Source organism: Benincasa hispida, chromosome 3, assembly GCF_027475165.1.
Source record: "Benincasa hispida cultivar pf3 chromosome 3, pf3_genome.v1.1, whole genome shotgun sequence".
Lineage (NCBI taxonomy): Eukaryota > Viridiplantae > Streptophyta > Magnoliopsida > Cucurbitales > Cucurbitaceae > Benincasa > Benincasa hispida.
Genome location: NC_143480.1, coordinates 62,353,590 through 62,425,678, shown reverse-complemented (window position 1 = coordinate 62,425,678; position 72,089 = coordinate 62,353,590). Strand labels below are relative to the sequence as shown.

At 34.3% G+C, this 72,089-nt stretch overlaps 1 protein-coding gene and 1 non-coding gene across 2 annotated transcripts; one reads left to right on the top strand and one right to left on the bottom strand.

Annotated features, from left to right (window-relative positions):
• The first annotated feature begins 12,453 nt into the window (after window positions 1-12,453).
• Window positions 12,454-15,603, top strand: LOC120074385 (BTB/POZ domain and ankyrin repeat-containing protein NBCL-like). Its single transcript, XM_039027488.2, has 2 exons — window positions 12,454-13,304; window positions 14,514-15,603. The coding sequence occupies exons 1-2, from the start codon at window positions 12,786-12,788 to the stop codon at window positions 15,486-15,488; spliced, it is 1,494 nt and encodes a 497-aa protein (XP_038883416.1). The 5' UTR covers window positions 12,454-12,785; the 3' UTR covers window positions 15,489-15,603.
• A 34,495-nt stretch (window positions 15,604-50,098) lies between these two features.
• On the bottom strand, window positions 50,099-50,205 carry LOC120074780 (small nucleolar RNA R71). Its single transcript, XR_005481063.1, has one exon. It is a non-coding gene; the product is annotated as a small nucleolar RNA R71 (small nucleolar RNA).
• Window positions 50,206-72,089: the final 21,884 nt, after the last annotated feature.

Sequence of the window (72,089 nt, the reverse complement as noted above, 5' to 3'; positions counted from 1 at the left end):
TTGTTTTCATTTTTGGAATTTGGTTAAGAATTGATCTCTTGTACTTAAGAAATATGCAAATACCTGTAAGAAATTAAAAAGAAATATGCTTAGATTTTAAAAATAAAAAATGAAAAACCAAATAGTTACCAAATGGTCCATTTATTATTGGAATTTTAAGTGGCACTTATGCAAATGTAGCAATTATAGCATAATACAAAAGAAATAGCAGATATAGTAAAATTTAGATGCAATTCTCGAAATCTATCAATGATAGACTATATCACTTGTAGAAGACCAGTAACGATAGAGTGCATCATGGGTATATTTTGCTATATTGGTAATTCTATAAAAATATTGCTACACACTTAATTATTAGCTCTAAAAATTCACTACAATAATTTGGGCATTTCCCGACAATGGAAACCGTTGGAAAAAGTTCAGAACATCGTCGGCCAAATATTTCCCGATGGTCCTTCAATCGTCAGGAAAATCGTCGAGACAACATCGTCGGTTGAACCTTTCCCGACACATAAAATTCATGTCGTAGGAGGAAAAAAAGTTATCTTGACAGATGGAGGATGGGGGTTTTTGCTGACCCTAAGACAATCGTTAGGGTAAGCTATCTTATCCCGATAGTTGTAATTTATAAGGACCGCTGGGAGATAAAACTTCTCCTGATGGCACGAAGACACCGTCGGGATAAGTTTTATCTCCCAACGGTCCTTATAAATTACGACCATCGGGATATGGTGGCTTATCCCGATGGCTCGTTTTTTTCATCTGGATATAATGGTTATCCCGATGATGCTTGTGGGCAAAAGTTATATTGGAACTATTTTAGCATGCAATTGTACATTTTCTGACCCTTTGGACCGTCGGGGTTGGTTACTTAGCGTCGGGAAAATCTAAAAAATGCATTTTTATATTTGTTTTTGTTTTTTTTTTCAAATGCCATACCTGTTTGAATCTAACAAATATCAAATAAACTAAAATAAAAATTGGCAAAATCAAGTAGATGTCTACAATAGTAAATAATATATAGAAAACATGTTTGAATCTTAAGAGTTTGTCAAGTAAACAACTTACTAATACTATTCGTCTGAAATACATAACATCCACAAATCCTTAACTCCAAAATAACATTACATGATAACAAACTACCTATAAAACACAATCATACAATTTAACTACACTTGTCGAAAGATGCATCTTCAACATAAATCTCAAGATACCTATAACATACAAATTTAAATAAGTGTAATGCTTAATATACCATATACCAATCTCAAAATGAATATAGAATTTAACACTCAACTAAGAATACTAATGAATTGAAATAAACCAACTCCCCCTTAAGTTCAAACCAAACTCAATATAGAACTTAAAATCCAACTTAAAATTAATCATAATTATACAATTTTATGTGAAATCTTTTTACTTTTTCCATATTCAATTTTGTATCGAGATTCACTACTTACTGGACACTGTTGCAAATCGATAAATTCTTTCCAATATAGGATGCAATCGTATTTGCAAGCATGAATAAACTCAAAACCTAGTCCTAAGTCACGTAGTTTTCTTTTAGCTTCATAAAATGAACTAGGTATAGATGCTCCAACGAGAGATGCTTCTTTTAACAATTCAAGTAACAAATCAAACAACTTGTTAGCCCAACTGCTAAGAACCTTAAAATGCATCAACTTCACCAAGAACAACAATGAAGAGAATTTTGTACAATCAGGGTACAATTGGTTACGTGCTTCATTTATTAAATCTTCAAATAAGCTTGAATTGTTATCTCTTTCTTGGGCATTGGTGTGCATCTCATTCTCATTTTCTTCTTCATTTACATCGGCAATTGGACACTGTAGATCATTTATAATATTCAAAATTTCATTTTCTTCATCTATAACATTCATCTATGTCATACTTAATCCATCATCATGTGTCAATTGAGATGTGTGACTCTCGTATCCCCTAGACATGTCGACTGGGTCTCCATGATATACCCATTGATGATATAGTGGAGAAATTTCATTAATGAACAAATGTCATTCAACTCCATCTATTGGCTCCCACATTGCATTCATACATTTTTTACATGGACATCTTGTTTTTTCTGAGTTATTAATATGAAGTTTTGCAACTTCAAGGAACCAATATACTCCTTCTACATATTTAGTTGATAACTTGTTCCTAATCTTAATCCACTCTTTATCCATTCTTAATAATATATGCGATAAGTTGAACCTATATGATTTAGACAATTAGTTATATTAATTAGAATACATAGTTTCAATTTCTAACTTTTATTTTCATTTCATTTCTTTCTTGTTCTTTTTTTTTTTTTTTTTTTTTTTTTTTTGTGAATTTCCCCAATCATCCTTGAAAATAAAGTTTTCCTAAGGGATTGGCAATCTCTTGTAATCTAATCAAACACTCTATTGAAAGGCACTATCTCCCAACGCCTTAATTTTAGATTATCAAATTGACAATGGTAATAAAATCAAAGAAAACTCTAACTCTGAAAATAGAGAAAACTTAATTGAACATATACTTTTGATATTTTTAGTTTTTGTGTCTTAATTAAAAGAAAAAATAGAAAAACGATGTGAAAAAATAGAATTTATACCAAATATAAAGTTTGCACAGTACTCCTATTCTTGGATGACTTGGAATTTAGTGGTGTCACAAGCTAGAGATTAGACTCTATCACACATTTCCACCCCTCAATTACACTTCAAATCCTGTAAAATAATTGACATAAACCATTCACATTCAAATTCATTCACATTAACCACCCCTCAACCACATCCCTCCTTAAAGAAGAAAAAACATAAACCTACATCATTTCTACAAAACATTTCAAATTCATAAATCAAACCAACATACTAAATCTTTCAAATCTTGTGAAACAGTTAATATAAATCAGTCACATTCATCAACATCCCTCTCTAAAGAAGAAAAAACATCATTAAAATGGAAGAAAAGAACGAAAAACGAAAAACAAGGAATGAAAACGAAAAAACAGACAGCGAGAAGTGGGCGGTGATGTTAAAGTCAAATTCATCACATTCATCCACATCCCTCTATAAAGAAGGAAAATGAAAAACGAAAAAAAAACATAAAAAAGAAACGGAGAAAACGAAAAAAAAGCATGGTACCAAAATTGGACGGCGAGCGGACAATGAGTGGATGACGAGTGGACGGTGAGAATCCCAACTGTGGGCGGCGGGGTTTTAAAGATCAGACGACGAGCGGAGAAGAAAGAACGAAGGAGAAGAAAAAATGGAAGAAAGAAGGAAGAAGAAACTGTGGGTGGCTGGGAGGGTTTTTAACAAACTTTTCTCGATGGTAGTTGTCGGGCTAAATACCTATATCTTGACGGTCGCTCGAATAACTGTCGGCTTAATTACAAACTCTAGACGGTCGCTCGAATATCGTTGGGCGCAATAAGGTTACCTCAACGGGTTTCCTCCAACCGTCGAGAGAATGTTCAAAAGCACTTTTCTTATTGTTTTAAAATTAAGCCTCTCTCGATGGCATTCCCTACACCGTCAGGATAGGCGAACAAAAAACCAAAAAAATCTCTTTTTTAAAGTAAGCATCGCCCGCCGATTGCATCACCGTCGGTGTAAGTAGGGATACATCCACAAATGACCATCGGGATACATCCACATTTTCTCGACGGTGGTCTTACACAACGTCGAGATAAGTTTACAATTTTTCATAACTTTTTTAATTTACTATTCCGCTACCTTCTGAAAGTCCTGAACTATCGGGGTAAAGTTATTTGCCCCGATGGTTTTCCTTCGACCATCGAGAGAACATTAAAATGCAGTTTTCTCATTTTTTTTAAATTAAACATCTCCTAACGATCGTGGGACCATTGGGATAGGTCGGTTAGCCCGATGGTAGATTTATATACTGTCGTGGTAGATTGGTTATCCTAACATTAGTGAACTTTCTGTCAAGATTTTGTTTAGTCCCGACACCACAAATTATCGTCGGGGAAAATGAGGTAGCCCGATGCTTTTTCTTGCATCAGGAAAAGTTTAATCGGAAATAACCAAAATTCTTGTAGAAAATTATTCTGGGTGGTAACAAATGGAAAAAGTAACAACAAAGATTTTATAAATTATTTTTTTCTTTTTTTTTTTTCCTTTATCCATCTGAAATATAATAGTACATCAATCTTGTTGAACTTAAAAAGAAATTTTTTGATAAATTTGAGAACGAAAGAAAAATGTGAAAACTAATAGTTGAACATACACCACATTAAGTTATCACACCAAAAAGTGAGATATATGAATCTAGATGACAAACTTTAAATCAACTTTATTTCACTAGTTAAGCTATTACTAGTAAGTTGTCAATATCAAAAATTTATATATACTTTCATGAATGCATGTGATGAAGGAAGATGTTATGAAAAGTTTTTGTCATTTCAATTCTAAGAAATTCATTCTAAAATTTAAAGCTCTTTATGTTTATTTAGAATTAGTGATTGTGAAAAAAATTATACAATAAATTATTTAAATTTTAAAAGCTATAATTCAATGTGATATATCCACATGCAAATGTTAAAGTAAATTTAATTTAAAGGTAATTGATATGACTTGTTTTTTTTTTTTTTTTCCTAGAGATTAAAAGTTTGATTGTCGAAGTTTTGAAAAAGAAAGAAAGAAAGAAAATTAATTCATCAAATTAGACAATAAAGCTATGGTGTTCAGCAAGAGACTATGAACAAAACATACCATTTATTTATATTATTTAAAAATTGAAGAACCTTATTGAATTTATCCACTTGGAGAGGAGTAGCCGTTTATAAAATTGGAAGATTTTAATATGTAATGTTTTAAGTTTCTTTTCCTAAAACAACCCATTTATATTCCTAAAGTGAGTATCACTTAAAAAAAAAAATTAACTAATCATTTAATCAATTAAATCATAAATTTTTATTTTGGTGTCACTTAGTAATCATTTGGTTTTTAATTTTTGTTTTTAAAAATTAACTCTATTTTATCTAATTTTTTACAATGATTTGTATCATTCTTGAGTATAATGGTTGAATTCTTAGTCAAATTCTAAAAACAAAGACAACTCTTCGAAAGCTATTTTTTTTTAATTCTCAAAGTTTGACTTGGTTTTTTAAACCATGTGTGGAAAGTAGATAATAAATGAAAAAACTTGGATGTAGAAATAGTGTCCACAAGTTTAATTTTTTAAAAAAATAACAAACAACAAAATAATTATCAAACGAGATCTTAGTGATTTATTTTTTTAAAAAAGAAGCATTAATGATTTAATTTGGATCGTATTCTAAGATTTTGATTTAATATTATTAATACATCATTTTACATGTTGTATAAGATTTCTTAAATACAAAGATTAATTTAATATTCATGAAAATTCTTCGAATCAATTGGATAATGACTTTTAATTAATATAAATAGTTTTTTCATCCTATCACATCATACTTTGTTTTTCTCTACTTATTTGGAAAGAATTGATGTGATAATATTTTTTTTTACTACTTTTTTCGATTTTGGAATAAAAATAGTTTTATGTTCGTAAATTTGAGTTGATTTTTAATGAAATTGAGTTAAAATATTTCCTTTATCTAAAAATAAAGTTTGAATCGCTATTGTGGTTTTTAAATTGATTCTTTTACAAAATTGTAGAGCTTAAATTGATACAGTTATTAATTTAAGATTTTAATTGATACGATTTCTAAAATTTAGAAACATAAATGAATTATTTTTTAATTTTTTAATTTTTTTCCAATTTAGTCCTTATTTAAAAAGGTATGTTGTAATCTTTTACATTTTAATCATCTTCGATTATCGCTTCTTCGTGGATGAATGTTATTCAAACTTTAATTGAATTTTTAGCGAAGTAATAGAAATTCATATATAGGTGTGTAATTAGGTAATAAATAACATAGAAAAGTTTATAGTTCCTCTAAATAATAAGAAATTATTGGAAACCTCAACTTTTCTTTCCATTACCTTATTTCTCTTCCATTTTTTCACAAATTTTATAGGACAAACATTTATTTAAGGGTTGTTTTTAAATATAGAAAAATGAACAAAAATATTTATAAAATATAACAAAATTTTAGAACTATCAATGATAGATGCTTATCAGTGTTTATTAATGCCATTGATAAATACTGATAGACTTCTATCAGTGTCTATCAACGACTACCATTGATAATTCTAAAATTTTACTGTATCTTGTAAATATTTTCAACAGTTTTACCATTTAAAATAATTTCTCTATATTATTTAACCTTTTTTTTATTTATAAATACTAATCAATAAGTTTTTACTAGGCTTTCTACATATACAACATAAATAACTAGGCTTAATTACATAATTGTCCAAACTTTTTTTTTTTTTACATGAATAGCCTAGTGGACTATTATTTTATACAAATGTCTGACCTAATTTACTTTTTCAACTCCTTTTACTATTCAGTATTCTTAAGTATAATAATAATATAAATACCAAAAGATCTAGGCAAAGGAAGTTGCTCGCACTTATGAACCTCCCAAGAATGGTCTTCTTTTCAAAAGTTCTATAAATAAGGAAAGTCTCTCCAAATATTCGAAAATTATTACCTTCCACTCATGAAAGAAAGCAAGAATCGATAAGAAGCTTTGTAGGAGGAAAACAAAGTGTATTTGATATACACATCACAATATATTCTATATATATCTGAATTATCTAGAAATACATCCAGGTATATTTAATAAGTACATGAATAAGACGATTTGTACAATATATTGACTTATATTTCAAACAATATATGGGATGTATATTTATATTTTACATTATATTTGTAAACACAGTAAAAAATAAACCATGGTATATGTGATATTTTTTTAATATATTTTTCAGTATATTACAAGTATATTCGACATATACTTGAGATATAAATGGAGAAGCAACTAAGAATGTGAAAAAAAAAATGAAATCTCTTAAAATGAAAGAAAGGTTAATTTGAAATATTCTGCATTAGATGAATATCAATCGAAATAAATAAATAATGACGAAAACAAAGTCAAAATTTGAAAATAATGTTAATAAAGAAAGAATTAATTATTTAAAAAATTTTGAAAGAATGATGAAAATGTTAAATTGGCATACAAGAATTTTTCGCGTAAAAATCTCTATCTACTATCCTTCAAGATTATTAGGTACATTAGAAATGGAAGATTATTACACACAAAGTTTCCAATAATAATAGTTGTGGATATGAACAAAACAAAGTAGTAATCAAGACATTTTAATAATTAGTTTGTGATTTCCATATGAAAATCTCATCTTCAAATTCTCTTCCCATCAATTTAATGCAATATTAAAAAAAAGTTATGAAATCAACAATTAAAAAATAAAAAAAAAAAACGTAAAAAAATCATCACACAGATATACGTAGAGCTATATCCACGAAGTAGAAAGAGAACAATATTACTAGAGAGAATGTTTTCTAAATACACAGACAACATCTCTAGGGTTAGAGAGTTTATATAACATATTATTCTAAACTCTATAGTCATAATCGTAAATAACCACAAACAAGTAAATATCATAAATACGAATTCTGAATAGATTTCGTGGGCATTGTCCCCGAATCCTCACTAAGACGTGTCGTCCCTGGATCCCGGTTTGTTGACTAGACAGTGAAGCCTCGTACTTAGTTGTTTGAATCATCAGTTAAGAAATTCAAGATATTTTCACGAAAACAATATTTGTTTTTAGATTGTCATATATATATATATATTTATATATATTCTTCCAAAATTATATGAGGTGTGAGAAAAGTTGTTTTCTTTATCTCTTTTTGTTCTTCCCACATGCTTGACACTTTCCCATATTTTAGGCTTTGTGCTTTTTTTTCTTCTTGTTATGCATTGGTCCATGCAATTGGTTAAAGGAGACAAGCCTCATTCCATGAACATGTAATATCACCTCTTTGGGGCTGCCAATCACATGTAGTCTTCTAGTACAAAAATACTAGGTACTTAAATAATTTCTTGGATATTTTTTTTTTGTTATATAAAAAAATTCCCTTTCTTTCAATTTTCTTTTTTGTTGGTGTTGAATCATTTGTTTAGAAAGAAAAAGAAAATATATTATGAGTATAATAAAACTTTATTTCAGTCAAGAAAACTCGTGTACTAATTTTTTAGTGAGCTCGTTTAATGAACGTGTAATATCTTTTAGGTTTCTATATGGTTCAATACATTATTTCTGTAAATGCTTATTTTAAAATCCCTAACTTTTTTTTAGAAGATTTCAATATACATATAATTAAAATAAACTTATAATTAAAATCAAAATTAACTAGTTTTCAAAATAATAATTATAATAATAATAATAGTAACAACTTGGTTAAATTTTTTAAAAAGTTAAAAATAGCATCAAAATATTATGAGCAAAGACACCTCAAACCAAGAGACTGAGAGGTTTTATTAAGACAAAACCTTGCTGTTTTGCTCTACAAAATTTCCCCCTAAAGAATTAAATTGGTTTGGAATTGTAGAAATTTTGTTGAATTGGTTTACTCTATACGATTAGAAAAATATGACGTTTGATCTCAACACCAATTATTAAGAGATATTATGAGAGACATGTTAATAAGAAGCGATCTCACACCAATTATTAAAAAAACACAATAAATATGATTATAAAGATTTAAAGTTTCAACTTTAGTTAAGACAATCCTGAGGCAGAGTTTCATTCTTTGTAGAGTGATATTGGAAAAATTGATAGATTAAAGTCACCTTAGGTTACTTTTACTGTCACTCAACAAAATCGTACATGAGTTTTTTACCTCATACGACGACTACTCTCATTGTCCGATTATTTTAAGAGTCTAAAGGGACTTTCTAATGATCTCTATAATTAGAGTAGTTTTTTTTTTCTTAGTAACACTTCATAAAATTGCTTTCTTAGTAGAGAACTTCTGAAGGGGAGATACTATGTAAGATACTTTTGTACAAATTTTCCTTATTTTTCCTTTGTTTCTTCTTACTTTTCCCTTTTCACTTACCATCTAATGTATCCCTCTATATTAGGGTTCTCTTTTAATATTTTTCCCTTTTTTGATTATTTTTTTGGGTTTGGGTTCTAAACTCAAAAACAAAAAAAAAAAAGTGTCATAAAATGTAGCTATTTATAAATTACGGCGTAAGTTTAAGATGAAAGAAAAAAAAAATTCAATCAATCTGAACTTAATTCAGTAGATAAACCATTAATTATCATCTTAAGTATCACTACGTGATCTCCCACTCTACCATCTAAAAAGAGAGAGAAAGAGAGTCAAATGGAGAGTTGTTTGAAAATTGAAAGTTAATATATGGGACACTATTTGAACATGAACTTACAAATTTACTTTTGAATTGAACAGTAATTTTTTTTTTGGGTATTTTTTAAAAATGGGGCTTGTGTTTTAACTTTATTGCATAATCCAACTACTTTAAAAGATACCCTTTTGGTGATAAAGAAAAAGAGAGCATCCTTTTTCTATCTTCTTAATTAGTTCAATAATATACATCTAAACCCATTATTATCTCATAATTAATTAATTAATACCAATCAAATGATTCATATTCACTTACCTATACTTATATTAGAAAGCTATGACATTTGAAAAGTATTTTTTAAACCATTTTTTCTTTTCTCAAATATTTAGAAATTTGTAGCTAACAATTAATTTAAATAATTTAACTCATATAAATTAGAATATGAAAAAAAAATCTCTAATAAAAAATATGTGGGATGAGAGAATCCAACATCAAACCTCAAAGTTTATAGTACAATTGTATGTCAGTTGATTTTAACAAAAAAAAAAAAAAAAATGTTTCGTTAGTTATTTACGTATTTTAAATTATAAATAATTTCCTTCCTTTAAAAAGTATATTAAAAGTTTTGGAATGTTGAAAGTTAGTCTAAATATTAATTTCCTACAACTATGAAATAACTCTATATCATTCTTCCACAATATTGATTCAAAGTTAGCCTAAATAATTGTAATGGGATGCAAATTTAGCCTTGAATGAAGAAAAATTTTAATCTTCAATGATGTTGAAAATGTAATCAAAATGAGATTGAATATGAAAAATTTTAATTACCTTCTTATTATTTCTCTAATAACTTAAAATGTTCCCTTAATAGAATTTCAAGAGACTTAAAATTCTAAAATTTTGATAACTTTCTTTACATTACAAGATAAGGGTCCTTTACTGATGTCCAAAACTATTAGAAAACAGTAAAAAACGCATCGAGATATCATCTCTCGACTGTTTGAATGGTGCTGATAGAATCATTAGAAAAAACTCGTTTTCCAATGCAGAAATAACCATCGTTGAGAGAAAAAAATCTTCCGATGTCATACGACGTCGGGAGAAATTATCTCCCGACGCAATATACGGCATGTCGCCAGTAATGTCTTTCCCGACAGTTTGTTGTATCGTCGGGACAAAACCATTCAAAGGGATGGTTCATCAAGAGAGATGTTTTTTTACCGATGGTACAATACCATCGGCAGTGATTAATTTCCCAACAAACGTGGTTTTATGGTCAGGAGATTATTATTATTAATTCTGTCCTTTATAACCTAGAATTTTGACATAGAAATAATAACGGTGACAACCAAATTTTCTTATAACATTCAAATCAAATAAAATTTCAAAAAAAGTAGTCCTTTATTTTTTAATTTGGTCATCAGAAGGATGTTAACCATGATAAATAAATAAATTGTGAGATGACGAACATAATTTTCAAAACTAGAAAATTAAAAATAAAATAATTACCAAATTGGATTTAAAACGATTATTTATAAACAAAAATACAAAATATAAAATATTCAAATATAAAATCAAAATAGAAAAGCAAAATATATGAAAAGTTTAATTAAAAAATATAGATTAAAATATTATTTTAGTTCCCATACTTCCAATTGTTTAATTTTAGTTCATTTAGTTTTAAGAAATTAACTACCTGAATTAAATTTAAGATTTCTAATATTGTATAGTTTTTTTTTTTTTTTTTTAAAAAAAGAAAGTACAAGGACTCAAAAATCCCTTTATTACTAAAATAAAATTATGTTTACATCCTACACACACAAAAAAAACATTTACTTCCTTTGATATAAACTTTTTTCTTCTTGAGAAAATATAAAGTCATATTTTTAATGATTAAATAAAAAAATTAAAAATGGGGCCCACATCTTATCAAAGATAATATAAATAGACCAATAAAAACAAACAAATACGAGGTTTTTTTTACCAAATTTTGTTCCATATACACACCCTCATAAATACATACATACATGTACATACATATTTAATTAGTTCCTCGTTTTATACAAAGAACCTAGAATTGCAGCCCAATCCCAACAACCCCATTTAAACCCCACAAAAACAGACAGAGAAATAAAATATATATATATGTATATGAAAAGTGAAAATTCAAACTTACAACTTTAAAATAAAATACTCGATAAACTAGAACTAGACCAAAAAGTTATTTTGTTATACATATATAGGAGTATATGTATATTGATAAGGTTGAATTATAAGTTTATGACTAATATAGGTAGTCTTTATACTTTAAAATGTCTGATAAGTAACTAAGTTTAATATTATACATCTAATGATTTTCTCATCTTTCAATTTTGTGATATAGAAAATTTAGTGTCTTCAACAGAGGTTATCTCTTGATATATTCAAAAATTTTAAAACCTATTTGATCTAATGATATAAAAAATAATTATTTTTTTATGTCTAATAAGATCCTTATTTTTCAATTTTGTTTCTATTATATCTCAGAATTTTAAAAAAAGTTGAATAAGTCTATCAAAGTCAATGAATTTATTAGATATAAAATTAAAAGTTGAAGGATCCGTTAGAAACCAAACAAACATAAAATTGAAAAGTATAACCAAAACTAAATTTGTCGTTTCATATATTAATTATAAAGATTAAAAATCACTTTTGGTTCTGAACTATCATAGAAGTAACAATTTAATTCATGTACTTAATAATATAATTTTATAACACCTAATTTAGTCCACAGAAATTTATATGTAGTAATTTAATCTATATACTTTAAAATTTATCATAATTTAGTCTTTATTAGTAAGTTAAGATTTAATAAGATTTTTTACATAAGTAAATCGATAAACTAATTAAAGATTTCAATATGTTCATACGGTACAAAGTTTATTATCGGAATATAATATTGATGAAAGCTTTTTACTATGCAGACTACATTGTTACAAATTTTAAAATAAAGAGATAGATTGGTTTAAGAAGGTTTAATCTATATTATAGATGATATTAGCAAGTTGTAATAATAAAAGGATAATAATAAAAAAAAAAGTACTTAGGCAATCCATATCTCCCATCCCCACATTAATTTATGCTACAACTGTTTTTGTTTTAAGTACCTCAACCTCTCAGAATAGCCACCCATATTCATAAAACCATAATCATCTCTCTCTTTCTCTCTTTTTCTCTCCTCTTTTTTGAACAGTCCTCTCTCTCCTTTCCTTCAAGAGCAACACAACAACTGGGATTGCTTTGAAACAGAACAAATATTGAAAAAAAAAAAAAAATCAATCATTTAAACAATACTCACCAACTCTCTCTCTCCCAAAAAAAAAAAAAAAAAAAAAAAAAAAAAAAATCCAAGTCCCAAAGCCAAAATTCCCTAAACCCTAGCTCAAAAAACTGCACAACCCTTTTCCCTTTTTTCCCACTACAAATCATCTTCCACTTCTTTCTTTGAGCTATGACCTTTGAAGAGTCCTTAAGATCCCTTTCTCTTGATTACCTTAACCTTCTCATCAATGGCCAAGCCTTCAGTGATGTCACCTTTAGCGTCGAGGGTCGCCTCGTTCACGCTCACCGTTGCATCCTTGCTGCACGTAGTCTCTTCTTTCGGAAGTTCTTTTGTGGCTCTTCCGACTCGAACTCCTCTTTCGGGGGTGTTTTTGATTCTCGGTCCCCTTCGGGATCGAATGCCCGCGGTGGTGGTGGCGGCGGTGGTGGCGGTGGAGCTAACGCACCACCACTTCCATCGCAGGGAGTGATCCCGGTGAATAGCGTAGGGTACGAGGTGTTTCTTCTCTTACTCCAGTTTTTGTATAGCGGTCAAGTTTCGATTTTGCCGCAAAAGCACGAGCCCCGACCGAATTGCGGTGAAAGAGGGTGTTGGCATACACATTGCTCCTCCGCCGTCGATCTGGCTCTCGAAACTCTCGCTGCGGCTAGATCTTTTGGGGTTGAACAACTCGCATTGCTCACTCAGGTTTTTCTTTTTCTCTATCTTTTCGAATGCAGCTTAAGCTGATGGGTTACGGTAAATCGAGTCAACTATTCGTACTCTTCTTTCTTCCCTCTGTTTCTAAAATGGGGTTTCAATATAATCTCTCTCTAAAATCTCGAGGAATGTTTAGTTTCTCTTGGATCTCTCCCTCTTTCTCTCTCTCTCTACAGCATTTTACCCTTCTTTTCTCTCTCTCTCTGGTCATTTGGTTGTTTTTGGTGAGTTCTTGGGATTTGGACTGATTAAGTTGTTGGGAGCTGATTTTAGCAAAAGAGAGGATAAGAAGGGATTTTTCTTAATAATTCCTTTTTTCCTATTCCTTCATTAACATTCTCATATAGATATACATATATTTCTCTTTATATCTTATGCATTTTTTCATGCCTCTTTTCCCAATCTTATTTGCTTTTCTTCTCCTATTTTTTCTATTTTTTTTTTGTTTCTCTCCAATCATGAGATATCATATATATAATATATATGTATAACATATATTTTTTTTTTCCTTCACTCTTTTTTTATCCAATGGGCTTTATATTGAGAAAGGAGAAGTAATTATTGGGATTAATAGTTGGAATGTTGCTTAAATGATCACTAAGAACTATGTTCTTCCAAACATCATTACTCCCTACTAAGAGCAAATGTATATATTTGATCTATAAGTAGTTCTTCATAAAATTAAACACCAACATTTTAAACATTATTAATTATTTTGGTTTAAGATTTAATTAAATCAATAATTAGATTATTGATATTTTCTTTTACATAAAAAGACTATTATCAAAATGGTTTTTACATAATTTTTGTTCCTTTTTTCTTATCAGATTTATCTTTTCTTAATAGCCTTTTCTTATTCTTATTCTGTGAAGTATTGATATAGTTCAAAATCCTTATTTCTTCATTCTCTTGAGAGGCAGAACTTTTCTAAGCAATCTTGCATGAATTTTTTTTTGTTAAACATGATAACTTTGATAAATGAAGCTGGCTTATTGATTAAGATTAAATTTTGTTTAAAGCACTTCTCCTTATAGACATTTATCAAAGGGAAAATAATATTAATCCTTATGTTTTTAATAGATATGAAAATGGGGATTATGTAAGGTTCAAGCTAATTAAGATGATTTCTTTAATTCCTTCCTATGCCAGAATTTACTATTTTATTAACACATTTTTGGTGTATTATGGGACATTCAGAAGCAACTTGTAAGCATGGTAGAGAAAGCTTCAATTGAAGATGTAATGAAAGTTCTAATTGCTTCAAGAAAACAAGACATGCATCAGCTATGGACTACTTGTTCCCATTTGGTGGCAAAATCTGGTCTCCCAACAGAAGTTCTAGCAAAGCACATTCCCCTCGACGTCGTCGCCAAAATTGAGGAGCTTCGGCTCAAATCCTCCCTCGCTCGTCGATCGTCATTAATGCCTCACCACCACCACCACCATCACCATCTCCAGCTTAGTGCGGGGCCTGACCTGGAAGAGCAGAAGATTCGTCGAATGCGAAGAGCATTGGACTCCTCCGACGTCGAACTTGTCAAGCTAATGGTCATGGGGGAGGGCCTAAATCTCGACGAAGCATTGGCATTGCATTACGCCGTTGAGAATTGCACCCGAGAAGTTGTCAAAGCCCTACTTGAGCTCGGAGCTGCCGACGTCAACTATCCGGCCGGACCTGCTGGGAAAACACCTTTGCACATTGCATCTGAGATGGTCTCGGCAGACATGGTAGCCGTCCTTCTCGACCACCATGCCGATCCGACCATCAGAACAGTTGACGGGGTGACACCACTCGACATTCTCAGAACCCTAACTTCAGATTTCCTCTTCAAAGGAGCGGTCCCAGGGATGACACACATAGAACCAAACAAGTTGAGGCTTTGTTTGGAGCTAGTTCAATCAGCAGCACTAGTTATATCAAGAGAGCAAGGGAATAATAACAACAATAACAACAATGGAAATAATGCATCATCTTCTACTCCAATTTATCCACCAATGAGTGAAGATCATAGCAGCAGCAGCAATGGAAGCAATTTGAATCTTGATACAAGATTGGTTTATCTTAATCTTGGAGCTAATTCTGGTTCAGCTCAAATGGGAGCTGAAGGAGCTGATCATCATAGACATGGAGGAAATGACCCAACAATGTACCATCATTCCCATGATTTCTAAACTCTCTACTTCACATTTTTATTATATATCTTTCTTTCTATTTACCAAAATATATATCATCAATATTTATAGTTTATATATGTGTGTTCCATCAATTTTTATATAGTGAGAAAGAGAGAGGATATATAATTAAAATTGTGGAGAAATGCTTAGGTATGCATCCCGAATTGCGTCTATCTTTGTGCATCTTATCCAAATTGTTTAATCATAATTTGCCAAATGACAATTTCATTTCACTTCCTTCTAAAATATTTTAGTTCGGTTTATTTGTTTGTGAAGAGGGTGAAATGCATAAATATGAGTACATCCTAGTATTATTCTTTTGGTTATAACATTATTATTATTATTATTATTATTATTATTTGTCATTAGGGGATATTTTTTCTTTCTTTTTTTCTTTGATTTCAATTTTTATAGGCATTTGCAATGATCATCTAAAAGGAAGAATTTCAATTACTATGCATGCATTGAGGTTGCACCAAAGAAGAGAAGAGATTATTTGATATATATATATAAATAAAGTGACCTAAATGGGTTTTATTTTTCAATAGAGTAAAATTGGGAAAGTAGCTTGAGTTGGTCCTTTTTCATCATCATCATCATCTTCTTTTTGGTTCCTTTTTCATTTTTTTAAAATAACCCTTAATTTAAAGACCATAATTTCCCCAATAAGAAAAATAATAATGGGCTTGATTGCACACATATAGACTTCACTTGTGTGGGGGCTCCTTCACCTATTCTTATAGCCTATGGTAATTAAAACCCTAGCTACTAAAGTTAGGGTTGCCCTTTAAGTTTGAATCAATGGAGTTTAGTTTAGTTTTTAACTCATGGTTAAAGGTGACCAAGTAATGGATTTTGCCTCTTCATTTTTTTTTCCATTGGATAAAAGTAAGGTTTATATGTGTGGTTGTGGTATGGTTCATCTGATTAAATCCAATAATGAAATATACATTTTTTTTTTTTAAAAAAAAATTAGGTATATTAGGAGCAACATACATCCCACTAAATGTTTTAATCCTAATTTGTCATGCAAAAAATTCTTCTTATTTCTTTTTGGAAATATTTGATTTATTTATTATTATTATTATTTTTTGAGTGGATGAGAGTGGATGTATAGATGCACCCAAGTATTACTTTTATTTTTCTTCTTTTTTTAGAATTCCGTTTATAAAATTCATCAACAAAATCTAGTTTAATTTTCTTCTGGTCATAACTTAGCCCACATTTACCTCGGTTGAAAAGTATCCATCAATGGTAATATAAAAAGTGAACCTCAGTTGATTACTTTTGTTGTTATTTACCTCTTTTTGTTATCGTAATAAAACGTGGGCCCAACTTGAAATTTGTAATCAAATCATGTAATCTGATTTAGGAATAAAATGTATTTAATTTGATTGCGGTTGAAAATTACTTGGGATCCACTACTACCTCTACAGATATTGTTACTTATGAATTTGTCACATTTATTTTAACCTTTACTGTTACCATTACCATTAGAGTCAAATAACAATAAAAAGTAATCAAATTGTCTTTGCGATTTGGGCCTATTACGATTCATCCATTAATAAAATCTCATTCCGTACACTAATTTTTATTATAGTTTGGTAAACGTGACCTTAATATAATTAAGATAAACATTTGCAAAACTTTTCTCCATATAATTACATAAATAGCTAATTCTATTTTTGTTAAATAACATTTGTAATTTGAGAGTCATATTTGAAGATAAAATGAATGTTATACATTAATATATTGATTTTTTTTACAATAAAATATGACTGGATATATTGGTTTCGTTGTTATGAAGTATATAAATTACAATTAATTACAAATTTGGACTCCTTGCGCGCGCGTATATATATATATATATAGTAAAAATAATATAAAATGTCAAAATGAACATAGCTCAATTGTCATAATAGTTGTACTATTAATTTTAAAGTTAGAGATGATGTCCAAAGGTATATTTTATCACTTATATAGAAGGCTATCGCCATTTCTAGATTTGATTTGAAAATCTCACCGGATGAATGAAATATTGTAGTTTCTTTTTGAAGAATAATGTTGTAGTACTCTTTTATGTGTAATTCAAAGGTGCATTTGCAGTAGTTATTTCTTTTAAAGGATACATTGTAGTTTTTTTAAAAAAATATTATTTCAAAGGTGTAGTGAACTAGTAAATATTTAACAATAATTTTGATTGTAGTAGAAGAAGGAGAAGGAGAAGGAGAAGGAGAAGGAGGTAATTTTTAGATTTGGTAGGAGAGATTTGAACCTCCCATTAAATGGGGAAACAATACGTGCTAAATTTGGATGAGCTCACCTTTGGCGGATTGAGAGCCATTTAGATCCTATTTGGTATCCATTTGGTTTTTAATTTTTAATTTTTGAAATTAAGTTTATAAGCATCCATTTCACTCCCAATTTTCTTATTTTGTTTTCTACTTTTTACTAATGTTTTCAAAAATCAAGTCGAGTTTCAAAAACTAAAAGGTAGGTCCAATTTAATAACCATTTGATTTTTTATTTTTGTTTTTTTTTTTAAATTAAACCTATAAACATTAGTTCCACCTCCAATTTTCTTCCTTTTTTGTCTATCTTTTACTATGGTTTAAAATATCAAGCCAAATTTTGAAAACATAAAAAATGACTTTTAAAAACTTGTTTTTATTTTTGGAATTTGGATGAGAATCCAACCATTGTACTTAAGAGAAATGCAAATCATTGATAGAACTCGAGAGGAAATATACTTAATTTTCAAAAAAACAAAAACTAAAAACGAAATGGTTACCAAATGCAATCGTAGTTGTTAAAAACTGTTGCGATTGATGCCTAAATCTCGTAGGTTCTATAGTTTATAATTGTAATGTACAAACAAATATGAGATATTTTATTTGAAATTTAGTAGCATTAACCCACAAACTAATAAACTAACATCCAAAGTTATCTTCTGTAGCTTAAACATGTATGTAGAGATATACATTTAGATCATGTTTAAGTGATAACCTAAATGGTCTGTAGTGGATGAATACAGATGAGTACCTTATCCTTGTGACACTACAAATACGGTTCGCTTTGTAGATGTTACAATTGTTGTAAAGTGCTACAAATGATCTAATCCTGATCATGAGACATGTGAGCGACGATATACTATACAAAGGGGTTTGTATAAGACCGGACCACGAAATGACTAGTCTGATTATATAACATCATTCATAATAAAGACTTATATTTCACTAACATGACCATAGGTGACATGACCTAAACATTGTGTAAGTTGTGAAATTTTGCCTATGAAGGCAGTTCTTTGATTTGTATGGGTGAGAGTAGCCAGATCGTCGACTCAATAAGCCTACTATTTTGAGGATTCGCCTGATTGGAGAGTTGAGAACACAACTACACAAGACGAAATTTACTCATTCCCTAACGTCTGCATAAGTAGATAAATTGCTCCCTTAAAGACTAATTACGGGGCTTGAACAATGTGGCTCCATACCCTCTCTTGGCCTAATAGGGGTTTGGTCATAGTTGGACTATGACTTATTGTTCATTAGAGGGATCAGTGGTACTTAAGAAGTTAGATGTAACTATAGAGGAAAAGCGGTAATTTTGGCCCAGCTGTACTTATGAGCAATTTATGAAGTGTCATCGTACTGTTGACTGATTATATTCAATGGATACAAAAATATATCTGTAGTGCGAAGAGTGTAGCTGTTGGTTTTTAGTGGAGTGATTGACAATTATTGGATGTTGAATAATTTAATTAAAGGAGTTTGATTAATTATTCAAATACCATTAGAGCTTCAATCTACAGGTCCATAAAATCTCCTTTGTAGCTCAATAGGGATTAATGAGAATCGATTTTGGATTAATTTGAATTATTCAAATTAATTGAGGGAATTAATTATATGTGATACAATTAAATTAATTATATACGTGATATAATTAATATAATGTATTTGATATATTATAATATAAATTTTATTTGAGAGGAAATAAATATTTGAATATGATTCAAATATTAATTATATGGATTGAATTCATAAACTAAATTTAGTGTAGATGTGATTTATATTAAATACTACAAATGATTGAGAGAATTAAAAACTATATGTTATATTGTATTTGATACAATATAAAAACTATAGGTTATGTGTTATATTTGATATAACATACAGTTATATATATATATAATTATTATTTAAATTTATTTTCTTTTATTTTAAATTTAAATTTCAAAATTAAAGGGAGGGAGTTACAACTCCCTCCCCTTAATCCTTTTAATTAAACGTGAATGGGGCAGTTGTTTTTTGAAGAGTTTTTTTTCATCTTCATCATTTTTTCACAGAGGGTCTCTGCGCGTGTATTCTAAAAACTTAATTCTTCTCTAAAATCTTTATATCCCTCTTCACAAAATACACAAAACTCACACCTCCTTTGGATTCTCATCCCAAAATAGAATACGAAAATCTCACGTGTGGTGGTGTCATCATTGGATGTTTGTGTTCCCATGAATTATTCGTAACTGTGGGAGGGTTTCGTGAAGATCTTGGACTTCAAGGATAAGCACTCTTCTTCCTCTATTTTAAAGCATGCTGTAATTTTTTTCATTAATGTATAATTGTTTGTTCTATAAATTTTTTGTTCTGTGAAAATAGAATTAGGCCGATCCCCGCTTCCGCTACGGAACTTCACAGTTCCTTCAATTGGTATCAGAGGGGTGACTTTTTGGTCCCAATTTTTATTATTCCAGAATTGATTTTACAGATCTATTGGTGGGTTGCATTCTACATTTGTTTTTTCATATGATGAATGAATGTGGATGGTTTCAATTTTTAGATGTTTCGAGATTGGACCCTTTTAGTTTTGTCACTTTAATTTTTGTAAATTGGTTTGTAAGGGCCATTTTTTTGGGCATTAATTATAATAGAGACTGTATTTCTTTGGTATTAAGTCATTCTTGAGTTTGAATTTCTTTGGTATTGAGTCATTTGTGAGTTTTTCAGTGCATTTCTGGAAATGAGGCCAAAATCGGAGGAAAATCAAAGGAATTTTCAATTGTACAATGGCTAATATACTGTAGCGTTGCAACACTGTGAACGACGAACGAAAGAATTTTCTGTAGTGTTGCAACGATGGGTCACAGCATTGCAATACTTTGAGATGAAATTTTTTTTCCGGTTGGGGCATGATTTGGTTCAAGTTGCAATTGGTTTGTGGATGGTTCGCTTGGTTCGACCGGTTCGGGGCTGGTTTGGGTTCTTGGCGATTAAATTCGAGCGGTTCAAGACTCGGTTTGCCTGTTTTGAACTGGTTGACTATTATTTTTGTAATAGTTAGTTGTTTTTAATTAATTAAATTTGTATAAGTGTCATATTAATTTAATTAATTGTTTAAGAGTCCAATCTCGGTCCAATAATTGTTTTGAATTACATATGATGTATGATTTACTTTATATATTTATATGTCATAATGTATACCATATAGTAAAATCCCACTACAAGTTATGCATTATTCATGCATCATTTATATTATAGATGTTATAATATATAGTTGCATGATTTGATTTTATAGCATGCTCATGCATCATATAATATAAATATTATAATATATATTTGCATGCATTAATAATATAGTTATGCATCATTTATATTATATTTGTTATAATATATATTTTGAATGTATGGATGGATGTATGTTATTAATTATTTCATACTTTAGTATATAAGTATTATGTATGTTCAGTATTGAAACGAAATTATATGAAGCATGTCACTATTTTAGGTTGTTTTATAATTCTTATAATTTACCTAAGTATGCTTTAACATACAATAATTACTTTTAATTTATTTCATTTTTTTTATAAGGGTTATAATTAAATGAAATTAGAATTAAAATCAATAATTCATAATTGCATGCAAACATTTGGTTAAAATCATTTTTCTAAAATAGTTTTAAAATATGATTCATATAGACCTAAGATCACATTTCTCATGAGATTAGAAATAAGTTTAATCTTTTAATTAGTTTAATAGGATTAAATTGGTTTTAATTAAAAGATTAAATTTGTAGCAAATGTATCTATAAGAGATCTTTTATCTAAGGCTAGTTATGTTGGGGTATTTAAGTTGACAGAAATGGAACACCCCTACGTGGGAATTGACCTGAAAAGGTGAATTAGATAGATTTTCAATAAGCATGCAATTATTGATTAAGGATTATTAAAGTGTTTAATGAATATTAATAAAAGTTGTTCAACAATCCAAAGTAAGTGTTACTTTTGGAAAAATCTAAACAATCACTTAGTAAATAATTAGCCATATTTTTCTATGTTTAGTTAACCTTGGTAAAACATTCAGTGGGAGGAAAATAGGGTTGATACTTCATTTTTCCTTTTCACGTTTTCTCCCTCAAAGTTCATGCCATGAGATCTATACTCGACCTCGAGACACCTTTGCTTGTGTCCCTCTACAGGTGATATTTGTATAGGTCAATACTAAGGTGAATGGAGAAAGCGTTTATAGTAAGTGGGAGCGAGACGTGTATCAACACATTTCACAGTATCTCTCATTAGTTTGTAGTAAATTTTCATGCTTAGCCTCAAGGAACATTTGCTTGTGTCCCCCTATAGATGAGATTTGCATTGAATTTTACTCAAACTCTAGAAATGAATATGATTGCTTTAGTTTTTGCCCCAATCGATTTTTCCCTATGGTTCACTCATTGGGGTAGAACTCTAGAAACTAAAATGAAGTGTTACACTTACAAGAAAATGTTAAGCAAGTTAACACTTTCTGAACCGAACAATGGTGACTGATATTTATGGTAACAAGGAGTTTTTTTGTATATTGGTTGAGACGGTCTCAGTTTAGTGAAAGGGTACCTGATCACCCTACGGTGTCTTTTACCCTGCCTCACTGAAACATCATTGCAAAATACATGTCACGTAGGGTTCATTTTATTATTTTTCTAAATTTGATCGGTTTTTCAAATGAGTAATGCTTGATACTAATATAAATAAATTGTATGTTTCAGCAAATTCACTATGACTTCTGCAACATTAAACTTACTATCCACCGAAAAACTTACCGATGAAAATTACACAACATGGAAAGACACAATCAACACAATATTAATCATCGATGGTCTGAGATTTGTCCTTATAGAGGATTTTCCTCCTGTTCCTGCTCAAAATACTCATCAAAATGTTTGGGAGGTATATGAGCGTTGGATATGGCAAATGAGAAGGCCTGAGCGTATATGTTGGCAAGCCTTTCTAAAGTCTTGACCAAGAAGCATGAGCCCATGATTACTACCCATGTAATTATGGAGTCCTTGCAGGGGATGTTTAGACAACTGTCCGCATAACTCAGGCATGATGCTCTGAAAAACATCTTCAATGCTCGTATGCAAGAAGGGGCATCTGTTAGAGAACACGTTCTCAACATGATGGTTCATTTTAATATGGCATAGATGAATGGGTTTGTCATCGATGAAGCCATTCAGGTTAGCTTCATACTTCAATCTTTACCTGAAAGTTTCCTATAGTAACGTAGCAATGTTGTTATGAACAGGATTAACTACAACCTGACCACTTTGCTCAATGAGCTACAAACTTTCCAGTCTGTGATGAAAACCAAGGAACAAAAGGGTGAGGTAAATGTTGCTTCATCTTCTAAGAAGTTCTATAGAAGTTCGACTTCTAGGACTAAGTCTGTGTCTTCTTCTTCTAGCACCAAATAGTGGAAGAAGAAGAAAGATGGAAAGGGAAAAGCTAACCCACCAACTGCTACCCAGGAGGGTAAGAAGGCCAAGGCTGCAAAGGGAATATATTTTCATTGCAACCATGAGGGACACTAGAAGAGAAATTGTCCTAAATACATGGTAGAAACGAAGAAGGTCAACCAAAGTAAATATGATTTACTTGTTTTGGAAACTTGTTTAGTGGAGAATAATGATTAAGCTTGGATAATAGATTCAGGCACCACTAACCATGTTTGTTCTTTATTTTAGGGAATTAGTTTCTAGCGGCAACTAGAGGCTGGGGAGATGACGATGCGTGTTGAAACTTGGCATGTTGTCTCAGCTATGGCAGTGGGAGGGCTTCGACTCTGTTTACAGATATCTTATATTTTATTAGATAATGTATATGTGGTTCCAGGCTTGAAAAGGAATGTTTTCTAGAACAACATTACTCTTGAAATTTTCATGTAAATAAAGTGTTTGTTTACAAGAATGAAGCACATATTTGTTGTATTAATATTGAAGATAATTTATATGTGCTAAGACCGTTAGCAACTAAAGTCCTCATAAATACTAAATTGTTTAAAACCGCGATAACTCAAAATAAAAGACTTAAAATTTCTCCTAAGAAAAATACCCATCTTTAGCACCTGAGATTAGGACACATAAATCTCAATAGGATTGAGAGACTGGTCAAGAATAGTCCTTTAAGCGAGTTAGAAGAAAATTCTTTACCTGTTTGTGAGTCAAGCCTTGAAGACAAAATGACTAAAATATCTTTACTAGAAAAGGTCACAGGGCCAAAGTACCCTTAGAATTTATACATTAAGACCTCTGTGGTTTGATGAATATTAATGCAAGAGGAGGGTTTGAATATCTCATCACTTTTACTGATGATTATTCTAGGTATTAATACAATATAAGACTGAAGCCCTTGAAAAGTTCAAGGAGTATAAGGTTGAAGTTGAAAATGCATTAAATAAAACCATTAAAACATTTCGATTTGACAAGGTGGAGAGTATTTAGATCTAAAATTTCAAGACTATTTGATAGAATATGGAATTGTATCCCAACTCTTGACACTTGGTACACCTCAGCCGAATGGCATATCATAAAGGAGAAATCGAACCCTGTTGGACATGGTTCTGTCTATGATGAGTTATGCTTCCCTATCGGACTCGTTTTGGGGTTATGTAGTAAAGACTGTAGCTTACATTTTGAACTGTATTCTGTCCAAACACTAGAACACCTTTGGAATTATGGATTGGTCGTAAAGGTAGTTTACACCATTTAAGGATCTAGGGTTGTCCAACATATGTGCTTGAGGAAAATTCTAAGAAATTGGAACCTCATTCCAAATTATGCGTATTTGTAGGTTACTCTAAAGGAACAGAACGTGGTTACTTCTACGATCCTAAGGATAATAAAGAGTTTGTGTTGATAAACGCTACCTTTTTTAGAAGTGGACCACATAAAGGAGTATAAACCCCACAATAAGATTGTGTTGAGTGAACTTTCCAATGAAACTACTGCACCTTCAACAAGAATTGTTGAAGAACCAACACTTGAACAAGAGTTGTTGAAGTTGGTTCATCTAGTAAGTCACATTCACCTTAAGTGTTGAGGGAGCCTCGATGTAGTGCTAGGGTTGCGAACCCACCTGTTCGTTATATGGGTTTAACAGAAACCCTAGCTATCGTAGCTGATGGAGATGTTGAGGATCTATTGTCTTACAAGAAGGTAATGAAGGATGTTGACAAAGATGAATGGATCAAAGCTATGAATCTTGAAATGGAGTCTATGTATTTCAATTCTGTTTGGGATTTTATACAACAAGCTGATGGGTTTAAACCTATAGATTGCAAGTGAATCTACAAGAGAAAACAAGGTGCTAATAGAAAGGTGCAAACCTTCAATGCTAGACTTGTGACAAAGGGTTATATCCAAGTTGAGAGAGTCGACTATGAGAAGACTTTCTCACTTGTTGCCATGATAAAGTCTATTCGGATCCTCCCGTCCATTCTCTCATATTATGAGATTTGGAAAATGGATGTCAAAATTGCTTTTTTGAATGGTAATCTTAAGAAGACCATATATATGGAGCAACCTGAAGGATTCATAACCCAAGGTCAAAAGCAACAGGTTTGCAAACTTAATAGGTCTATTAATGGATTGAAGCAAGCTTCTCGATCTTGGAATATGAGATTTGATACCGTGATCAAATCTTATGACTTTGATTAAAATGTTGATGAGCCTTGTGTATACAAGAGAACCATCAACAGTTTAGTAGCTTTTCTAATGATGTATGTAGATGATATCCTACTCATTAGGAATGATGTAGATTTATTGACTGAAATTAAAAGTTGGTTAGCGACTCAATTCCAAATGAAAGATTTGAGAGAGGCACAATTTATTCTAGATATTTGGATCTTTAGAGGTTAAAAGAACAAAATGCTAGTCCTGTCTCAAGCATCGTGTATTTACAAGATGCTTGTCAAGGTTTTGATGCAAAAATCCAAGAGAGGTTTACTCCCCGTCAGGCATAGAGTTATATTGTCTAAGGAAAGTGCCCTAAGACACCTCAAGAGGTTGAGGAAATGAGACGAATCCCCCTGTTGGTTTTTGGTAGCCTAATGTATGTGATGTTATGTACTATACCTGACATTAGCTATGCAATGGGGATAGTCAGTAGATATCAATTTAATTCAGGATTTGATCACTGGACCGTCGTTAAAAACATTCTCAAGTATCTACAGAGAACGAAGGACTATATGCTCGTGTATGATTCTAAGGATCTGATCCTTACAGGATACATGGACTCTAATTTTCAGACTGATAAGAATTCTAGGAAATCCATATCAGGATCAGTATTCACTCTTAATGAATGAGAATTTTGTCTGGAGAAGCACCAAGCAGGGGTGCATTGTTGACTCCACTATAGAGGCTGAGTACGTAGTGGCTTGTGAAGCTGCTAAGGAAGCTGTGTGGCTCAAGAAATTTCTAACTGATCTGGAAGTGGTTCCAGACATGTCAATGCTCATCACCTTTTATTGTGATAATAGTGGTGTTGTGGCTAATTCCCAAGAGCCTAGGAGTCACAAGCGCGGGAAGCACATAGAGCGGAAGTATCATCTCATCCAAGAGATTGTGCATCGAAGGGACGTGATCATCATGCAAATAGCTTTGAAGCACAACGGTATTGAAGGTCACCTACAGAGTATAGCCTTCACGACTAAGGTGTTTGAGGGTCACCTACAAAGTATGGGTCTATAGGACAACCATATTTAGTCTAGGGTAAATGAGAGATTTTTTACTGGGCGTGTAATATGCTCTAGTTTATTGTTTTATGTGTACTTTTTTATCAGTATGACTTTTATGATGTTCAATCAACTAGCTTTAAGACAAGTGGGAGATTGTTGGGGTTGATGCCTTAGTTCTTATGGGTATTGTAGCTTGTAATTGTAATGTACAAACAATTTTATTTATTTAATAAAATATGAGATATTTTATTTGAAATTTAGTAGCATTAACCCGTAAACCAATAAACTGACATCCAAGATTATCTTATGTAGCTTAAACATGTACGTAGAAACATACAGGTGGATCATGTTTAAATGATAACCTAAATGGTCTATAATAGATAGATAAGGTTGGATACCTTATCCTAGTGACATTATGAATACGGCCCGCTTGTTAGATGTTATAATTATTGTAAAGTGCTACAAATGATCTGATCCTGATCATTCATGTGGAAACATGTGAGCGGCAGTATATTATACAAAGGGGTTTGTATAAGACCATACCACAAAATGGCTAGTCTCATTATGTAACACCATTCATAATAGAGACTTACATTTCACCAGGATGACCATAGGTGATATGACCTGAATCTTGAATGAGTTGTGAACTCCTACCTATGAACGCGGTCCTTTGGTTTGTATGGGTAAGAGTGGTCATATCACTTACTCAATAAGCGTACCATTTTGGGGATTTGCCTGATTGGGGAGCTGGAAAAATAGTTACACAAAACAAAATTCACTCATTCCTTAATGTCTGGGTAAGTAGATAAACTGCTCCCTTAAGAGCTGATTCCGGGGCTTGAACAATGTGGCGCCACACCTTCTCTTTTTTCGAAAGGGGTTTGGTCATAATTGGACTATGACTTATTGATCATTACAGGGATCAATGGTACTTAAGGAGTTAGATGTAACTACAGGGGTAAAACGGTAATTTTGGCCCAACTGTACTTACGAGCAATTTGTGAAGGGTCATTGCACTATTGATTGTTTTTATCCAATGGAAATGAAAATATATCTATAGTGTGAAGAGTGCAGTTGTCGGTCTTTAGTGGAGTGATTGACCGTTAATGGATGTTGAATAATTTAATTAAAGGAGTTTATATATGTGATATAATTGATCTAATGTATTTGATATATTATAATATAAAGTTTATTTGAGAGGAAATAAATATTTGAATATGATTCAAATATTAATTATATGGATTGGATTCATATAGTTAAATTTAGTATAAATGTGATTTATATTAAATACCACAAATGATTGAGAGAATTTAAAACTATAGGTGATATTGTATTTGATATAATATAAAAACTATAATTATGTGTTATATGATATAACATATAGTTTTATATACATATAATAAAGTAGTTATTATATATATATAATTATTATTTAAATTTATTTTATTTTAAATTTAAATTTAAATTTTAAAAGGAGGGAGTTACAACTCACTCCTCTTAATTCTCTCAATCAGACGTGAGTGGGGCAGTTGTTTTTTTAAGAGTTTTTTTCATCTTCATTATTTTTTTTTTTTTACAGAAGGTCTCTGTATGTGGATTCTAAATCTAAAAACTCTCCCTGTAAGAGAATTTTTCTCTCCTATAAAATCTTTATTTCCTTCTTCCCAAAACAGATAAAGCCCAAACCTCCTATGAATTCTTATCCCAAGAGAGAATACAAAGGTTTCACTTGTAGTGATGTCATCATTGGGTGTTCGTGTTTCCACGAATTGTTTGTGACCGGTTCGAGGTTTTGTGAAGATTTTTGGTTTCAAGGGTAAGTACTCTTCTTCCTTTATTTTAAAGCATGTTATAGTTTTTCTCATAATGCATAATTGTTTGTTTTGTGAAATAAAATTGGGTCGATCCCCGCTTTCGCTACGAAACTTCATAGTTCCTTCAAATTTTTTTTTTTTAATTTGGCTAAGAATTCAATTATTTTACTTAAAAAGATTTAAAAAAATATGACAATAAATTTAGAGGAAATAGGCTTAATTTTTAGAAATAGAAAATGAAATGATTTCCAAGTGAGACTCATATAGTTTTTGGTTTTTTAAGGTTAAACTTTCTTAAAACTATTTTCCTTTATAATATAGTTTGTTCATATTCATTTGCACCTTCTATCAATATTTTCAGAAATCAAGGTAAATATATATACATACACAAATAGAAATTTGATTAAGAACTCAAATATTTTTTTGGATATTTATAGTGAAAGATAGTGAAACTTTATTGAATATTTGAAAAATAAAAAAGTGATTTATTTGTTGTTAGATTAAATTCATGGTTAATTAGAAACTTTAAATTGTATTGGAACCATCAAATTAGGTGATGTTTCATGTACAAGTTTAACATATATGAAAATTAAATTTGTAGTTTCTTCGATTTGAATGGCTTATGTTTGATTTTGGTTAAGTAACAACTAATTTGAGTTAAATTAGACAACTTTTCAATTTTATATTTATTTGATTTTATTTTATATTTTTTATTTTGGAGAGTTACTAGGTTGCTAACCTATAATTAACAACTTGTTTCTTCATTTGTTGCATCACATTCCAAATTCAAAAGTTCTCTTCTTTCTTTCTTTTTTCTTTTGATCTTGAGTTGAGTTGAGAGTAAGTATCCAAGAGTTTTGCCAGATTCGAATAGTTAAAGGGTGTAGTTCTACTAGAGTTAGTTGTTATTTCCTATTGAGAAGATCGTTGTAGTCTACTTGAAGCCAGTGCAGGGCACAAATAATTGTCTTCAGGACAACGTTTATCAGAAGTATGCCTCAACTACCTATTGATGTCTCCACAATAACTTGAGATTCTTAGCTATATTAATTCATAAGCCTTGTTACATTTTTGGCTTATTTTTTGGGTTTAAACTTTATTATTGTTCAAAGTGTGTGTATTGTATCTAGTTAAGGTGTAATCAATTTACTAGTGTATTTAGATTATATATATATATATATATATACTCCCCTAACAATCTGAAGACAATTAGTATATGAACTGATGGCTACAAACTCCTCCACCAATGTTGCTACCTCTGCCATGATGAGATCGACCATTGGGCATACCTCATGCTGAAAAACAAGAGAACTTTAAAAGAGAACTTTAAAAGAGAACTTTAAAAGATGATAAGAAAAGATGGTCTTCTATCTTACTATCTTGAATCTTGCTCACATTTTGAAGGAAGACTGCGTAATTACCCCTTTAGAAGTTGTAATTTTGAAATTGAAGATGCGAAGCAAAAAAGGATGCATTCAAACTTCTTGTGTTGTAGTTGCATACTTAGTGGTTGATAACACCTAAAATGTGCTATCTTAATGCCTCTAATCTAACTCATTTATGATTTTTAATGTGTTTATATGATTATATTTGTAGGATCTCAAGTAATTCATGCATCCAAGAGCGTTATGAGCTATTTAGGATTAATTTGAAGCAATTAAAAGCTAAAAAGAGAAATTGGACTTCAAAAGAGTGAAAAAGACCAAACTTCCCCTAAGGAGATTGATGCAGTGGTGCCATACACTACAAAATTCTAGAAGGCGTGAAATGAAGGCAGCGTCACGATGCTGCCTTGGAGTGTCCTACGCTCGCGTATGCCTGGCCCTTGGCTTCAACAAGGGGCCTAGAGCGTCATGACACTGTCCTTCAGGGATGTGGCACTATTGCGAGTCTTCATATAGATCTCTTCATTTTTTAGGTACTTTTCATTCCCCATTCAGCCTCCAATCAATTTTCTCCTATTTCTCCTATTTCCTACTTGTATGTTTCTTCCTTTCTCTCATGTAATCGATAGAGACATGCTGGAATTTATCTTCTTCGTCATCATGAGGAGGTAAGTCTAGGTTTTTCTAGTTCAAAGGATTTAGAACCTTTGTAATTTTGGGAGTTTTATCTTAATTTAATGCATATTTCTTGGTTATGATTTTCTTTCTTATTAATTTACTTTATGTTTGTATTTTCTCTTGATTGTCTGACAAACTACTTGAGAATCTATGATTGGATGCTTCAGATTAGCATATAATACATTACATTAAATTATAGGTTAATCTCTAAGAAGCATAAGGTAGATAGGCAAATGATTTTTTGTCGATAACGAAGAGCATCGTTCATTCTAGCATAATCGTGAGAGCGTAATGAGGTTAGCTAAATGTGTTTAGTATGGATTTATCTACTCTTTTTGGCTATTTAGAAAATTGAGACCAATGGTTGGGTTTCTAATCAAGTGGACTAGGCATAGGCAAGAAACTGAATTATATTTTGATCATTTAAACATTTGGCCATTCTGATCCTCTAAGTTAGAATGTTTTGATTGATTACATTTCTATCATTTACTTCCTTGCATTTTACTTTTATGCACACTTAAATCTCGACCCATACCCCTCCCCTTTACTACTTTAACTAAAAATGAGCTTCGAAGAACTAATCTTCATGCTTCCCTGTGTTCGACTCAAACTTTCCATTTGTGTTAATTAGTAGTAGAAGTAGTTAGTTCGTGAATATAAATATTATTTAATTTATGAAAAGCATCAACAAATTTCTGTTTGTCAGTGGTCTTGACGACACTTTGTATAATTTCTATTGCAATGCCTACAATACATCTTAACTATTGTGGGTGGAGGCATTAGACAAGAAATACAAGCTAGAAGATGTAGGTACTAAGACTCTTGTAGAAAAATTCTTAGATTACAAGATGATTGATACCAAATTAGTAGTCAATAAGATTGAAAAATTGCAATAATTATCATCGATGATATGCAAAGTGGAGGATTGGACATCGGTGAGTCATTCCAAGTTGCTGATGTGATTGAGAAGTTGCCTCCTTCCTTGAAGAACTTCAAAATCTATCTCAAGAAAAACAAAAGGAGTTATCCATGGAGAACCTTATACTGAAACTCCGTATAGATGGGGATAATAGAAAAGGAGATAAAATTCCACTAAAAGTTAAAACTAAGACTCATATTGCTGAAGCTTTAAAGCATAAACCCAAGAAGAAAAATTTCAAGAAGAAAACAATCAGTCATGGACCAAGGAATGATGCTAGCAAGCGCATTCGAGGAAGCTGTTGGGTTTGTTGTAAAAGTGGTTATACTGCTACAATGTGCATTCTAGATTGTGGCATGTCGATTATCGTTCTTTAAATTGAATGGTATGTTTATGACTATTGTCGAATCTTAACATTGATAATAGACACAAATGTGAACCTTGTGTTGAATCAGTATTTACTAGAAAGTCATTTTCATTTGTGAAAAGAAGTAATGGTTACTTCATTTAATCCATAGTGATGTATGTAACATGAAAAGTACTTCCACAAGAGGTGGTAAGATATATTTTTTCACATTCATTGATGATTGTAGTCAATATTGTTATGTATATTTATTACATAGTGAAGATGGAGCCTTTAAAGTTTTAAAACATATAAGGCAGAATTTGATAATCAACTTAAGAAGAAAATAAAGGTACTTAGATCAGATAAAGGCACTTAGATAAGATAAAGGTAAACATGAATCATCACCAATTTATGAATTATGTTAATTTAATGGTCTAATCCATCAAACTACAACATCTTATACACGAAAACAAAATAGTGTTGCTAAAAGAGAATGAAACTTTAATGAACATGGTTAATTGCATGTTAAATAGTTCATGTTTACCTCATAATTTGTGGTGCGAAGTTTTGCTTACAACACATATTATACTAAATAAAATTCCACATAAAAAGACTAGTAAGTTACCTTATGAAGTGTGGAATAAAAAGTTGTCTTCATATAAAATGTTGAAAGTTTGAGAGTTCTTGCAAAGGTATAAGTTCCTTTACCTAAAAGGACCAAAGTGAATCTGTAACAATTGATTGGGTTTTTATAGGCTAGGCAATGCATAGCACAGCTTACAAATTTATGGCTATTAAATCAGAAATATCTAATATTAATAATAATACCATCCTGGAATCTATTGAAGATCAATTCTTCAAGGATATATTTTCTTTAAAAGAGGAAAGACACAAGATTAATAGTGTGCAAAAGAATTTATGAGGCTAGCTCTTTGAAAGGTCAAGATGATCAAGATACTGAATCTAAACCTACAAAAAGTAAAAGGGCTAAAAATGTTACTTCTTTTGGGCTTGATTTCATAACATATATGATAGAAGGTGACCTCAAACTTTTCAAGTTGTATCGTCTCCTGATGCACCTTATTGGAAGAAGACTACAAATAGTGAGTTATAATCCATTTTACACAATAATACCTGAGTATTGGTCAATTTACCTCATGAAAGTAAATCATTAGGAGTAAATAAATTTTTAAGAGAAAGCTAAAGGCTGACAACACTAGATTGATAAGTACAAAAACTGCTTCGTAGTTAAAGGCTTTCAGAAAAAAGAAGGGTTAGACTTATTTGATACCTATTTTCCAATGACAAGTATTACATCTATAAGAATGTTAATTGCAATAGCAACTTTACAAAATTTAAAAATACACCAAATGGATGTGAAAACTATATTCTTAAATGGAGATTTAGACGAATAAATTTATATTGAACAACTTGAAGGATTTCTTGTTAAAGGACTTGGAGATAAAATGTATAAACGTGTTAAGTCTCTTTTTATGGGTTGAAACAAGGACCTAAACAATGGCATCAAAAGTTTGATCACACTATGTTTAGCAATTAGACTTGAGATAAATGATTGTGATAAATATGTCTATGTTAAAATCATAGATCAATAGTATGTCATTGTTTGTTTGTATGTAGAAGATATGTTGATAATGGATGATAATAAAAGTGTCATTGATTCCACTAAAAGGATGTTGAAAATCAACTTTGATATGAAAGACCTTGGTCTTGCTGATGTTATCCTTGGAATTTGAGTAACAAGAAATTAAGTGGATACATGCTTTCTTAATCTCACTATATAAAGAAAGAGTTGAGAAAATTTGATCATTTTGAGAGTAAGTCGATTGTTATTCAATTTTATCCAAACTGTAAGTTGAATAAAAACAATAATAAATATGTGTCTCTAGAATATCATAGAGTTATTGATAGATTAATGTGCATAATTAATTGTACAAGACCTAATATTGGCTATTCAGTAGGAAGGTTAGCAAGATGCACCGTAAGTCCTAGGCAAGATCATTGGAATATCTTAATTAGAGTTATAAGGTACTTGAAGAACACTCTAGACTTTGGATTGCATTATATGAGGTATCCACATGTAATGGAAAGATTTAGTGATACTAATTAGATCTCTGATAGTATGGAGACTAAATCGATAAGTGGGTATCTTTTATCTTATGTGGAGCAATTGTATCATAGAAATCTTCAAAATAGACGTGTATAGCATGTTCTAATATGGAACGTGAGTTTATAGCTCTTGATAATGTAAAATAAGAAGTCGAATGGCTTCAAAGTTTTCTTGAAGATATTCCATTGTGGCCAAAGCTTGTAAGTGCAAATATGTATTTATTACGAAAATATAACGTCTTCTATGAAAGCTAAGAATAATTTCTATAATGGCAATGAAGGAATTGAATTCTAGGAAGCGATTGATCGCCATTTCATTAATTTTGATTAAGATTTCCAAAATACGAAAAAGGCAAACATAAAACTTAAACATGCATTTTACAGAGGAGAGATACAAGGAAAAGGGATTATGTTTGAACACAACTCTTCAAACCTTCTCTAATTATACAAAATAGCACGACCTCTCCTTCTTTTCTTGGATCTCGAACAAGACATCACCGCAAGGGCTTTCTCGTGATGTATTTCCAAATGTATTTCCTTATCATAACCTATAGTTTTAATGTGTATCCCATTCACATTAAATTTAACCTATAGTTTTCATATGAATCTCATTCATATAGTTTAATTTTGAATCTCGTTCAAAATTAACTTTATAATATAGTGTATCTATATACCTTACATTAATCGTATCACATACAATTAACATATATTTCCTTATAATTTGAACAATTCAAATTCTTCTAAAAACTTGATAATCCTTATTTTACCCTTAGCAAGCTAGCAAGGGATCTCATGGACCTACAGAAGCTTCAGTGATTTGAGATTAATTACTTAAACTCTTTATTTAAATTAATCAACATTCATTAATTATGAGTTACTCCATTAAAGACCCATAGTTGCATTCTTCGCATTGTAGAATATTTTCGTATCCATGCATATAACCATTCTTAGTAAGTTGATCCTTTACGAGTCAGCTGGGTCAAATTACCATTTTACCCTTGTAATTACTTCTTGTTTCTTAAGTCCCGCTGATCTTCTAATGAACAATCTGTATATAGTTCTACCATAAACAAAATTCTTCTCGGGCCAATGAAAGGGAGGAGCCGCATTGTTCAAGACTCAGAGTCAACACTTAAGGGAACAACTTATCTACTTACCCTAAAATTGGGAATGAGTGAATTCCATCATATGTAGCTATGTTCTTAGCTCCCCAATCGGTTTTTTTCCCACAATGGTAGACTTATTGAGTCAGCGACACAGGTCACTCTCATCCATACAAATTAAAGGACAAGCCCTCATAGTCAAGAATCCATAACTCACTCAGGATTGAGATCCAATTACATATAGTCATCCTATGAAATATTAATCTCTTCAGTCAACAGTGTTATAAAGAGAGATTAATTATTTTTCGGTCTAGTCTTATGCAAACTCTTTGTACAAGATACCCCCACTTGCATGTCTCTACATGAATGAATTGGATCAGATCGATTGTAACAACTACAAAGTGGATCATATCTATAGTGTTATCAAGATAAGGTACTCAACCTTATCTATATACTGTAGACCATTTAGATTATCACTTGAACATGATCCACCTGTATATCAACTACATACTATTCAAGTTACATGAAATAATTTTGGATCTTAGTTTATTCGATTGAGTTACAAAAGTCTAAATGTCAAATAAAATAACTCTTTATTTTATTAAATAAATGGATTTTGTTTATACATTACAAACCACGAGATTTAGGACATAAACCTCAACAGGCAAGTCACAACATATTAGACCCATACATGATTTGATAAGGAAGTTTCTCCCTAATGGAATAATTTTCATTGATTTTGTGAAATCAAAAGAGAATGTTGCAAATCCTTTGATGAAAGGATTGTCAAGAAAGCAAGTCACATATACATTGTGGAAAATGGGACGAAAGCCTATAAAATGAGAAATTTGGTGGTAACCTAACCTAGTTGACTAAAGGTCCCAAAATCTAGCTTAATAGGCAAACTAGCTGTATAATTCACAGTTGACACACTAAGAAATTTATAGTTTCTTCACATTTTTATGATGTTTTAGAGTGTGTGATTTGTTGATGTTAAGGTTATATTGATATCTTGTTTTACAAGAGGAGTAATGACATGATACTCTTAATCAATATTACCTATGTGAGAGTAAAAGTGAGGTCGTTTATATGAAAAAGTGAGATCGTTTATATGAAAACTTTTCAAATGGCTTATGTGTTGGGATTTATGCTCCAAAGCCTTATAGTTAACAAGTCAATTAATAACTATTTATTTTGATTATTAAATATGCAATATTAAATTTTCGTCACAGATAAAATCTAAGGTTATTAAATGTAATCTTAAACAATATGTGGTTGACATACAAGTGGATCATGTTCAAGTAATAACCTAAAAGATCTTTTAGTATATGGATAAGATTAGATGTCTCATCTTGGTGACACTATGGATATGACCCAATTTGTAATCTTTACAAACGATTTAATCTAAATCGTTCATGTGGAGACACATGAGTGGGGGTATCTTATACAAAGAGTTTGTATAAGACTAGATCGTAAAATATTTATTCTCTTTACAAATCCATTAATTGAAGATATTATTATTTCACAGACTGATTATATGTGAATCGATCTTAATCTTGAATGAGTTATGAACTTCTGCCTGTGAGAGTTTGATCCTTTAATTTTCATGGGTGATAGTGATCCGAGTCACCAACTCAATATGCATGTCATTTTCACTCCTTCCCATATAGGGAAAGTAGATGAGTAATTCCCTTTGGTGCTTATTTCGGGACCCCACACTCTCATTGAGACTTGGTTGATGGTTGGATATAAAAAAATTGTTCATTAGAGAATCAGTGGTACTTAAAGAGATAGAGATAATTGTAGGGTTAAAAGGGACATTTGATCCAACTATAATTACGAATAACTCATGAAGGATCGACTTGCTTGTAATGGTTATATCCATGGACGAAACTGATGACATACATGAATGCATGTCATCTTAGGCCTTTTACTTAGAATTATGAAGGTTGTTAGCCAGAATATGCATCGATCATGATAGGAATTCACAAGAATATGAGCTTGCGTCGATCAGCATGTCGAATCTCAGCTAACCTATTATTTTGTGTTAATTATCCGTTTAATGTTCTATCTTTGTAGCTAATGCAGGAAATGAATGCAAACACGGAAATTGGACCACCGCATACACGATCACATGCGAAGAAACACTCCATCGCAAAGGAAACGCATCAATCAATGCATGAATGTTGCGGTAATCAGCCGTATGCGTCCATCGCATGGGAGTTGCACTCGTCAAGCGAATGTGGTCATCGTGTAAAGTTGCGGTATTAAGCGAATGTGGTCATTAAATGACTGCGGCTGCATGACAATGCAACTAAAGGGATCAACACAAGGTAGGTGGAATGAACGCATCAATGCATCTACCCCGCGATCCAGATAAAATGCGTGAGAAGACGCCTGAGAGTTCTTCACCTCCTTAATCCATTCCGAGTGACGATCGGAGCCTTTGATCGGAGTTAGATCTTGAGAAAGTCAACTCCTCCGCCCATCCATGGCATCACCGGCAACCTTGACTCGCATTCGCTGGAAGCAAAGTTTTGCTTCCAGCCGGTCATTTCTTTTTCCTTTCCTTTTCTATATTGTATTGTATGAGATTTTGGAATTAAGAAATTAATACAATGTGTTTTTCAATGCATTTCTCTATTCCTTCGACTTCATCTCTATCTTCTTGCTTAGCATCTTTACTTTCATTGCAACACTTAGTGGGATTGCATGGGTATTGCATACTTAGTCATGTCGATTAGGGATATGAAGCATGTAGCAACCTACCGAGAGGTGTGCGTTGCGCAAGTGTGTGAGTAACTTTATTTTCTTAGTATGAAGCTGCTGCAACGCCTGTCTATAGGCTAACGCATTGCTTGTTTATGAGTAAAGTCAGCAACAATCAACTATCCGGGAGGGTAAGTGGTTGGATGCATTAAGCAAGGTATGCATTGTTCACGAGGGATAGTAACAATCTTAGGTCAGCGAAGTTTATGTAGCTGTCTTGTATTATGTATGCTTCATTCGTCCATTAGGGATACTCGGGAGGGTAGTCTAAGGATAGGATCTAGGCTTGGGAAGGTCAGGTTAGAATCTAGGTCGAGAGAGTCAGATTAGAACAGATAACACAAGAGATAGGCGCTTAGGAATGAGCACTATTTGTTATTAACGCATCGAATGCATCCTAGAGATAGGATACAATTGAATGCAGTCACCTTGCTTTCATGCATTCTGCATCATCGTATAGAACAAGAGTAGAGACTTAGGAATAAGCTCTATGGACACTTTGCGTTCAACATATGCATCTTAGAATTAGGAGCACCGCATTTCTGTTGGAAAATGACTTGCCGTGTATGATTGTAGCATGATTGCATGGATTATGTTGACTAGGGTTGCCCTTGCGATCACTTTTAAGTTTTTCAATGAAAACATCTCCGCATTTTATCTATTTTCCCACACATTTATTTCATGTCAAGGTTTGTCACATCTCTACCTTTCATGCATATTCTCATTGCGTTGTCTGATAGATAGGAGTAGGAGTAGGATTAACATAGCAACATCCTCTCCATTCTTTTATTCAAACAGCCGCATGCACATCACCGCAAACATATAGCTACAAGTCCTTATGTTCGACCTTGAATTACCCAAGAAACTTGCGTTCATGTTATACTTGGCGTGAATACAAGAAAACTTGTGGCAGGACGCATGGTCATCGTATATATTCATTAATGCAATTTTCATTCCAACGCATGACCATCGATGCATGACTATGAACGCATATCTTAGGAACATGCTTCGCACACCGTGTCCAAGGGAAGTTGATTGTCGAGTAAAATTGGCTTCCAATATCCTGTCATCAGTAACTTGTCCTACAGTACATAAGAGTGCAACTATAGGTTTATAGTGGAATGCCCTATAGTTAATGAATGAAATTTGATTATTAAAGAGTTTAGTTAGTTAATCATGCATCATTGGAGCTTATAATCTGTAGGTACATAAGGTCCATTTTTGCTAGCTCATAGTGGACCAACATGGATCAATAGTGTTGAAAGATTATTTGAATTGTTCAAATTAATGTGTTAAATTGAGGAAAAAATATATTTATTATATTTGATACAGTATTATAAAATTAATTTGAATGAGATGCAAATTAAAACTATATAATATAGGAGCATTAAATTATTTAAATGTGATTCAAATAATTAGATATTTCTATTTTAATATGAGATATTAAAATATTAATATAAATAATTTGAGCTGCACTAATTAGGTTCTTATAAGTAAGACCTTATAGAGGGGAGAACAAGAGAGTCCAGTTATTTTGAAATCCTACCATCGAAATTCTCTGTGGACTCACATGCTCTCAAAGGAAAATCACATAAAATAGCTCTTTATGATTCTCATTTTTTCCTTATCTTCTTTTAAAGAGGCTCCCAAAAGTCTGTCTCTCTACAAGAGGCATAGCAAGAAAGATCTTGTGGTGGTGGATTAATCAGAAGAAGGTAGATGAGAAGGTAGATCACGACAGTGCATACGTCAAAGGTAATATATGCTTAACCCCCTTTTTAATTAGTATTTTAATTCTAAATAAATCAAAGAAAGTATACCAATTACTTTTGCTGCAAAATCGAAGTGTTTGATCCCTTCATTATGTTCTCTAAAGTTCTCATGAATTCAGTATTTTATCAAAGATCAAAATAAACACAAACGTATAGAACTCAGAGATACAAAATGAGTTGTTTGATTTTTTATTGATATTCACTAAGAAAGGTTTAACTCCAAAAGACTTATTTCCTAATGCATAACTTGTCTATTTGCTCTCCACGACTTTTGTTTGATTTTCTTTTACTTTCTTTCATGTGGGGGATTGTTCGATATTTATAGTGAAAGAAAGTGAAACTTTTATGAATATTTGAAACATAAAAAATGGATTTTATTGTGTAGATTAAATTCATGGATAATTAGAAATTTCAAATTAGATTGAAACCATAAAATTAGATGAAATGTACAAGTATAACATATATGAAAATTAAATTTTTAGTTTCTTCAATTTGAATGAGTTACATTTGATTTTGGTCAAGTAACAACTCAATTAGGTTAAATTTGACAAATATTTCAATTTTGTATTTATTTGATTTGATTTTGTATTTTGGAGAGCTACTAAGTTGTAAGTTTATACATAGCAACTTCTTTCTTCATTTGTTGCATCCCATTCCAAATTAAAGAGTTCCATCCTTTCTTTCTTTCCTCAATCTTTAGGTTAATTGAGAACAAGGTATCCAAAAGTTTTTTTAGATCCGAGTAGTTTGAGATTGCAGTTTTACTGGAGTTAGTCATTGTATCCTACTGAGACAACCGTTGTAGTTTGCCTTGCAGGCCCTGCAGAGCAAATAGTTGTCTTCAAAACAAAACAATGGTTATCAGAAACGTGCCTCAAATACCTACTGACATCTCCACAATATCTTTAGTTTCTTAGTTATATCAATTTATTAGCCTTGTTATATTATTACACTATAAGAAAAATAATATTCAGTGATAATTTTTTAGTAACACAACCAATTTCTGCTGCTAAAAGTTAATTTTTAGTATCAGATAAAAAAAAGTCACAAAATACTATTATTAACAACACTATTTAAAGTAATGTTAAAATATTTTGTGGTGTGTCAACAGTGCCACTAAAATATTAATAACTTTTAACAACATTTATAATAATTTATATTAAATGATGCATGATCATGATTAATTAAATCATGCAACATTATAATATAACATTTATATTAATTTATATTAAATGATGCTTGAATGAATGTATATCCTATGGTCGGATTTTTCTATATGAAATACATTATGACATATATATAAAAATAAAATTAATCATACATCACATGCATAATTAAAAGTAATAATTTGGATCGGGATTGGCTTCCTTAGACATTAATTAAATTAATATAACAATTATATTAATATAATTAATCAAAAACCTTAATTATTACAAGTAGTAATTAAAAAACAGAAGAAAAACAGCTACTGGACCACATCGATCCCTCGAATCGCCAGTCTGACCAATCCAATTAACACGCAATGCTTTCCCTCAGCGTTGCGATGTTGGCATCCTTTGATTTGCAAAAGAGCGCTTATAGCGTTGCAATGCTACGGTTGGAGCATTGTGATGCTAAGGGTTCTGCCTTATAGCGTCAGGCCATCGTTGCAATGATGCCGTGATGCTGTAAAGCAGATCCCTTGTTATTCTTCACCCGTTCATCAGAAATTGATGAAAAGTGCTCTGTTTTCTACCAAATTGAATCCAGAACCTTGATCACAATCAACATGAACAACAAATACAGACTCGATAGTAATAATTATGCACAAAATAATGGGCCATTTACATACCGAACAAAAAAATAGTAGAATTCTAAATGGTCAATCTCAAAAACATCAAAACATGCAAAACCCATTCAACATTCATCAATGTTAAATAATGAACCCACCATTACTCTTAATTAAAGTTCAAAATTGAAATTGGGACTAGACCTACGCTCTGGTACCAACTGAAAGGATGTGTGAACACCCGAAGCGGAAGCGGATCGTAGTCCCAATTTAATTTTACATAACGTATAAATTACAGAGGATGAAAAATAAAATATACATTCATAGTTAAACATGTTGTACAGAACATTAGAAGAATCAAAGAGTCGAAGAACACTTACCCTTGAAGATTAATCTCTTCACGATCCCTCTTCGGTCACGAACTCTTTGTTCTCCCATGAACTCAAGAACAAAGTAATTGGAATTCTAATTTCGGACACTACCACACAGAGACCTCAGTATTTTTGGAGGGTAGAGAACCAACGAGAGTTTTGTGGGCTTCATTCAATTTTGGCAGGGAAAGGGGAATTGAATTTGAGAGAGAATTGCATAGACTGAGTAAGCAATCTCTTTTGTTTTCTGTGAGTTTCTACGTGAGAATCCAGGAATAAGGGAATAAATCCCTAACTTCTTGTTACCCACATTCCACAAGAGAATGGAAGGGAATTATCGCATAACTCCCTCTCAATAACTAAATAATTAAAAAAAAATAATTTAATTAAATTTAAAAATATATATATATATGTATGTATAAAATAACCAACTTACTATATATCATATATTGAAACCATATGCTATATCTAATATAACATATAACCTATAGTAATTATATCAAATATAATATAATCTATAGTTTGAATATTCTCTCATTTAACCTATAGTATTTAATATGAATCATATTCACATTAATTCTAACCTATAGTTTTTATATGAATCATATTGAAATATTTATTTTCTCTCAAATAAAACTTTATATTATATGTATCATATACATTATATTAATTATATCTCATATAATTAATTTTATATTGATTATATCTCATCTAATTGATTCCCTTTATTAATTTGAACAATTCAAATTGATCCAAAATTAATTCGATTCTCCCGAATCTCAATTGAGCTAATGAAGAGACCTCATGGACCTATAGATTGAAGCTCCAATGGTACTTGATTAATTAATTAAACTCTTTAATTAAATTAACCAACTTCTATTAACTATAGGTCACTGCACTAAAGACTGACAGCTGCACTCTTCGCACTACAGATATATTTCTATGTTCATTGGATATAACCAATCAACGATGCGTTGATCATTCACAAATTGCTCGTAAGTACAGTTGAATCAAAATTATAATTTTCCCCTGTAATTATATTTAACATCTTAAGTACCATTGATTCCTCTATGAAGAATAAGTTATCGTCCAACTATAGTTGAACCCCTCTTGAGCCAGGAAAAGGTGTGACGCCACATTGTTCAAACCTCGAAATCAGCCCTTAAGGGAGTAACTTGTCATCTTACCCTACCATTAGAGAATAAGTGAACTCATTCTTGTATAGCTGTGTTCCTGAAGGAACTCGTTTTACAGGAGAGATCCTTGAGCAGAAGTGGATCGTCCAAATTCCATTTTTATTGAAAACTAAATTTACAGTAAACATACAAGATATGCATTCATAACAAATTACAACATGATTTTTACAAGGAAGAAGGGTTCGAGAAATATCACCTTTGAAGAACCTTTCTTCATGTAATTCCCTCGAACACAACAACCTTTTGAAGACTTTCTTCAAGAACTTCTCAAACCAAATGCAAACACAACAACAATGAGCCTTTGGTATTCTTAGAGTGAGAACCCAGGAGTTGTGAGCTCTGACTATTTTGGTTAGGAGGGATTGTTTGAATTTGAAGGAAGATGAAGACTGAAGCACACACAGAACACTTCTGCCAAATCTCAATGTTATAGCCAATGCCTTCAATCTTTCAAGTGGTCGGGAAGAAGAAGAAAACTAATTTTCTTTTATACCACTTGCCACAAAATCAATAACCACCCACTAAGGTCATTGGAGAGAAAATAGGAAGTTATTATTCAAAATAATAAAATAATATAAATAAATATGATAACTAACTTATCATATTATATTTATATTAAACTATATGTTATATCAAATATAACATACAACCTATAGTTTTAATATTGTATCACATACAACATAAACTATAGTTTCTTTTCTCTATTTTATGGCATTTAATGTAAATCATATTTATATTAAATCTAATAACTATGAATCACATTCAAAGAAAATATATTTAAATCTCATTCAAATATTTATTTCCTCCAGTTAAACTATAATGTATCAAATACATTATAATAATTATATCATATATAATTGAATCAATTTAATTATATCATATATAATTAATCCCTCTTATTAATTTGAACAATTCAAATTAACCCAAAAACTGATTCTCAACTAAATTCTTTTGAGCTACCAAGGGGACCTTATGGACCTGTAGCTTGACGTACCATTGCTCTTGTACATGAATAATTAATTAAACTCTTTAATTACATTATCCATCATCCGTTAACTGTCGGGCACTCCACTAAAGACCGATAGTTGCACTCTTCGCACTACAGATATATTTTTGTGTCCATTGGATATATAACCAATCAACAGTACGATGACCCTTCACAAATTACTCGTAAGTATAACTAGGTCAAATTATTGTTTTGCCTCTATAATTACATCTCCAATCAGATGAATCCCCAAAATGGTAGGCTTGTTGACTCCCGATCTGGCCACTCTCACCCATACAAATTAATGGACCGCCCTCATAGGCAGGAGCTCACAACTCACTCAGAATTCAGTTCATGTTATCTATGGTCATCTTGGTGAAATGAAAGTCTCTATATGAACGGTGATATATAATGAGACTAAATATTTCATGGTCCGATCTTATACAAACTTCTTTATATAGAGTATCCCTGCTCGCATGTCTAATACATGAATGATCAGGATCAGATCATTTGTAGCACTTTATAACAATTGTAACACCTACAAAATGGTCCATACTTGTAGTGTCACTAGGATAAGGTACCCAACCTTATCCATATACTACAGATCATTTAGGTTTTCACTTAAACGTGATCCACCTATATGTCTCCACATACATGTTTAAGTTACAATGATAACCTTGGATGTTAGTTTATTAGTTTGTGGTTAATGCAACTAAAATAACACATATTTTATAGACAAAGTGAATAAAATATCATATGTTATTAATCACATAAGAGTTTGTTCATACAAAGTTTACAAACTATAGGACCCTACGAGATTTAGGATATCAACCCCAACAGTTCCAACTCCCCAATCAGATGAATCTTAAAAATGGTAGGCATATTGAGTCAAAAAATCAGGTCATTCTCACCCATGCAAATCAAAGAACTGCCCTCATAGGCAGGAGTTCACAACTCACTTAGGATTAAGGTCAAATCACCTATGGTCATGCTGGTGAAATGTAAGTCTGTTTTAGCAACGACGGTTTAAAGAGAGACTCAACATTTCGTGGTTCACTCTTATACAAACTCTTTGTACATGATATCCTCGCTCACAAGTCTCCACATGAATGATCGGAATCATATCATTTGTAACACTTTACAATAATTGTAACATTTACAAAGCGGGTTGTATCAGTAGTGTTACTAAATAAGGCACCCAACCTTATCCATATATTATAGACCATTTAGATTATCACTTAAACATAATCCACTTGTATGTCTCCACATACATGTTTAAGTGAAATAAGATAATCTTGTATCTTAGTTTAATGGAACATTTCATATACAACTGATCAACCATTGATTTAAGAAACATATAACTACGAGGCTTTAAGGCATGCATCCCAACAAGTTTAGCCTTCTATAATGCAAAATCTCCTTTTCCATCGATATTTTCTATGTCGTAGCATGTGATAGCCATTTTCTTGATCAAGAAAGTAAATCTTGAAGCTTTCTTGAAGTTTCAAAGCTCTGATATCAATTTGTTGAGGTTGACACGTGTTGGCAAGTTGTGAAAACACCTTTCATGTACACGTTTTTTTTAAGACCTCAAAATTAATTTCCTTCTTTCACTTTACCCTTTTGAACATGAAGTAGAAGGAATAATTAATTCTCTGGTGACGAAGAACCCTTGAAGACGATGGTGACTTGCAGTGAGAATTTCTATAAGTATATGAAAAGAAGAAGAATTGAGACAGGGAGTTTTTAAGTGGTTCGATCACAAAAGATTTACATGCACTGTGTTGGGAGCAATGTTTATTAAGAGAACACAAGAAGAAATTTTACAAATCTCTCAAGCTAAGTTCTCCTCTCCTTTCTCTCTTTTTAAATTTCAATCTCTCTAAATGAATGAGTTTAGTTCTTCTATTTATAACTCATGTTTTCTTAAGCTTAAGTTGCAACAACTTTAACAAATTTTATTTCATAGATTTTATTTTGTTCATGTACATAGAAACAAAAAATATTGTTGTAATTTTGGGATAGTTCATATGAAAGGTGATTGTTTAATATATGGAACTTTTACTGAATATACTGAGTTAGAAGATCTTAAAAGTGTAATGTTTATTTAGTTGATGAAATTGTATTGTTGGAATATGATAACCGGCAGAAATGCACGTTATTACAGTGTTAAGTTATAAAACAATGCAGGTTTGCATTGATAAAAATATATAAGATTTCGTCCAAAAGCATTAAGTTCACAATATTGCGGTCGCATGCGTCCATTGCATTAAAACAGTTAACTTATGTATTTTTGTGCAGAATATGCATTGACGCAAGGCGGAAAATGCGATTCCAAGAAATCAACGGCCGAGTGCATCAAAATATTACATTAACATAAGGCTATGTGGTCCATTTACGCTCGCAAATATCTGCTCAAGAAGGTTGGCGTATAGAGCCGGTGCAACTTAGTGGGCACATCCAGATGAAAAACGTAATAAATCATGATGAGACAGAAAGCTGATGATGGTCAATTCTGAATTAAGTTGACAAGCCGTTAACGAACTACTATAGCAAGTACACTAAACTTTTCGGTGACAAATATCCAGCGCATCAGACAAAGAATTAATGACATCCCATCAGTTCAATCATAAGATAGAAGAAGCTTTAAACCCCGAAGCTCTATAAATACCAGAGGCCAGCTTCAGTAAAGGAGTTCGACAATTAGATAATTTTCTCCATAGTTAGAAGTATCCTTGTTCATAGTTTTTCTTTTACTTAGAAGGCGGAGCGAGCGAAGGGAAGAGACGTCGGAAGATCGTTCTGGTCAGCTTGAGAGAGAACCCAGAAGGCATGGAAAAGCAGAGAGAGGGTCGACTCTTGTGAGAGCAAGATTATCTTTTGAGCATAGTAGAGAAGAACAGTGTAAAAGCCTTAGGAAGCAAGAGATTTCTACCAGGCTCTTTATTATTATTTCACATTGTTATTCTGTATTTCCATTACATATCTATAAAATGGAACTTACTTATCTACATCTGTTCACTCTCTTAAAAGCACGCATGAGTAGCTAAATCTATCGAATGGGTTGAGAAGAACTTAGCCAACATGAACTAAGATCTTCATTTCATGCGGTCATCTTGTCTTATGTTGCGCCTAATGTTGAATATAAAAATGTGAATGTGTTATCCTATGTTTCGTTTATATACACTACTGATGAATGTCAATGATTCAAGTTCATGTCGCCGGCAACGGCGCCATAGACTTGTAATATTAAATTTGTATATCTATCTTTATCTATTGCCCTGCTTATGAATGAATATAGTGCTCTATGCGCTCAAGTGCTTTGCGATAAAGATATTTTGTGATACTACATTCTAAGTGTATGCGTTGATGATAATATGCTTCGTAGTATGCGATGATGTAGTGCGTGTCACAAGTTTCCTTGTGCTGGAACCAAGTATAATTCCAACGCAAGTTTCTCAGAATGACCTGGGTCGAACACGGGGATTGTTGTTGTTTAGATGCGATACTAATGTGGTAAATGCAACTAGTTTATCATAAAGAATAAAGAATATTGTTTGTGCAGAAAATGTAAATTGCGATGAAAATAAATTGCGTTAAAGTAAATTGCGATGATAAAATAAATGTCTAAACTACTATGATATAGGGTGAGGACTGGCTATGAAGTTGTACAAAAGAATCTAATGAATGCGATGGCAAGTCTTGTGAATGAATCAGAAAAAGAATGAGTAGAGGGAAAGGACATCGCAAGTTTGTCAATCTCGTTAAGGACGCAACTAAGGTTCCACTTTCCCTTGGCTTATACCTTTCAGTGATCGGCCGCGTTCTCATATGTTTATGGTGAAATAGAGATGAACGTAATGAACGCAAGGTTGTTTCCATCTCTAAAAATACTTCTCGCTTTAGTTAATGCATTCTTCCAACCTTCTCTCGATAGGCAGAATAACATCTTCACTTCTGCTCTCACAGGTGAAGATGCCGTCGAGCATGCTTTAGCTAAACTTAGCCGATTACCTTAACAAAGATTAACTCACTCGCTTAATCCTTCCTCTTTATCCAGGGGATTAAGATCACATGATGGAGAAAATAGATGATAAATGTATGGAAAGGAACAGAGAGATGATAATGATGACGATAATAACACTTAAATCTAAAGATCAGCGTTTAATACATGAGTTTTGAATGAAAGATTAAAGAAGATGACCACGGTAGATGAAATGAAAGAATAGAAACAAATACGAAAAGGGTGTCAATGTCTTGACACAGATCCCGATCGGAGACGTTGTGCTTGCCGGCATGTGGATGAGATGGAGTGGAAAGCTTCCCTCTCAAGTTTGTTTTCCCGGTAGAAGTGACCTCTTGCACAGAACTTCTGCTTTGGGAATGGGAAGAATTTCTTGCTCAGAGACTCACCTTTCAGCCTTGTCTCATCGTTCTCCCGGATTTTCTCTGTAAAGTCTCTTCAGACCAGCCTCCCCTGCAATGAATTCAAGGAAGCTATTTATAGACAAGACCTTGGCTCTTTGTAATGGTGGTCCCACTGTATAATTCTGATAATTCCTGCTGTGGCGTAGTGGAAATGTCTGCTCTGCTCCACGATCAATCTGTCAGAATCGTACAACAGAAAGCTGTACACTTGTCATAATCGCCTACGAATGCGTTGCTCTTCACATCTTCGATCGATCACTGCATGCAGTATAGTTGTTTTGATTACTGCATCCGGTGGAAATGCATTGATCGCTAGAATCCATGATCGATCGTCGCATGCGCTGCCATTGTGTTTATCTTTCTTCGTTCTTGATCGATTGGCGCATGCTGTGTAGATGCATTGTGCATTCTGTCCTCAAGCAATTAACACATGCGGTGACCTATTTCCAACTAAACAAAGACTTGGACATTCTATTTCGCCATTGCAATGGGGTTAGTGGGTATGTTTGCGACACTTTATAATTTTCGTATTTCTCAGCCAATTTTTATACTATCGACGTAACTTTTCCTTCTTTTTGCCGCATAATCTAAATAAAACAGCATAAATAACTTGTATTTCTACAAGTTATCACCTAACACCCCTTTAGAGCTACTCAAGAGAGAGTCTAAAAAAAGAACCTAAGACTTGAGAGAGTTAGGTTCGAATCTAGACTCGAGAGAGCAAGATTAGATATGCATAAGCAAGAGATAGAGACTTAGAGATAAGCTCTGTTTTCCAACATGCATCGCATGCACCCTAGAGATAGGTTATGGTATTATGCAGTCGCCTTATATGTGTGTATGTCATTCGTCATCGCATAAACAGGAATAGAGACTTATGTGTAGGTCCTATAGACTTCATCGTATATATCGCATGCATTCTAAAACTAGAAGCCATAGTATTTGCATTGAGAGATGATTCGCTATTGTATGTGTTGCATGATCGCATAACATGAACGCAATCCTAGGAAGTGTTAGTTGAACCCCTTCTCAACCTATTCCCTTGCATATTCATCACATCTTCCGTATTATTAACTCTTTTCTTAACTCCGTCGCATACATTTTATACCACAAACAACAACCCAACAACTCTTTGATTTATTGGTTACCACAAAGTCATCTTAAAAATTATTGCCGCATATTGTTTTCCTTAGTCCCTAAGTTCGCCCCTGGACTTATCAGGAAACTCAGCAGGATTTATACTTGGGTTTTGCTGAGAAAACTTGTTGCACAACACATTTCTCATCATCGTAATTCCTTTCATAAATTCACCGCATAAAATAACGCACCAAGTTTTTGGCGCAGTTGCCGGGGACTTCGGCAATTCAGTTTGCTAACAGTAATTTTTTTGATTTCTTTGTAGCCTTCAATCTCTGGCGAATTACGACCCAGAGATTGAAAGAACATTCCAACGAAGATTGAGAGAGAGCTGCCAACATCAAGACAGAACTTCAAGAATGGCGGAATAATCGGAAGAAAGGCCCGCAAACGCAAACAATATAATGGCCAACCCTATCCTCCTGGCGAATGACTGCAATAGACCCATTCGAGACTATGCGTCGCCTAACCTATATGATTTCTCCCCAGGAATCATGAGGCCAGCATTAGACGGATCGAGGTTTGAAATGAAACCGGTTATGTTGCAGATGATCCAAACTGCCGATTAGTTTGGTGGTAGGGGTGGCGAGGATCCGCACGCCCACCTCGAGAGCTTCATTGAGATCTGCAACACTTTTGTGTTCCCAAATATCTTTACCGAGGAGGTTCAACTCACATTATTCCTATTTTCCTTATACGATCAAGCAAGAAAATGGGCTTATTCTCTCAAACCGGGAGAGATAACTTCATGGGAACAAGTCGTGAAAAAGTTCATGAAGAAATACTTCCCTCCAACGGAGAACGTAAAAAGGAGAGAGTTAATTATGAATTTTGAACAGGAAATTGACGAATCGCTCAGTGATGCTTGGGCGAGGTTTAAGAGGCTGGTAAGAGACTGCCCACATAATGGCTTACCAGACTGCTTATAGATGGAGATTTTCTACCAAGGATTAACTCTTGCATCGCAGACCACTGCCAATGCGGCAGTAGCTGGAGGTCTGCTGAATAAAACGTATGAGAAAGCCAAGAATATCCTTGATCGCATTTCAAAAAATCACGAGGACTGGAGAGAAAGCGATCAAAGATTAGGAACTAAAGACAATGACGCGAACAATGGGACCATCGCATCCCTTCAGAACCAAATGACTGCGATGATGAATTTGATACAAGGCATCGCAATTAATAGCACGAGAGCGAAAAAAGGGCAGGTCAACGCAATTGCTCAAACAACCGCAAGTTGTGTCATCTGTGGAGACGCTCATCTGATGGAAGAATGCCCAGGAAACCTGCAGTTAGTATGCTTCATAAAGAATAATCCTTATTCTGACATGTACAACCTGGGGTGGAGAAACCACCCCCATTTCGCGTGGAAAAATCAACAACAAAGCTTTCAACCAGTGGTGCAAAAAGAAGGGCCACCCAGATTTTTCCCGCGAACCAACGGTCCAACGCATAACTAAGTCAGCAGTACGCAGACACCGCAATCTTCATCCTTAGAGAGCTTGTTGATGCAGTATATTGAGAAGAACAAACCAGTGCTTCAGAATCAAGCATCATCCATCCGAAATCTCAAAATTCAGCTAGGACAGATTGCGGGAGAGCTAAAAAATAAACCGCAAGGAGCTTTACTGAGCTCAACTGAGCTCCCTCACAACGCTGGGGGTACGGGGAAGGAACAATGCTTAGCAGTCTCCTTGCTAAGCGAAACAACGACCGCGAAAGGAAGGGAGGAACCCATCGCGACCAACTTGAATGCAGTAACAATCGAGAACCCATTGATTCATAATTAAAAAGAGCCCGAGAAGATGAACCCAGAAGTTGTGTCTACCTTTAAGCCTCTAGAACGCAAGATAGAAGAAATCCAGCCACCACCATTCCCGCAAAGATTGAAAAAGAAACAGAATGATGAAGAAAAGATTGCGATAGTGGCAGTAACGCAAAATGCTATGATCCTACAAAAAATGTGCGACCTAGGAATCTTCATGATACTATGCTCAATTGGAGGGGTCTACAGTGGTCAAGCACTATGCAATCTTGGGGCAAGCATAAACGTAATGTCGCTATCAATCTTCAAACGATTGAATATGGGTAAACTCATGGCCATGACGGAGACTCTCCTACTTGCGGACAGATCCCGAATACATCCCGAGGGAGAGATACCGCAATCTCGATTGACAAATTCATCTTACCGGCAGACTTCATCATTTTGGATTATAAAGCGGACGAAGATGCGCCCATCATATTGGGATGACCATTCCTCTTGACTGGCCGTGCTCAAATTGATGTGCGAAAGGGGGAGATTGTGATGAACATTAATGGGGAAAGGCTCCGGATTAAAGCAGTCAAGATTCCGGAAGATCGAGAAAAGAAGAAAAAGCCATCGTGGATGTCAAAAAACCAGCTTGAAATAAGTAGTCCCTGAGTTACTATGCGACTCAACCTCATCAGGGATGCAATCCTTTTGAATATCCTTTTTGTTTCATATCAATGCTTCATGAACTCTCATTACCTTGTTGTTATATGTTATCGCATATTTTTTTATTGCTTACAAAAAAAAAGAGAGAAAAATAATAATGTGATCGTGTTGAACGATCGTGGTAAAGCATTTTTCTAACTTTGCTCTTTTATGATTATTTGACCATATCAATGTTTTTTTGAAAACGATCGAGGTAAACGATTGCAGAGGCGCTACACGAAGACGCAACTACTTTATTTCATCACCGCAATCCAAAAGAAGTAGATCGCCGTAAAGTAGGATGCGTCAACAAGTAATGCGGGCGACAACGCAAATTTGGGGGTTGTATCTTTCCTTGACTTTATTCCAAATTTTGCACTACTGCATTGCATTTTAATTTTCAAAATTTTATCACCACATCCTCTTTGGTTACCGCAATCATTTAACATTGATCAATTTAGTAAGTCACTGCATGATTTCAATGATGAAACGCATGCTTCTATTTTTTCGTATACACTAGAGTCAACTTAATTTTAGGGCAGTCACCTCATGAAATATTTCTACAAGTTAGTGGTCTGCTAGCTTTCTTTCAAATTGACCCTTTACGAAACTTCCTAAGAACATCGCATGACTTTTTTCAATCTTTTGGAAATGAGGATATTGTCGCATTTTAAATTTGGGGATGCGGTATTCATTTCCGACCTTGCTATTTTTAGCCTTGCTGGAGAAAAAAATCTACGTTACGATTGGATCCTACCCGTAGTTGGATGTCTGCATGACACACGTGGGGGAAAGCCAAAATGAAGGTAGGAATCGAGATCAATGCATAAATAAATGACCGCAACTCCGCTGCCAAATGGGCATGAGTTTAGTATGAGAAAGAGCACCTTGCTCGTAGTTGAATGTATGCATGACACACGTGGGGGCAAGCCAAAATGAAGGCGAGGCACTTGGATTAGTGTAAGGTTAGAGGAAAAATAAATAAATAATGTTTAAAATATGCAAGGATAAAAAAATCATTTAACACTGCAGTGAAAAAAGTTTTGTTGAAATAATCATGTGATGTTCTGGAATTTAGTAAAGTCTTTTTTAAGGTTAAATTTTCAGTCCCTAAATTTTAGAAATATCGAAGAGACATGGATAAGAATTAAGAAAATTTTGGTGTATAGGATTTGAATAAGGCATCCTTGAGAAATCTAGGAATAGAGAAGGCGGACGACTTTTTAAAGGAAATCTTTAGCTTATGCTTGAGGACAAGCATTGTTTAAATTTAGAGATGTGATAACGGGCAGAAATGCACATTTTTACAGTGCTAAGTTATAAAACAATGCAGGTTTGCGTTGATAAAAATATACAAGATTGCGTCCAAAAGCATTAAGTTCACAATATTGCGGTCGCATGCATCCATCGCATTAAAACAGTTAACTTATGTATTTTTGTGCAGAATATGTGTTGATGCAAGGCGAAAAATGCGATCCAAAGAAATAAATGGCCAAGCGCATCGAAAGATTTCGTTAACGTAAGGCTATGTAGTCATTTGCGCTCACAAATATCTGCTCAAGAAGGTTGCTGCATAGAGCCGGCGCAACTTGGTGGGCACATCTGGGTGAAAAGCGTAATAAATCACGATGGGACAGAAAGCTGATGACGGTCGATTCTGAATTAATTTGACAAGCTGTTAACAAACTACTGTAGTAAGTACACTCAACTTTTCGATGACAAATATTTGGCACATTAGACAGAGAATTAATGCCATCCCATCAGTGCAATCATAAGAGAGAAGAAGCCTTTCACCCTGAAGCTCTATAAATAGCAGAGGCCACCTTCAATAAAGGAGTTCGACAGTTAGATAATTTTCTCCATAGTTAGAAGTAACCTTGTTCATAGTTTTTCTTTTACTTAGAAGGCGGAGCGAGAGAAGGGAAGAGATGCCGGAAGATTGCTCTGGTTAGCTCGAGAGATAAGAGCAAGATTATCTTTTCAACAGAGTAGAGAAGAACAGTGTAAAAGCCTTGGGAAGCAAGAGATTACTATCAGGCTCTTTATTCTTATTTCACATTGTTATTCTGTATTTCAATTACATATCTATAAAATGGAACTTGCTTATCTACATCTGTTCATTCTCTTAAAAGCACCATGAGTAGCTAAATCTATCAAATGGGTTGAGAAGTACTTAGCTAACATGACCTAGAATCTTTATTGCATGCGATCATCTTGTCTTATGTTGCGCCTAACACCCCTTTAAAGCTATCAAGAGAGAGTCTAAAGAAAGAACCTAAGACTTGAGAGAGCTAGGTTAGAATCTAGACTCGAGAGAGCAAGATTAGATCTGTATAAGCAAGAGATAGGGACTTAGAGATAAGCTCTGTTTGCCAATATGCATCGAAGATAGGTTATGGTATGCGGTCGCCTTGTAGAGATAGGTTATGGTATTTTCCGTCACCGCAATTCCTTTCTTAAATTCACCGCATAAAATAACACATTAGAATACAAGGTAGGAAATGAGAATATCAATTGGGATATCTAATTTGAAGAAAAAAAAATCCATACATGACATTGGAATTATGTCAAAAACTAAAAATCTTGTTTGTTGTTTAATGTAAAACCCGAACCCTAATTACTTCAAGTAAGAGTAAGTAATGTGATGTCTTCTAATGAGCTAAATGAAGCCATGTCTTAGGAAGGGAAGAATATGTAAGCAAGAAGAAATAGGCTCTTGGGTAGCTAAGTGTAGAAATAGGACAAAACTCGGCTAGGCTAAGGAAGGTCATGCTTGATGGTGGAATTCATAATAAGCATATGAATGAGACCATGCCATCTAATGAGGTATGGTGTTGAAATAATATTGTGAGTGAAGTTAGAAAAAGGAAATTTGCTAAATCCTAGCCCTTCATCACCCATAGTGGGCTAGGTGGCACAAGGAGGGTTCATGTTGGATTTTGGGCAGTAATATAAGCAAGAAGGTCAAGTTCATTGGGTCGGTTTGGACAAACTACTTAGACTATTTTTGTAATTCTAGTGGCATTCGAAATTTCTGTGTGTCTATTTTCTGTGGCTTGGCTACTGGAAGGAAAACTCGCCGAAATAAGGCCAGAGGGGTAAAATAAACACGAAGGGTTTGTTTCTCGGGTGAATCTAGGCCATCAATGAAGAATTTAAGCTCCAGGACGAATTACAAAGCGTTTTGAGCTAAAACTTTGAGGAAATATTGTTAACTCGGTCATAAACAACCTTGTAGAATAAAACTTTTTAAGATGAAGCCTGGAAATCGAGTTATATAATTTTGAAGTTTGAACTGGAAATTGTTGAACAAGCAGGCAGCTGCTTGAATTGGAGCCAATGATGAAGTTTTGAATCTCTAGATTAAACGACGAGAAATTTTGAGCTGAAATTTTAAGGTAATGTTGCTAACTCAATTCTAAACATGTTTGTAGAAGGAAGTTTCTTCAAAAGAGGGCTGGATTTTGAGTTATGAATTTTTGAAGTTGTAACAGAGAAGCTATACATAAGCAGACAGCTGCTTGGGAAGAACAAGCAAACAGCTCATATGGAGAAAGAGGATCTCGCTAATGAAGGAAATCTTGCTAATTTTGTGATGAGGATCTCGCTCTAGAAGGGAATCTCGCTAGAAATTTGGCTGAATCTCGCTGGTAAGGTTAGTATCGCTAAAATGACAGTTTGCCAGGAAAAGCTTGATCTCGCTCATGAGGATCTCGCTGATCTCGCTCGTGAGGAGGATCTTGCTAGTAAAGTTGTCTTTGTTGATGAAAGTTCCTTTAGTAAATGAACTATTTTAGGTATTTTGCTAAGAATTTTGAGTAGTTTAATCGGGAATTATGTCCTTTTAGGCCAAGAAAAGCTAGAAGAGGCGTATAACCCGTTAAGAGGCCAATGAACTTTGAGTGACTGTGTGATGACTTACTGTTTTAATGATTTAGAAACTATGATTTCTTGAAGATATTTCCCATGCTAAGTGTTTAAATGGATTGCCAAGCAACATATTTGTGAAACTGTTTCTCATGTTAAGTAAAGTATGTTTTACATGGAATTGACATGATTTAGATATGTTATCTTGTCCAAATACTATCAGTATGTTTAAGTAACTCCATTTTTATGATGAACCAGTATGATGGATGAACTAGTATGGTGATTTGAGATGTAAGCCTTAGTGTTCAACTAAATGTTTATGACGGATACTGAAGGACAATGAGAAGGTATCCTTTCAACTAAATGTTTATGACTAGTTAAATGTTGGATATTGAAGGACAATGAGAAGGTATCCTTTCAACTAAATGTTTATGGCTGGTTATATGACGGATACTGAAGGACAATGAGAAGGTATCCTTTCAACTAAATATTTATGACTAGTTATATGACGGATACTAAAGGACAATGAGAAGGTATCCTAGTCAAGTACCTTAGGTATGATGGTACTCAATTATAACCACGTGCACGTAGGTAATACGACGTTGAGGGATTGAGCAAAAGGGTTCTCCCTGACCAAGGTTGACATTGAGGGTTAGATCTAATAGTTCACTCTCAACTAAGGATAAGGGCAGTCATATCTTCTCCTAGGCTAGAAGGATAGTTTGGAATTGCTAATTCTTATGAATGTTTATCAACGCATGATGTTACTAATGTATGAGTTTTCCAAGTATGTTTTTCATATCTAACGCATGCTAACAGTTTTTACAAGCTAGTTTAACATGATTTAAGTCAACTTATTTTACAAATTATGAAGCATGCGTTAGGGTTAAAGCTAAGGTTGAATGAAGCTTGATGTACTATGTTTTAAATACCTAAGATTGTCAAAGTACATGCGTTGGTATTTCTAAACGTAATGAAAAGGGATACTGAAGGTAGGGAAGGTATCCTAAAGAGTTTTCTATGCTATATTCGAGAACTTGATACCTTAAGTGAGCCGGATACTGAAGGTAAGGAAGGTATTTGAATAAATGTACCTAAGATGTTGACTGTACATAGAAAACTCCATGTGCCGTAGGTAGTTCTGAATGAGAGGCCGAAGTATGGGTCTCTTGACCGGTAACAAACGTTGGGAGCTAGAGCGATGTATGCTCGTTCTCAACTAAGGAATAATGATGTTTAATGGTGGCTTAAAGGTTTTATGTACACGTTTGCTTGGTATACTTTAGTTTCAGTATTATGGTTTCAAGCTTCTGGTTTTGAGCATGAGATTTATATTTTTATTAAGTTACTCACTGGGCTTCTAGCTCACGTTTTCAAATGTTTTCTTTCAGGTAGCGGCCAGTTCCCAAAAGACTATTCTGTTGCTGCTCTACCACTCAAAGAAACGGATTGATGGAAGCGTAATTAAAGACCTATGTTAGTTAGTACATATGTGTCTGCCTAGTGACTAGTATACTAGATGGGGCTCACTAAGTTGTAATATTCATGTATGAACAATGTTGCAAAACCCTGTAATGTAAATGTGTTAAGTTCCAAGTTAATATGTTGGTATATTGATGATATGTATGTATTCAGGGTTGAGTAAAGGTTAACAGGATAGTTAGGCGGTAAGTGCCAGCAAAAGGGTTGGTAACTGCTGCAGTCACCATTTTATCCAGGATTAGAGGGTAATCTGGGGTGGGATGTGATATTTAGTGTCAAGATAACAATATATTTGACAATAAAAATTGTCAAAAGTAACCACATATGATACATGATCAATGTCAATAGTCAATAAACTTGACATATCACCAATGTCAAGTGTATTATATTTCTTGACACGGAAATTATATCAAGAAACATATAATTTGACCTTTGTTGGATCAAGTTATCACATATACTTGACAATCGATCACTCAACGTTTTCAAATGCATCAGGTATATTGTTACTTGACATCAAAGAAACATCATGTAACCCAATTTTTGTATTAGTGCAACTATCCAAGGCATAAAATTATTATTTGTATTTTAGTTAATAGATTTAATGTAATTTGAGTATTTTTTTTTTCAATTTTTTCCTTTTTATTAAATATTAAGTAGGGATATTTTTGTCATCTTTCTAAGAACTATGATGTGGTATTAAGGTTTCCATTGGGAGGTTATCTAAAATCTTGCCTTTAGTTTGTTTCAACAAATAACGATAAATCAATTTTGGTCGTTGTGCTTCTTTTAAATTTAGCTAGGACACTTTCTTGAATTTCGCAATTCATTTGTTAAATTGCATGCAAAGAACATGCAATTGGCATTGATCATCCTAGGTACTTGTTATTTGTCTCAAGAACTTTGATCTTAAGGCAATCCATGTCTAACCCAATCCTTAAGCTTGAAACCAAATTGATTTGGGGTTTTAGTGTTTGAGAATTAGAAATTCATATATTCAAAGGTTTTAAATTCTGATTTGCTAGGGTTTTCTTGTCACTTGGTATTAGAGCATCATGTCACGTCCCACAAAAATGGTTCTTCAAAGCACGCCACTAAGGGGCATAAGACTCCATTAGCACAACCAAGAGGGAGTCAATACCCATCGGAAGGCATCCCAAAGTCCCCATGCAAGCCTAACGCGAGTGCCCATACCAGGACACCCACATGCCAGGCACAGGCATACAAGGGCGTGGCAAGGCATGCAAATGCCTAGATAGGTGCCAAAAAGAGTGCCCTATCGAGCGCCCATATGCGCCATCGTGTGCACAGCCAAGCGCAAACATAGGCCTAGGAGAGACGAGGCCTAGGAAGCCAACGGGCGCCGGCCAAGTGTGCACCCCTGTCTAAGATGTGCAAGTTCAGATACGTAAGCTCACGCGCGGCCCTCAGGCAGACATGCTCGAGTGCGAGCGACAAGTGTGCGTGCCCTACAAGCACACGCTAAGGCATATGTCAATCCCTACGCACACGCTCACAACCCAGACCCTTCAATAAGATGCTAGAAGATGTGTGACTATCCTAGACAGCCCTGGAAGATTCTAGAAGGCTCGAGACAAGGCCAGAGTGCTCGCCAAAGGCTTAGACAGTCTCAGTCGATTTTGGAAGGGCCTAGATAGCCCCACAATGTGTTGGAATGGGCTAAACAACCCTACATAGTCCTCGAAGCCTCTAGAAAGACCTAGATAGTGTCGAAACATGTCGGATGATTCTACATGGCTCATGAACATGCTAGAATGTCCCAACACCACTCTAAATGTACATGTTCTTCTGTAATGGTCTAGAATTGTCTAGGGGAATCTAGAAAGGTCATGAATGTACTTAGTAGTGTATGGAAAGGCCTAGATGGCCTAGGGATGTGTCAAGACACCTTGAGAAATGCCTAGAAGTGTCATGGTCGAACTATTTAGGCGGTTTAGAGGGCTTAGGTCGGTGGGGCTTCTTTATAAATAGCCCACAGGGCTCATTTGTACACAATCCACGAATTAATCATCAATAATAATTGTTGTCCATCCCTAGCTCTTTCTTGGGGATGACTGGATCCACTTTCACTCCCTTCTCTTGACCTACGAAGGTTAGGTTGGTTTCGACATTTCCTATTTCTCAGCATAGTTTTCTACAAATAACCAAATATCAGTTAAGTAAAAGCCTAATAGTCTCAAAAGTCTTACAACACATTAGTTACACAAAGCTTCTATTTATTTATTCAAAGGATCGATCATTTATAGATCTAAGTCTATTTACACTAATTAATTTACATTTTTTTCCCGATTGCTTTCTTTTTCCTAATTACTCCTGATCTCTAAGGGTTAATCTCCGGAAAACTACTTCTTTAGAAGGCTTTTCCTCTTCCCTCCAAGGACATTCCTCTTGTGCATGTCCAAGTTGCTGGCAAAATAGGCAGAATTTATGGAAATCTTCAATACAAATCTTGCATGAAGACTTACCGTCAAATTCTATTATTCTTTTGCGAGGAATGTCAGTTCCAGTGCTCTGAATAGAGCCAACTGACTGACCCGAACTTCCGAATGTATGGGTCCTTTTTGTTTCTCTATCATATGTCGTCTCCGACATAAACCTCTTAGTTCTACTGCCTACAGGTGCAGTGAGTTGCATTTGGTTCTCCCTCGAAATCTATTCCTGTCTTTCTCTATTTTTCCTCAAAAAGCACACACAATTTTCCCTAATATGGCCGTGTTTACCAGAACCAAAACAAATACCGATGCCCATCAAGCATGGACCTTTATGGTTTTTTTCCACACTTCGGACATCCAAGTTCTTTATTAGATTCCGATAAATTTATTCCAGGGCTGATGATTTGGTGTCCCAAATCAATATCTAAGTAAAGACTATTTATCTCGATATTTCCTCTACTTCCTCTAGAGTCAATATTATAGGTAGCATCACTCGTTCTAGATTCCTGCCACCACAAGGGTCTGCTACTCGGATACATTCCTACATTGAAAGTCATTTTAGGTTATTTACTAAACTTTAACTAACTCTTCCTATTCCCTCAGAGGTTTCTTGTAACCCTTTCCCAAGCCTGCTACGAGGTAGCCAAAATCTATACTAAGTTTAATTCTCAAAGTCTTTCCAGAACCTTATGCTCTGATACCAACTTGTCACACCCCCTTCCAAGCCTTATTTCCCAAACATAGAAGGAGACATGAAGGCAACCGATACCACCCTTGTGATATCAACTGCCCAACTTCATACCATTCCACAAATAGCTAATAAATGAGAACTTAATTAATTTTTATGAACAGTTACAAGGTTTGTATTACTATAAAATATTAGCTTTAACAATCCTAATGACTTTCAAAGATAACCCCAATTCCAAGCCCCACACTGTGAGAGAGTAGCAGTTCCAGACCTTGGGTGGCTTTTCCTAGAACGTTCTACTTTTCGCTACCTGGAAGGGAAAAGTAAAACATTGGAAAACGTGAGCTAGAAACCCTAGTGAGTGGTACCTTTCAAGAATAATGAACACAAGTTTGATTTAAGGAACACATTTGTGGGAAAATAAGTTTCACATGACGATATTCATCACAACAACAAAACAACCCTTCCAGCCTAGTAACTGCATAACCCTGGCATGATCATGTATCTCCACTGGGTATTCCCGTGAATTCCTTATATGAATAATGTGGAAATAATTCCAATAACTTTATAGCCCGCCAAATGTGCACATGTCTACATTACCCTGCTAGACGTGTTGTAGGCACGCTAACAATATCCCAAGGTACAATCCTAGTTTCCAATGCAAATCACAACAAGCAAAATATCATGAATTTAAAACAACCAAGAAAATCCAGAAAACACACATCCCGATCATGCCAATTTTCAAAATTTACACATATATATAATAGCATATATATATATATATATATAATTCAACATAACAAAATAATAAAAAGCACTCACAATCCTCCTGTTTATTCTTCAAGAATTTGCGTAGCACAGCTCCTGGCCCCGTCTTCTTGAATTTACTTCTTTTCATGAAATCCTAATATTAGTCCAAAAATTCCTCCAATAATTCTATTTTAATCCAAGAATAGCTTAAAAACCCCTTTAGAAATACCAAAATAGGCCTAACTTCCCAAAAACAGCCTTTGGAAGTTATTTTGGCAGGTTATAGGCACTAGAGTTGTAGGGTGGGTGTGGCTGCGCACAGATGGGTGCTGTTGAGCGACAGGCGTCGCATAGGGTGGTTAGGGACACAACGCTGGACATTGAACTAGGGTGGGCATGCACATGGACAATCGCGCACACAATGTTAGTAGTGGGACACACACAAGTTTGCGTTGGGGCATCAGCCACGTGGTCGAGCATATGCTGGGTGTCCGTGTGCCTTGCGTTAAGCATCCGCACGTGCCTACCATTGAGCATCTACGTGTTGGCAATGACACACGGACAAGGATGGGTGATGGGTTGTTGGGCGCGCGCGCAAGCATGGGCATCAGGCGATGGGCACTGCATTGTGTTGTGCGTTCGACTGGGCTTCTTGCCTTCCAAAGTCGATTTCTCTCTTCTCACAACTCCAACTCAAATGGCAGCCTAGAACCCCTCACTTAACTTCTTTCTGGACACTCTCACACTAAAATCATTCAAAAGACACGAGTGAATTATGAGAACTAAACTCCCCAACCTACCCTATTTATAGGCATCTGGAACTTCCCTCTACTTGACACCTCTAGCTCCATTGCATGTCCAAGTGCCACTTCCTCAGGCTGCCAATGCCTACCCTTGCCACCTTTGCCCTGAAGTGATTTAACCTCCCTTAGCCAATGCAAAGTCCCAACTTTGCATGTCCTCTCATGCCTCCACATAGTCTTGACTCAATCCTAACTCTTCTTTGCTCAGCCACTTGTCCGGATGAGTTTCTAACTTAGTCTTGCTTTCTAAGACACAACTTGTCAATGCATACTCAACCAAATGACCACATGCTCTCTTGACCGCATGGTCTTATCCAATGTTTGACTCCTTCTTGGCCCTCACTAGCCTCAAGTCCATCATATGTCTTCCCTTGGCCGCACTTCTTCTTCCCTACGCATGGCTCTCCCTTGGCACATGCCCTCCTTGGCCAACACATACTTTCATGTGCTTAACACCTATACTTAGGCCGTCGCATAGTTCTCCAACACATACAACACCACCAATGCATTTACACTTCCTTTCCTAGGCTAACCTTATCACATTCATCCATGAGGCCTTCCCTAACCTCACAATGACCTAGCCATCGCATGGCTTCAACGCATAGGCATTGCCTTGCCTCCCCCTAATGTGATTAACTAATATTTAATTACCTTGGCTCATCGACAATATTTTTCGCAAGCCCTTAACACTTCAACACCTACATCAATGCATAGCCACCTCATCGCCTAGCCTAAAAGCCTTGGCATCATATAGGTTTGGCATTGCATGGTCTTATCAAGCCACAACTCACAGTCGCACGCCTTAATGCTCGCCCAGCACCTAGCGCTCAACTCATGCAACCCTTCGCGTACAACCATCAGTTCACCCCTACGTTACGTTTGGTCTACTCTTATGCGTCTTCCAGTGCCTTGCCTGGTCGCATATCCCTAGACTAGCACCTGCCTAGCTCATTGCATGAGCAACACACTCACACCAATGCCTGGTCAGCGTCCTCATGTCATCGCATAACCACTCAACATTCACACCTTGACTTGCCAAGTGCAACATCCCAACGTTTGGGGCTAGCTTTGGCCGCGCGACTCTTACCAATTCATGGTGCCTTCATGCATTCAACACTTCGTCAAATTTTTGTCACCTAAAACCTCACTTAACCACAACTTCAGTTTTAGTCTTTAAGGTCCAATTTTCAACACTTAAGGAATTTTCCTCCTCTTTTATTCCTCTACAAGCTTCCTTATTAACCAAGTTTTAACCTAATTCACTTAGGTGAAATTATGGTTTCACTATTAGGTCTGTTGGTGAAAATTTTTATTTAAATGAAAATTAGATTCTTTTCAATGCGTTTTGTGAAAATGAGAATCCCACATTGCTTAAATCAACAAGGGAAAGTCCCTTTATATACCCTCACCTTTAGTTTTGGGTTCGGACCCAAAGGGGTACCAATGTTTTAGAGAGGGTAAAGAGATAGGCAAATGGGAGCTTCATGGACCTCTAATACACGTGCGCCATCAAACGGGCAAGGCGAGGAAATAATATATATTTTTCTAAAATGAACCTTCTATTTTTTAATTTATTTCTATTTTTTTTTTTGTACTTTCGTTTTTTTCTCATTCAAAGTTCAACGCTGAAAGCCCAATGGTGTGTGGTATTTACGACGCCTTCTTCACCCATTCTTCTGCTTCTGTTAGTTGTGTGCGTCCTCCATTTCTACGCAGTGCACGATATTCCATTGGACACTTTGCCTTCAAATTAAGTGAGTTTCGACAAAAGAAATAGAAAACAAAAAATATTTTTTCTTCTTCTCTTATTTGCTCACAGATGGAAAAAACCTTTCTTTTCCCCATTCCTTTTTCACCTATTTTCCGAGCAACAGAGTGTTGAGGTTGATGCCCTAAACTCTCGTAGGGTCCTGTAGTTTATAAACACTTGTAAGAACAAATACTTGTGATGTAATAATATGAGATTTTTTTCATCACTGTTGTCTATGAAACGTGAGATATTTTATTTGCATTTACCACAAAACCAATAAACTAAGATCCCTGGTTGTCGTTGTAACTTAAACATGTATGTGGAGACATACAAGTGGATCATGCCTTAAATGATAACCTAAATGGTCTATAGTATATGGATTTAGGAGGGAAACCTTATCCTGGTAATACTACGGATACGACCCACTTTGTAGATAGTTACAAGTGTTGTGATGTACTACAGATGGTCTGATCCTGATCATTTATGTGGAGACATGCGGGCAGAGGTGTCCTATAAAAAGGAGTTTGTATAAGACCGGACCACGAAATGCATAGTCTTGTTATATAATGTCATTCATGACAGAGACTTCATTTTATTAGGATGACCATGGGTAACATGACCTTAATCCTGAGTGAGTTGGGAACTTCTGCCTATGAGGGCGGTCCTTTGATTGCATGGGTGCGAGTGGCCATATTGCCGACTCAAACCTACCACTTTAGGGATTCGTCTGATTGGGAAGCTGGAAACTCAACCACACAAGATGGAATTCACTCCTTCCCCAAAGCAGGGGTAAGTAGATAGATTGCTCCCTTAAGGGCTGATTCCGGGGCTTGAACAATGTGGCACCACACACCTTCTCATGGGCCGAAAGGTGTCCACTCATAGTAGAACTATGATGTATTTTTCATTAGAGAGATCAGTGGTACTTAAGAAGTTAGACGTAACTACAGGAGAAAGATGGTAAATTGGCCCAACTGTATATACGAGCATCTGTGAAGGGTTATCGTACTATTGATTGGTTATATCCAATGGACATAAAAATATATCTGTAGTGAGAAGAGTGCAACTGTCAGTCTTTAGTGGAGTGCTTAGCAGTTAATGGATGGTGGATCTTGTGACTAAAGAGTTTAGTCAGCTATTCACATACCGTTTGAGCTTCAAGCTTGTCCATAAGGTCCCTTTGGTAGTTGAATGGATTCAAGTTGAGAATTAGTTTTTGGATCAGTTTGAAGTGTTCAAGTTGACAAGAGGGGGTTTGATTATATATGATATGATTAAACTAGTTCAATTATATGTGATATAGCTAACATGATGTATGAGATACATTAATTGGGGGAATTTGATATAAATATGATTTATATCATGTAAAGGAGAAAAGAACTTTGGTTTAAATGTTGCATATGATGTGATATTAAACTATAAGTTATAAATATAATATGATAAGTTAGTTATTATATTTATTTATGTTTAAAACAATTATGGGATAATTGTTGGTAGTTTCTCCTTTAACCGTGTGTGAAGTGGGAGGTTATATTTAGTTTTCATAATTGAAGGATAAAATGAAAAATGTTTTCATTTTGTAAAGAATCGCTTCATTAAGTACACTGCTAATCATTTAGCTCACGAGAGACTACATGACAGCCATCAAGTGTTTGTCTAAACGATCGTGTACACATGTCATTCTCTAAACAATCGTGTAGCTTTTTACTAAACGATCGTGTGGCAAGCGAGCTTCACTAAATGATCGTGTAAATGATCACACTTGATTTCCTAAACGATTGTATACCTAATGAATTTTGTACTAAACGATCAAGCACAAAGTCTATACGATTGATACTATACTCTCTCACTTGCTTGGTCGTTGAGTTTGATCGTTGTATCCTCCAAACCTCTACAAATTCATAACAGATCCAACACCTCCTAGATTCTCACTCCGTGAATACCAAGGTTACTGAGTGGTGGTGTCCGAAAGGTTGCCTGTTCGTGGAGAAGTTTGTCCGTGAGTGACTACTGCATGATTTGGTAGACGATTTAAGCAAGAGCGAGATATTGTTGTCCAATGTCTTCACGAGAGCAAGATATCTATGGAAGAAGAGTTCTTCAAAGGTAAGTATCTCACCTCTTTTGTTTTATTTTCTAAAGCATGTCGTAACTTTGTTATAGATGCATAACTGGGTTGTATGTTTGTGAATGCTTGTAATTCTGTCACAATGAATTTGGATTAATCGTGCTTCTGCTCATGGATTCTCTTTAATAAAAGATCCTTCATTTGTATCAGAGCCAAGTTCTGATATTCCAAATCCATTGTTGTATAGAATAGCATTTACATTCTTGGTGGGTGTAAGCATGTCTACATTCTGTTTAAGTTTTAAATATGTTTGTGGATATGGATCAATGGAGTTTCTGGGATGGTTGCCTCTGGTTCTTGAATTTTTTTTACATTCAAAGTTAATTGTAAGGGCCCTTATGTTTTTGGGCATATTAATTTGCTATCGAGTTTGTAATTCAAAGTGTTTGAGTTAGTGTGAGTCGCTCGTGATGAAGCTTCAAGGCAAGGAGTTGAGTATTACTTCAAGGATGAAGAAGACCAAGCATTGGTCAGATCGTGTAAACGATGGGGGGTAAACGATCGTTGAGTATGGGATACTTGGCAACAAGGTAGATGTGCGCGCACTAAACGATCGTGTAGCTCAGCAAGCTTCATCGCTTAGTCAATTACTACATGATCGTGTAGAAAAAGTTACATTGCGCTTGTTCTAGGATTGTTTAGACGATCGTGCTTCACAACAATGTAGTTGTCTATACGATCGTTTAGACTTGCGTTGTTTATAATTAGTGCACTAAACGATTGAGTGGCCTCATGGTTCATCGCATTGTAAATGGTACTCGATCGTAGCTAAACGATCGTGTTTACTCACACATTTTACTAAACGATCAGGGAAGACTTCGCCCGGGTGGTTCAAGACCCGATTCACTTGTGAACCAGTTTGCTCGATGGATTTATGTAATAAATAGAATTTAATTTCCAGTTTTTTAGGCTAAATCATCCCAGTCCATTAATTGTGGTGAATGTACATAAGATGTATGTTTGATTATATGTCATATGGTATGCCATATAGTTGAAATCCCACCTTAGGTTATGCATTGGTCATGCATCATCTCTATATTGTAAGTGTTATGATATAGTAGTTTGCATGATTTAAATTACTTCAAGAGCATGCTCATGCATCATATAATATAAAAGTTATATTTATGCATGCATTAAGCATATTCATGCATCCTCTTTATATTATAAGTGATAGTATAAGGGTGTATGGAAGCATGTATGCTTAGTTCATTACAAAGTATATAAAATTTATATATAGTAATGAATGGACATCGCATGAAGCATGACACATAGGTTAAATTTATAAGAGTTATAAATACCTAGTTTTGCTTAGCAATGGGAAAGGTTTTGATTGTTTCTTTTATAAGTGTTATAAGGGAAATTAGAACTAAAATCAATAAGAAAGACATGCATGTGAACTTAGGCTTGAATCATACTTTTAAAAGAGTTTTAAAACTTGATGTAGATAGACCTAAGATCACAGTTCTAATGAGATTAGAAACCTAAGGTTTGATCTTTTAATCGGTTTAATAAGATTAAATGAAAAATAAAAGATTAAAGATGTAGCAAATCTATTTATAAGGGACCTTTTGTCTAAGGCGGGTTCTGTCTAGGCTGGGGTACTTAAGCTAACAGAAACGGAATACCCCTATCTGGGAACCTACTTGGAAAGGTGAATTAGATAATTTCAAAGACAAGAGTTTTTTTTTTAGCAAATTAAACACACTTATATAAAATCAGTAGCCGGATGATCTAAGTTAATGAACCCCTAGGTAGAACATTCAGTAGGAGGTACTTGAGGTATATGATACTTCATTTAAACCTCTTCACGTTTCTTCCTTTCTATTTACATTGTGAGATCTATCCTCGACCTCGAGGCACCCTGGGAGTGTCCCCCTAAAGGATGGTGTTTAGGTAGTTCAATACCAAGGTGAATGGAGAGAATGTTCATAGTGAATGGGAGCGGGACATGTGACAACATATCCCGCGGTCTCTCTTATTAGGTTGGATAACGTTCTTGTGCATCGCCTCGAGGCACCCTGGGAGTGTCCCCCTATAGGATGGCAGTATTGCACGACTCTTTATATGATCTCCTACATAGGATGAGGTCGCTTTAATCTCTTGTCTAATCTATTTTTTTTCCCTACGGTGGGTGCATTAGGGCGAGACTCTAGGGCTGAAAATGAGAGGTTACACTTATGTAGAATTCTTAAAGGTTAATAGTTCTAAACCGAAAAATGGTGACTGTTAGGCTCAGTTACAAAAGTTGTTTATGCCTAATGGTTGAGAGTGTCTCATCCAAGTGAAAGGGTATTTGATCACCCCACCGGTGACTTTTGTCCTGCATCGCTGGGGCATCATTGCGAAATAGATGTCTTTTCACTTAGGGTACATGGAAACTATTTTGCTAAAACTAAAATTGTTGTTAAAAGTGGTATTGCATAGACTCATTAAGTTTGTTCTGTTTTCAGTAACGTAATAACGGCTATAGCCACATTAGCTCTATTAAGCATCGAGAAACTGACTTGCGAGAATTACGCTAGTTGGAAATACACGATCACTACTATATTAATCATCGATGACCTGAGGTTCGTCCTTATGGAGGAGTGTCCTCCTATTCCACCTCAGAACCCCACTCGAAATGTTCAAGAGGCCTATGTGAGATGGACACGGGTGAAGGATAAGGCCCAAGCTTATATCTTGGCCAGTCTTAATGACATTTTGGCCAAGAAGCATGAGCCTATGGTCTCAGCGCATGAGATCATGGAGTCCCTGCGGGGAATGTTCGAACAAATGTCTGGACAGCTTAAGCATGAAGCTCTAAAATGCATCTTCAACTCCAAAATGGAGGAAGGCACATCTGTGCATGAACATGTTCTAAACATGATGGTCCACTTCAATGTGGCGGAGATGAATAGGTCACGCATCGATGAAGGCAGCCAGGTTAGCATCATTCTGCACTCGTTGCCAGATAGCTTTCTGCACTTTGTCAATAATGCTATACTAAACAAAGTAGACTATACTCTTACAACTCTCCTCAACGAGTTGCAGACATTTCAATCCTTGCTAAAAAGTAAGAAAAAGAAGGGAGGTGAGGCAAATGTTGCTTCCTCTTCAAAGAAGTTCCATCAAGGTTCAACCTTAGAGACTAAGTCTGCACTTTCTACTTCTAACACTTCCAAGTGGAAGAAGAAGAAGGGTGGTAAAGGGAATGAGAAGGCACCTGCTAACCCACAGCCTATCGCACAGCGGGGTAGGCAACAAGCACTGGTTGACAAAGGAAAGTGTTTCTATTGCAACCAAGATGGGCATTGGAAGTGGAATTGTCCTCGCTGGATAAAGGAGAAGAAGAAGGCTTAGGCAAAGGCAAAACAAGGTAAATATGATTTACTAGTTTTAGAAACTTGTTTAGTGGAGAATGAGGATTCTGCCTGGATTATTGACTCTGGGTCCACTAATCATGTTTGTTTTTCTTTTTAGGGGATCAGATCCAGGTGAGGCTGGAGAGATGACGATACAAGTAGGCACTGGGTACGTCGTCTCAGTTGTGGCAGTAGGAAGTCTCCAGTTAACTTTACACAAGAAGTTTATCATTTTGAATGACGTGTATGTAGTTCCTGAGTTAAAGCAGAACTTAATTTCTGTAAAGTGTCAGATACAATGTAAATATACTCTTCACTTTGAATTGAATAAAGTGTTTATTCTAAAAGATGGTGTTGAGATTTGTTCAGCAAAACTGGAAAATAATTTGTATGTGCTAAGGTCGTTAGCAATAAATTCCCTCCATAACATAGAGATGTTTAAAACTGTTGTAACTCAAAATAAACGACAAAAGGTTTCTCCTAAGGAAAATGCCCATCTTTGGCACCTTCGATTAGGGCACATCAATCTCAATAGGATTGAGAGGTTAGTGAAGAATGGACTTCTGAGCGAGTTAAAGGAAAATTCTTTACTTGTATGCGAGTCATGCCTTAAGGGCAAGATGACTAAAAGACCTTTTACTGGAAAAGGTAATCGAGCCAAAGAGCCTCTAGATTTATTGCATTCCAGCCTTTGTAGTTCGATGAATGTACGAGCTAGGGGAGGTTATGAGTATTTCATCATTCTTATGATTACTCTCGGTATGGGTATGTTTATTCGATGCAACGAAAGTTAGAATCCTTTGAAAAGTTCAGAGAGTTCAAGGCTGAAGTTGAAAACACATTGAATAGACGGATTAAAACACTTCGATCAAATCGGGGTGGTAAGTTTTTGGATTCGGAGTTCCAGAACTATATGATAGAACATGGAATCCTTTCCCAACTCTCAGCACTGGGTACACCTCAACAGAATGGTGTAGCGAAGAGGAGAAACATAATCTTGTTGGACATGGTTCGATCAATGATGAGTTACGCTTCCTTACCAGACTCGTTTTGGGGTTTTGCAGTGGAGACTACGGCTTATATCCTAAACTGTGTTCCTTCCAAGAGTGTTGCGAGAACACCTTTGGAGTTGTAGAACGGGCATAAAGCTAGTTTGCGTCACTTCTGCATATGTGGTTTCCCAGCACATGTGCTTGAGGCTAATCCAAAGAAACTGGAACCACGTTCGAGGTTGTGCCTCTTTGTAGGCTACCCCAAAGGTACACGAGGGGGTTACTTTTATGATCATAAGGAAAATAGAGTGTTTGTGTTGACAAACGCTACCTTCCTGGAGAAGAATCATACGAGGGAGCACAGTCTACTAAGATCGTGTTGCGTGAGCTTTCCAACGAAACTACTGAAACTTCAATAAAAGTTGTTGAAGGGCCTGCTCTGTCAACAAGAGTTGTTGATGGAAGTTCGTTTAGTAGGTCAGAACCACATCAAGAGTTGAGGGAACCTCGAGTAGTGGGAGGGTTGCAAACCCACTTGTTCTCTATATGGGTTTCACTAAAATCCTGGCTATGGTAGTCGATAGCGAGGTTGAGGATCCATTGTCTTATCAGAAGGCAATGAAGGATGTTGACTGAGATGAATGGGTCAAAGCCATGGATCTCGAGATAAAGTCTATGTACTTCAACTCAGTATGGAATCTTGTAGATCAACTTGATGGGGTTAAATCTATAGATTGTAAATGGATCTACAAAAGGAAACGAGATGCCGATGGAAAGGTGAAAATCTTCAAGGCTAGACTTGTGGCAAAGGGTTATACCCAGGTGGAGGGAGTCGACTATGAGGAGACTTTCCTGCCTGTTATCATGTTGAAGTCTATCTGCATCCTCCTGTCTATTGCCTCATATTATAATTATGAGATATGGCAAATGGACGGCAATACTACCTTTCTGAATGGTAATCTTGAGGAGACCATTTATATGGTGTAGCCTGAGGGATTCTTAGCCCGAGGTTAAGAGCAAAAGGTTTGCAAACTGAATCAGTCCATTTATGGGTTGAAACAAGCATCTCGATCTTGGAACATTCGGTTTGATGTTGCGATCAAATCGTACGACTTTGACCAAAAAATTTATGAGCCTTTTGTCTACAAGAAAATCATCAACAGTTCAGTAGTTTTCCTAGTGTTGTATGTAGACGATATCCTACTCATTAGGAATGATGTAGGTCTACTGACATCAGTTAAGAACTGACTAGTGACCCAATTCCAAATGAAAGATTTTGGAGAGGCTCAAATTGTTCTTGGTATTCATATTTTTCGTGATTGGAAGAACAAAGTGCTAGCGTTGTCTCAGGCATCATACATTGACAAGATGTTGCTCAAGTACTCGATGCAGAACTCCAAAAAGGGCTTACTGCCTTTCAAGTATGGAGTTACATTGTTTAAGAAAATGTTTCCTAAGACTCCTCAAGAGGTTACGAAGATGAGACGAGTCCCCTATGTATCTGCTATTGGCATTTTGATGTATGCGATGTTGTGTACTAGACCGAACACCTGCTATGTGGTGGGGATAGTCAGTAGATCTTAGTCTAATCTAGGACGGGGTCACTGGACCGCCGTCAAGAATATCCTCAAGTATCTTCGGAGAATGAGGAACTACATGCTCGTGTATGGATCTAAGAATTTGATCCTTACTAGATACACGGTCTTTGACTTTCAAACTGATAAGGATTCTCGAAAATTCACTTCAGGCTTAGTGTTCACTCTTAATGGAGGAGCTGTAGTATGGCGAAGCACTAAGTAGGGGTGCATTGCCGACTCTCCGATGGAGGCCGAGTATATAGCGGCTTGTGAAGCTGCTAAGAAGGTCGTTTGGCTTCGAAAGTTCCTGACTGATCTGGAAGTAGTTCTAGACATGTCTAGGCCCATCACTCTTTATTGTGATAATAGTGGTGTTGTGCCAAACTCTAGGGAGCCTAGGAGTCACAAGCGCGACAAACATATAGAGCGGAAGTATCATCTCATTCACAAGATAGTGCATCGAGGGGACGTGATAGCCACGAAGATCACTTCGGAGCACAACATTGCTGACTCG

What these genes read in the sequence shown, in the direction of transcription:
- LOC120074385 (XM_039027488.2), top strand. Translation starts at nt 12,786, where the DNA reads ATGACCTTTGAAGAGTCCTTAAGATCCCTTTCTCTTGATTACCTTAAC. An exon ending in AACTCGCATTGCTCACTCAG is followed by an intron (nt 13,305 to 14,513) that starts GTTTTTCTTTTT and finishes TGGGACATTCAG; the next exon opens with AAGCAACTTGTAAGCATGGT.